General features: G+C 66.5%; 2 protein-coding genes across 5 annotated transcripts; one reads left to right on the top strand and one right to left on the bottom strand.

Moving 5' to 3' along the window:
* Positions 1 to 815: 815 nt before the first annotated feature.
* On the top strand, positions 816 to 16226 carry GMPPA (GDP-mannose pyrophosphorylase A). 2 transcript variants are annotated; one of them, XM_073304820.1, is made up of 13 exons: positions 816 to 900; positions 6634 to 6683; positions 7339 to 7436; positions 7648 to 7751; positions 11460 to 11652; positions 11767 to 11826; positions 12049 to 12179; positions 13293 to 13427; positions 13667 to 13764; positions 13991 to 14037; positions 14223 to 14315; positions 14774 to 14942; positions 15111 to 16226. In XM_073304820.1, the coding sequence occupies exons 2-13, from the start codon at positions 6644 to 6646 to the stop codon at positions 15209 to 15211; spliced, it is 1269 nt and encodes a 422-aa protein (XP_073160921.1). In that variant the 5' UTR covers positions 816 to 900; positions 6634 to 6643; the 3' UTR covers positions 15212 to 16226. The 2 variants fall into 2 exon arrangements, with proteins under 2 accessions (XP_073160921.1, XP_073160920.1); XM_073304819.1 differs by lacking the exon at positions 816 to 900 and adding an exon at positions 5148 to 5227.
* A 2594-nt stretch (positions 16227 to 18820) lies between these two features.
* LOC140895238 (rac GTPase-activating protein 1-like) lies at positions 18821 to 29383 on the bottom strand. Of its 3 annotated transcripts, XM_073304668.1 has the most exons (16): positions 29258 to 29383; positions 28615 to 28817; positions 28256 to 28389; positions 26968 to 27046; positions 26561 to 26614; positions 24857 to 24934; positions 24342 to 24480; positions 23894 to 24036; positions 23085 to 23240; positions 22912 to 23007; positions 22636 to 22837; positions 21539 to 21644; positions 20451 to 20583; positions 20182 to 20296; positions 19536 to 19650; positions 18821 to 19149 (listed from the first exon to the last, which is right to left on the bottom strand). In XM_073304668.1, exons 1-16 carry the CDS (start codon positions 29340 to 29342, stop codon positions 19098 to 19100), a joined length of 1890 nt encoding a protein of 629 aa, XP_073160769.1. In that variant the 5' UTR covers positions 29343 to 29383; the 3' UTR covers positions 18821 to 19097. The 3 variants fall into 3 exon arrangements, with proteins under 3 accessions (XP_073160769.1, XP_073160770.1, XP_073160771.1); XM_073304669.1 differs by lacking the exon at positions 22912 to 23007; XM_073304670.1 differs by lacking the exons at positions 18821 to 19149; positions 19536 to 19650; positions 20451 to 20583 and having other exon boundaries at positions 20230 to 20296.
* Between the last annotated feature and the right edge of the window lie 31565 nt (positions 29384 to 60948).

Raw genomic sequence — 60948 nt, 5'->3', positions numbered from 1 at the left:
CTCACTGGAGAGGTTGTGATTTACTGAATGGGAATATCCAGCGGCCGCTGTGTCTGAAGTTAGGAATATTGACTATGTATTTGTATTTCAACTAAAAAGAACAGGAGGACTTGTGGCACCTTGGAGATTAACCAATCTGAGCATAAGCTTTCGTGAGCTCCAGCTCACTTCATCGGATGCACAGAATGGAACATAGAGTAAGAAGAGAGATATACACACACATAGAAGGTGGAAGTTGCTGTACAAACTGTAAGAGGCGAATGCATTAAGATGAGCTATTATCAGCAGGAGAAAAAGCTTTTGTCGTGATCATCAAGCGGGCCCATCTAGACAGTGGACAAGAAGGCGTGAGGAGGATACGTAACTTCGGGAAATAGATTCAATAGGTGTAATGACCCAGGCTCTGTTCCAACCCAAGTTCATGGTATCTGGTTCGCATATTAGATCCCATTAACTCGGGTTTGAATAGAGACTGGGAGTGGCTGGGTCATTCCACAAATTGGATCGATATTGAATCTTTGCAACCTGCCTGCAACAGTATCTAGGGGGAGAAATACTGTTTGTCACCAATTTCTTTAGTGCGACTAGCTCAGTTTGCGTGTTTGGTTTCATTTGTTCGTTATCTGCTTTGTTCTGTTTGTTACCCTTTTACCACTTTAAAAGCTGCCTTTTAGAGTTAATAAAACTTGTTTTGTTTATTATTAAACCCAGTTTGTCATTTGTAACTGGGGAGGGGGGAAGACGTGTGCACACCTCTCTCCACATAGAGGGAACGGGCAAATTTCATAATAGATCCGTGGGTCTGCACCCCAAGGGAGGGGACATCTGAGGACTGGAGCAAGTCTCTTAAGCTGAGTCTTCCCAGAGCTGATCTGCAGCTGGGGGTGGCCTTGCCTGGGGGTGAGTTCAAGGAGGTTTTCGGAGCCTGGCTCAGCAAGACAGGTTAATGGGGGCTCAGGCTGGCAGAACAGGTAGACTCGGGGGTATCTCAACACATCCGTTGGCTTGCCAAGGGGTCCAACCTGACACAGGGGTCTGCTCTGGCAGGACAGGGGGTACATGCGGGGGGGCACTGCACTATGTCACACATCAGGCAGGTGTGGGGTAGGGGCATCCCCCCCACACTTGCATTCACTCTGGTTGGTCCCTTTCTCCTTAGACCCGGCCAGGCCTCCTGGAAACTTGCTAAATTCATGCTCTCAGTGACCCCCCCGCCGCCTCTAAGCAATGGGGCAGGGGACTTCCCCGAGGCAGGTCGTCCCCCCCCCCCCACAGGGCGCCTTGTCCCTCCCTTAGGGACTCCCTCCCCTGCTCCTACGCCCTGGAGCTCTCATGTCCGAGGGTCCAGGGTCCGTGGTCGTGGATTTGCCCTGGATCCTGGTGTCAGCAGCAGGGTCGCAGCCAGTCCCCCTGCGTCTCCCCTGCTCGCAGAGATCCTGGTGCCCCTGCGGGCCGTGCAGCCCGGGCCGAATCCTTGACCCTGGTGACGGGGTGGCGTCCCCGGCGGGTCCCTGCAGCCGATCCCAGAGACCAGGCGGGAGGCTGCCTGTCGGAAAGGAGTTCGGTCTCGGGGTGTCTCAAGGAGCGGGACCAGAAGCGCCCGTTCGAATCCGTCCTGGCCGAGGAGTGAGCGAGACCCCCCCCCCGTGCGCCCGCCCAGTGTGGGCCCAGCCCCCTCTCCCCAGGGAGACGCGCGCTCCGTCCCGGGGCTCGGATTCCCTTTGGTTCCCACACTGAGGGGCTGCGGATCCCCTGCCCAATGCTGCGCCCTGGGCGGTCTGCGTGGCCCCCCCGGCCCCCCACCCATGGGGCTGCCAGCAGCCGGCTGTCGTCACGGGTATTAATAGCCTGGCCTGACCATGCCAGGGCTTGTTGGGGCCCCCGCGGCCGCGCTGCTGGCAGGTGCACTGGCCGGGGGCCCGTCCCTGCCGCTGGCTCGGAGCCTGCCAGCCCCTCGCAATCTCACAGGCTCGGGACCTTCTGCCCCTGGGAGCCCGGTGCCGGCCGTGGGGCTGCAGGGTACGGCCGGGGTCCAGGCCTGCCCCGCCCGGCTCCCACGGGGCAACGGCGCCTCCAGGGGTCCCGGCTGCTTCCAGCTGTCCTGGGGCCGAGTCCCCGCAGGGCCCCGGGGCAGGGGGCGATGGGGAGCCCCTCTTCTAAGGCCCGGGGGCCCTTTGGCCTGGCCCCCGACCTGTGCGCTGGGCTCCCAGCAGAGCCCTGGGGGTGCCCGACCCACAGCCCTGGGCTGCTGGGGGTGGGCTCAGGACGGGCCGGCCCCGGCCCTCGCCCCATGGATCTGACCCAACCCCCTGCACCCCGGCTGTGTGCCCTGCCCCCCGCTCCCCGGATCTGAAACAACCCCCTGCGCCCCGGCTGTGTGCCCTGCCCCCCGCCCCCTGGATCTGACCCAACCCCCCTGCACCCCGGCTGTGTGCCCCGCCCCCCCGCCCCACGGATCTGACCCAACCCCCCTGCACCCCGGCTGTGTGCCCCGCCCCCCCGCCCCCCGGATCTGACCCAACCCCCCTGCACCCTGGCTGTGTGCCCCGCCCCCCCGCCCCCCGGATCTGACCCAACCCCCCTGCACCCCGGCTGTGTGCCTTGCCCCCCCGCCCCACGGATCTGACCCAACCCCCCTGCACCCCAGCTGTGTGCCTCGCCCCACGGATCTGAAACAACCCCCCCCCGGGCTGTGTGCCCCGCCCCTCGCCCCACGGATCTGACCCAACCCCCTGCGCCCCGGCTGTGTGCCCCGCCCCCCGCCCCCCGGATCTGACCCAACCCCCCTGCACCCCGGCTGTGTGCCCCGCCCCCCCGCCCCACGGATCTGACCCAACCCCCCTGCACCCCGGCTGTGTGCCCCGCCCCACGGATCTGAAACAACCCCCCCCCGGGCTGTGTGCCCTGCCCCCCGCCCCACGGATCTGACCCAACCCCCCCCCCGGCTGTGTGCCCTGCCCCCCGCCCCACGGATCTGACCCACCCCCCCCCCCCGGCTGTGTGCCCCGCCCCCCGCCCCACGGATCTGACCCCCCCCGGCTGTGTGCCCTGCCCCCCCGCCCCACGGATCTGACCCAACCCCCCTGCACCCCGGCTGTGTGCCCCGCCCCCCCGCCCCACGGATCTGACCCAACCCCCCTGCACCCCGGCTGTGTGCCCCGCCCCCCCGGATCTGACCCAACCCCCCTGCACCCCGGCTGTGTGCCCTGCCCCCCCGCCCCATGGATCTGACCCAACCCCCCTGCGCCCCGGCTGTGTGCCTCGCCCCCCCGCCCCCCGGATCTGACCCAACCCCCCTGCGCCCCGGCTGTGTGCCCTGCCCCCCGCCCCCTGGATCTGACCCAACCCCCCTGCACCCCGGCTGTGTGCCTTGCCCCCCCGCCCCACGGATCTGACCCAACCCCCCTGCACCCCAGCTGTGTGCCTCGCCCCACGGATCTGAAACAACCCCCCCCCGGGCTGTGTGCCCCGCCCCTCGCCCCACGGATCTGACCCAACCCCCTGCGCCCCGGCTGTGTGCCCCGCCCCCCGCCCCCCGGATCTGACCCAACCCCCCTGCACCCCGGCTGTGTGCCCCGCCCCCCCGCCCCACGGATCTGACCCAACCCCCCTGCACCCCGGCTGTGTGCCCCGCCCCACGGATCTGAAACAACCCCCCCCCGGGCTGTGTGCCCTGCCCCCCGCCCCACGGATCTGACCCAACCCCCCCCCGGCTGTGTGCCCTGCCCCCCGCCCCACGGATCTGACCCACCCCCCCCCCCGGCTGTGTGCCCCGCCCCCCGCCCCACGGATCTGACCCCCCCCGGCTGTGTGCCCTGCCCCCCCGCCCCACGGATCTGACCCAACCCCCCTGCACCCCGGCTGTGTGCCCCGCCCCCCCGCCCCACGGATCTGACCCAACCCCCCTGCACCCCGGCTGTGTGCCCCGCCCCCCCGCCCCCCTGGATCTGACCCAACCCCCCTGCACCCCGGCTGTGTGCCCTGCCCCCCCGCCCCATGGATCTGACCCAACCCCCCTGCGCCCCGGCTGTGTGCCTCGCCCCCCCGCCCCCCGGATCTGACCCAACCCCCCTGCGCCCCGGCTGTGTGCCCTGCCCCCCGCCCCCTGGATCTGACCCAACCCCCCTGCACCCCGGCTGTGTGCCCCGCCCCCCCGCCCCACGGATCTGACCCAACCCCCCTGCACCCCGGCTGTGTGCCCCGCCCCCCCGCCCCACGGATCTGACCCAACCCCCCTGCACCCCGGCTGTGTGCCCCGCCCCCCCGCCCCACGGATCTGACCCAACCCCCCTGCACCCCGGCTGTGTGTCTTGCCCCCCCGCCCCACGGATCTGACCCAACCCCCCTGCACCCCAGCTGTGTGCCTCGCCCCACGGATCTGAAACAACCCCCCCCCGGGCTGTGTGCCCCGCCCCTCGCCCCACGGATCTGACCCAACCCCCCTGCACCCCGGCTGTGTGCCCCGCCCCCCCCGTCCCCCGGATCTGACCCAACCCCCCTGCACCCCGGCTGTGTGCCCTGCCCCCCCGCCCCATGAATCTGACCCAACCCCCCTGCGCCCCGGCTGTGTGCCCCGCCCCCCCGCCCCCCGGATCTGACCCAACCCCCCTGCACCCCGGCTGTGTGCCCCGCCCCCCCGCCCCCCGGATCTGACCCAACCCCCCTGTGCCCCGCCCCCCCGCCCCCCGGATCTGACCCAACCCCCCTGCGCCCCGGCTGTGTGCCCCCCCCCCGGCTGTGTGCCCCGCCCCCGCGCCCCACGGATCTGACCCAACCCCCCCCCCGGCTGTGTGCCCCGCCCCCCCGCCCCACGGATCTGACCCAACCCCCCCCCCGGCTGTGTGCCCCGCCCCCCGCCCCACGGATCTGACCCAACCCCCCCCCCGGCTGTGTGCCTCGCCCCCCCGCCCCACGGATCTGACCCAACCCCCCCCCCGGCTGTGTGCCCCGCCCCCCCGCCCCACGGATCTGACCCCCCCGCCCCCCGGCTGTGTGCCCCGCCCCCCGCCCCACGGATCTGACCCAACCCCCCCCCCGGCTGTGTGCCTCGCCCCCCCGCCCCACGGATCTGACCCAACCCCCCCCCCCGGCTGTGTGCCCCGCCCCACGGATCTGACCCCCCCGCCCCAGAACTACAACTCCCGGCAGGCCCCGCGCGAGGCCGGAGGCGCTGACGTGGCCGGAAGTGGAGGCGCTCGGAGCCTCGCCGAGACCCGCCGTCACCCCGGTAACGGGCAGCCCAGGACCCCCCCGGCCCTGCCGCTCCGACCCCCCCGACCCCCCTTCTCGGTCCGACCCCTCCCCCCAGGGGGGCGCCGCGCGTAGCGGGTCGGGGGGGCGGGCCGGGCTGGGGGCCTCGGGGGGCGCTGTGGGGTGGGGTCCCGGGGGCGAGCCGGGCTGGGGGCCCTCGGGGGGCGCCGGGGGGCGGGGTCCCGGGCACTCGGGGGGCGCTGTGGGGCGGGGTCCCGGGGGCGGGCCGGGCTGGGGGCCCTCGGGGGGCGCTGTGGGGTGGGGTCCCGGGCACTCGGGGGGCGCTGTGGGGCGGGGTCCCGGGGGCGGGGCGGGCCGGGCTGGGGGCCTCGGGGGGCGCCGGGGGGCGGGGTTCCGGGCACTCGGGGGGCGCTGTGGGGCGGGGTCCCGGGGGCGGGGCGGGCCGGGCTGGGGGCCTCGGGGGGCGCCGGGGGGCGGGGTCCCGGGCACTCGGGGGGCGCTGTGGGGCGGGGTCCCGGGGGCGGGGCGGGCCGGGCTGGGGGCCCTCGGGGGGGGCTGTGGGGTGGGGTCCCGGGCACTCGGGGGGCGCTGTGGGGCGGGGGCGGGCCGGGCTGGGGGCCTCGGGGGGCGCTGTGGGGTGGGGTCCCGGGCACTCGGGGGGCGCTGTGGGGCGGGGGCGGGCCGGGCTGGGGGCCCTCGGGGGGCGCTGTGGGGCGGGGTCCCGGGCACTCGGGGGGCGCTGTGGGGCGGGGTCCCGGGGGCGGGGGCGGGCCGGGCTGGGGGCCTCGGGGGGCGCCGGGGGGCGGGGTCCCGGGCACTCGGGGGGCGCTGTGGGGCGGGGTCCCGGGCACTCGGGGGGCGCTGTGGGGCGGGGTCCCGGGGGCGGGCCGGGCTGGGGGCCCTCGGGGGGCGCCGGGGGGCGGGGTCCCGGGCACTCGGGGGGCGCTGTGGGGCGGGGTCCCGGGGGCGGGGGCGGGCCGGGCTGGGGGCCTCGGGGGGCGCTGTGGGGCGGGGTCCCGGGGGCGGGCCGGGCTGGGGGCCCTCGGGGGGCGCTGTGGGGTGGGGTCCCGGGCACTCGGGAGGCGCTGTGGGGCGGGGTCCCGGGGGCGGGGCGGGCCGGGCTGGGGGCCTCGGGGGGCGCCGGGGGGCGGGGTCCCGGGCACTCGGGGGGCGCTGTGGGGCGGGGTCCCGGGGGCGGGGCGGGCCGGGCTGGGGGCCTCGGGGGGCGGGGTCCCGGGCACTCGGGGGGCGCTGTGGGGCGGGGTCCCGGGGGCGGGGCGGGCCGGGCTGGGGGCCTCGGGGGGCACCGGGGGGCGGGGTCCCGGGCACTCGGGGGGCGCTGTGGGGCGGGGTCCCGGGGGCGGGGCGGGCCGGGCTGGGGGCCTCGGGGGCGCTGTCCCAGTCGCTCTGTCTCCCCGGCAGGTCTGTGAAGATGCTCAAGGCCGTGATCCTCATTGGGGGGCCGCAGAAAGGTGAGACCCGGCCCCCCGCCCACGTTGCCGGCCCCCTGGGCTCGGCCCCGTTCCTCCCGCGCCGGGGCAGGGGTGGTGTCCGCCCCACAGCGCCGCGAGTCCTGCCCAGGACCCGCCGGGCGCCCTCCCCTCGCTCACGCCAGCCGCCTGCCCGGCCCCGCCGTGCCCCGGGGCCTCGCCCCCCAGCAGGCTCCGCTGGCTCTGGCCTCTGCCGCGGCCGGCTGGACCCTGAGCCGCCAAGGGGCCTCGCCCCCTCTTCCCTCCGCCGTCGCCTCACCCCCTTTGCTCCACGCGGCTGCCAGCCCCTCCTGCGTCCTGCTGCCCTCCGCCCTGCAGCTCATCCCTTGGGGCTCAGCCCCCCAGGCCTGGCCACCTTGCCTCGGCTTGGCTTCCCTGGCGCTGCCCAGTGGCCGCTGTGCCTGGCTGATGCTGGGCTGGCGTGGCTGCTCTGATGCGTGCGTGCACCTGCCTTGCGGCCCGGGCGCGGGGCGCGGGGCGGGAGCTGCGGCTGGCCCCGAAAGCTCCTGGCTGCCTGTCTGCTGGTGGGAAGGAGCCGACCCTGGGGTCTCCGGGGGTCTGTGCAGCGCCAGTGAGCCGGCCTGGCGGGAAACCCTCCATGTCTGCTGTCCCCTGAGCCCCTCATTCCTTCCCTCAGGGACTCGCTTCCGGCCCTTGTCCTTCGAAGTCCCGAAGCCGCTGTTCCCGGTGGCAGGGGTGCCCATGATCCAGCACCACATCGAGGCCTGCACCAAGGTAACGAGCCAGCCACGTGCAAGGGCTGGGCCCACCTGTGCGGGGCACAAGGGTCGTTCGGCTCCACGGCTCTCAGCTAGAGAGCCCGGGGTAAATGCTAGCCTGAGCCCATGGGAGGGCGAGGGCAGGTCCTGGCCCTGGGGGGAGGTGTCACCTGGGGCTGGGGGCTGGGTTCTCTTCTCACCTAACTGATGTGTGTCCGGCCCCCCAGGTTCCAAGCCTGAAGGAGATTCTCCTCGTGGGCTTCTACCAGCCCACCGAAGCCCTGAGCCGCTTCCTGGTATCTGCACAGCAAGAGTTTAAAATCCCCATCAGGTGGGTGGGACGGAGCCTCCTGCCTGGGGCCCATGGCTGGGGGCTTTCCATGCTGGGTGGGAGAACAACCACACTGGGCCAGACCAAAGGTCCATCTAGCTCAGAATCCTGCCTCTGATCGTGGCCAATGCCAGGTGCCCCAGAGGCTAGGGACACCTGCCCATCCTGGCTGGGAGCCATTGACGGATCTGTCCTCCAGGAACGTATTTAGGTCTTTTTTCAACCCTACTGTAGTTTTGGCCTTCACAACATCCCCTGAAAACCAGTTCCACAGGTTGACTCTGCAGGTTGTGTGAAGAAATACTTCCTTGTGTCTGTTTTAAACCTGCTGCCTTGTAATTTCATAGTTCTTGTGTTAGGAGGAGTAAATGACATGTCCTTAGTCACTCTCTCCACACCCGTCATGACTTTATAGACCTCTGTCATATCCCCCCTTAGTCGTCTCTTTTCCAAGATGAAAAGTCCCAGTCTTATTAATCTCTCCTCATACGGCAGCCGTTCCATACCCCTAATCATTTTTGTTGCACTTTTCCAATTCCAAAATATCTTTGGCTGGCAGTATTCAAGGTGTGGGCATACCAGGGATTTATACAAAGGCTACAGGATATTTTCTGTCGTCTTATCTCTCCCTTTTCTAATGGTTCCTAACATTTTGTTCGCATTTTTGGCTGCTGCTGCCCATTGAGCAGATGTGTTCACAGAACTCTCCACAGTGACTCCAAGATCTCTCTCTTGAGTGGTAACAGCTAATTTAGACCCATCATTGTATATGTCTAGTTGGGTTGATGTTTTCCAATGGGCATCACTGTGCATTGATCAACACTGAATTTCATCTGCCATTGTGTTGCCCCGTCACCCAGTTTCGAGAGATCCCTTTGTAGCTCTTCACAGTCTGCCTGGGACTTCACTATCTTGAGCAGTTTTGTACCATCTGCAAATTTTGCCACCTCGCTGTTTACCACCTTTTGCAGGTCCGTTATGACTATGTTGTACAGCACTGCTCCCAGTACAGACTCCTGGGGACACCACTATTTCCCTCTCTCCATTCTGAAAACTGACCATTTATTCCTCCCCTTTGTTTCCTGTCTATGACCCATGAGAGAACCTTCCCTCTTACCCCATGACAGCTCACTTTGCTTAAGGTCCTTTGGCGAGGGACCTTGTGTCACGGAGTGTGGGGGAGTCCAGGCCCTGCACCCCTCTTCCTGGGATTCACTGAGACTCTCAGCCAGCTAGTAAAACGGAAGGTTTATTGGACACCAGGAACACAGTCTAAAATGGAGCTAGTGGGTACAACCAGGACCCCTCAGTCAAGTCCTTTTGGGGGAGCGGGGAGCTTAGACCCCAGCCCTGGGGTTCCCTGCGTTCCACCACCCAGCCCCAAACTGAAACTGACCCCCCCCCCAGCAGGCTCCCTCCTGCAGTCTCTGTTTACATTCCTGGGCAGAGGTGTTATCTCCCCCTTCTGGCTCAGGTTACCCGCTCTCAGGTCTCCCATTGAAACTCCCCTGCCACATTCCCAGGTCAACACTTCCCCCCCTCCCTGCTGTGTCAAACCTTGTCAAAGGCTTTCTGAAAATCTAAGTACACTCTATCCACTGGATCCCCCTTGTCCACACACCTGTTGACCCTCTCAGAGAATTCTTGTAGATTGGTGAGGCCTGATTTCCCTTTCAGACGTCCCAACAATCTGTGTCCATCTCAGTGGCTGGTAATTCTATTCTTCGCTGTCGTTTCCCCTGTTTGCCTGGTGCTGAAGTCAGGCTTCCCGGCTGGGATCTCCTCTGGAGCCTGAGGTGTCTGGTTGAGCCTCCTGCTCTAGCACCCCTGGGCTACCCCCGCCTCCTCCCGAGCCCAGCCCCATGTGGCCAGGCAGCTCTCCTCATGGGATCCCTGCAGGCCCCTGGGCAACAGGGTCCCAGTCTGATGCTGCCATTCCCCTGGGTCTGTTCTGCACTTGCTGAGCCCCCCGAGCGTGGGGACAAGGAGTCCTGTCCCTCCCCTGCCATAGAGGTCTTGCTCCCAGGAGAAGGGCCCGGGACAGCTGTCCTGTGTCCCCCTCACGGTCCCGAGGCTGCACTGGTGCTGCCTGTCACGGACTCACAGGTCGTGCCCACTCTTGGCCCAAATGGTCCCTGTGGGGATCCCCCTTCAGTGCGACAGCCCGTCTCGGGGGGCTACTCTCTCTCTCGGGTTAAACCCCTCCATCTCCTAGAGCCTCACCTCTCTGAGCCTCCAGCATGCTTGTCTCTGCCGTGGGCCCCTCAGGGAGTCCACTCGCTCTGGACACCCAGGGCCTCAACTCCCAGAGGGAATAACGCAACCCTGTTCTCTAGACTGGAGCGAGACTGAGCCAGCGTAACACAGGAGGGTTTATTGAGCATCTGACCCCAGCATAGGAAACTCTCAGGGCCCTCAGGCCTGGCCTCCCCCAGCTCAGTACATCTAAGTCTCTCCTGCATCCAGGTGGACTCTGCCTGCTCCCTCTCTCCAGTCCCAAGCCCCGCTGCTTCCCAGCTGGGCCTCTGAGATCCCCGGCCCCAAGCCCCCCTCTGTCTATTGTCTTCTCTCCAGGTAAACAGGGTCGCCTGGGCCCCCTCTCCCCGCTTCTGTGCTCTGGCCCCTCTGGCTGGACCCGGCTGGTCAGGTCACCGGGGTCCTCTCTCTGCAGCCCATTGTCCTCCCACTGGCCAGACCCGGCTGGGACTCCTGAACTGGGCCTCCCGGTCCCCAGTCGCTGGGGTCTCCGTTCTCCAGGCCATTGGCTGGGGTCCCAAGTTCCCTCACCGGTCCTGTGTCCCAACAAACTCCCTCTCCCATCCCCTTGTTAAACCCGTAACACCCAGGGAAACTGAGTCCCACCCCCTCTGTATGCAAACCATAGGAAAACCAAGAAAAAACCACGGGAACCCCCAAGTTAGTCACACTGCCGTAGCAGGGAAACCTCTGGCCATGCCCCGACTTGGCTTGCAGGTTGTCCCAGACTTGCAGGCTGGGTGCTTGGGAACCATGCTAAGAAAAGCCAGCCAGGGCTCTGGGGCAGCGTCTCCCCTCAGGGCCACTCACCAGGGCCAGGAGCCTGCCTGGCTTCAGCCCCTCCTGGGTCTGACCTCGGAGCATTCAGCCCCTGGCTCCCCACCCCACAGCGAGTCCCCCTGGACAGGACCCCTGGGGAGCCTCACACCCCCCCAAAGGGCCCTGCCCCCCACTCCCAGCCAGCATGGGACACAGACGGGTTATTAGTCGTGGGGAGTCCAGCGTAGGACAGAGCTTGTGAGCACAGAAATCGGGGACCTGCCGCAAAGTCCAGCTTGGGGGGATCCAGGGCCCGGACCTCTGGGTGCCCCCTTCCCCACCAATACCAAACCAGGAGACTGACCCCTTCCAGCAGCCCAGCCTCCGTCACCCCCAGGTGACCCCCTGCGGCCCTTGTCTGCTTCCTGGGCAAACAGGTCCCCTGGTCTCTGTTCTCCAGCACGCCGGCTGGCTCTGGCAGGGGAGGGGCCCGGCTGTCAGTTGCCGGGATTCAGGGTGTCGGCTGGTCTCTGTGCCCCGTTAGCCACTCGGCGTCACACCTGCCCTCTAGGGGTCCCTGCAACGATCACACCCCCGTCCCACCATCTAGATACTTAAGTAACACACAGGGGGAACTGAGGCACACAATATATTCAGAGAAAAGATTAAGAAAGTTCCCACTTGGTCACACAGGTACCTGCAGGAGTATGCGGCGCTGGGCACCGGCGGTGGCATCTATCACTTCCGAGACCAGATCCTGTCGGGTGGCCCCGAGGCCTTCTTCGTCCTCAATGCAGACGTGTGCTCGGAGTTCCCCCTGCCAGAGATGCTGGCCTTCCAGCAGCAGCGTGGAGACCCGCACGGCTTTGTCATGCTGGGCACCACGGTGAGCGGGGAGCTGCCCTGGGTTCCCGCGGCAGGTGACCGGCTGGGAGCCTCGGGACACCTCTGCCCAGGTTCCTTGGGCATGGAGCCCGCTGACGCTGTCCCCTTTCCACAGGCCAACAGGAAGCAGTCCCTGAACTACGGCTGCATCGTGGCCAACACAGAGACGTGTGAGGTAAGGGGCTGGGGCCACATGGGCAGCGCTGCCCATGCTGGGTGGTGGCCGTGCTGTGGGCGCCTTGGCCCGTGTGGGGCAGGAGCATTGTGTGCTGTGGCCCTGATGCAGCGTTGCTCTCCCAGCTACCTGTGTCCAGTTCCCAGCATTCGCCCTGGCTGGTGCCCGGTGGGGTGGCACTGGCGAGCCAGGTTGGGGCGCTCATGGCACCTTGCCCCCCAGGTCCTGCACTATGTGGAGAAGCCCAGCACCTTTGTCAGCGAGATCATCAACTGCGGCATCTACCTGTTCACACCCACCATCTTCCAGCACATCGGCGAGGTCTTCCAGAGGACCCAGCAGGAGCTGCTCCTGTGAGTGCCCCCCCTCCCCTCCCGGCCTGGTGCCTGGGGCTGCAGCCACCACGTTCATCTTCCATCTCTCTCTTTTCCCACCTTCTCTCCTCCTCTGCCATCCTCACTCGCTGCCTGACCTGCACCAGGTGCTCTTGCCTTGGGTAAGTCTCTGTCGCCCCTCTCCCAGCCTGCGGCAGTATCTGGGCATGTGTGCCGCATGGGGCATTTATTGCCAGCTCCCTCCCGGAGCCCCACTTCGCCGCTCCCTGCTTCCGCCTGCTGCTCCGCTAAAGCCCTGGTGCTGAGCTGGGATCGGGCTCCTGGGCATTTGGGGGACAACGGCCCTGGGTGCCCCCCAGCTCCCTGCACTGTTGCATCACAGGGCCCAGGGCTCACCCTGCAGCAGGGACCCTGACACAGGCCGTTCCCAGCCACACTGTCTGTGCAGGGGGACAGGTGGGAATTCAGGGCGGAGGAGAAACCCATCTCGCCCTGAAAAGCACCTGCTGCTGGGGCGGGAAGGGCTCTGATGCTGGGTGTGTCGCTCTCCGGGGCGCTTATGAGGTGCTCCTGACCTGCCAGCTCTGTCCCTGCCGGGGGCCCAGGCTGTGCCTGTCTGGGCCAGCCACGGACACAGACAGCCGAGGCGCTGGCAGTCAGGGGTGGGCTCGGAGCACAGGGCTGGGGAAGGAGCCGGTGCCGTGCATAGCACCTGCCCTGGATGGAGGCGCAGAGCGGGCAGCCCTCGGGTTGGCCACTCCAGCTGCCAGCGGATCTGGTCTCGCCCCACTGGGCCCAAGCAGAATCTGGCTCGGGGCCATGGCCAGGCTGTTCCCTAGAGCAGCCATAACCCTGTGTTCCCTTTGGCAGCCCCCTCCCACGGCTCCCTCTGCCCTTCTGCAAAGTGGGGAGGGGCAGGTGGTAAGTGCTGGGGCTGCTGGATTCCTGCTGGCACCGCTGCCCACACCTGGGGTCTGCAGAAGGGGCCCTGGCTGCTGGCAGAGGGAGCTGGGATTTCGGCAGCCCGAGCCCTGCTCTGCTGCTCAGGTGCATGGCCATGCCGGGGGCAGTAATCCCGGCTCAGCCCCCCAGCAGAGCCCTCGCCCTCACCCCGTGCCTCTCGCCTGGCAGGGAGGAGAGCAGCAACGGCTGGCAGCGGGCCGAGGTGATCCGGCTGGAGCAGGACGTCTTCACGGCGCTGGCCGGGCGCGGCAAGCTCTACGTCTACAAAACCGACGGGTTCTGGAGCCAGATCAAATCGGCTGGGTGGGTGTTGGCCGGCAGGGCGGGGGAGCGGGTGGGCGGCAGTGTCCCTTGCACTGTTCGGAGCTGGGCTCAGTTCAGGGCTGGTCCAGTCGGGGGGTCCCTGTCGAAGCCCCGGGGGAGCAGCCTCGCCGCTAGGAACTGCCTGACTGTGGTGCCGGCCCCGCGGGGCGCTTGCCCGGCTGGCTCCTTCGGATGCTGCGAGGTGGGGCCCGGTCACTGATTCACTCCTTTCCCCCCAGCTCTGCCATCTACGCCAGCCGCCTGTACCTCAGCCAGTACAGCCAGCGCCACCCGGAGAGACTGGCCCGGGACAGCCCCGGGGGGCCCACCATCCGAGGTACCCTCCCACGCACGGCCCCTGCCAGCTCGGCCTGGGCACGCTGCTAGCTGAGCCCTGCGCGCCGCGGGCCGGAGCCGGCTCCCCTCTCGCCACGAGGGGTCCCAGCCGGGGATGAGACCCGTGGGCGCGTGGCTGTGGCTGGGCTCTGGGCAGGTCCTCTCCCTGCCTAGCCCAGAGGGGGGTGGGGTAGACCCACATCCCCTCACCCTGGTTTGTGTTGCAGGGAACGTGTACATCCACCCGACGGCTTCCGTCGACCACAGCGCCGTGGTGAGTGCAGGGCTGGGGCTGGGCCGGCCTTGGGGGGGCAGCGTGTTTCCAGCGCTGGCCTGGAGGGGGGTTTCTCTGGGCCGGCCCTGGGGGGGCAGCGTGTTTCCAGCGCTGGCCTGGAGGGGGGTTTCTCTGGGCCAGCTGGGCGGATGCTGCTCATTGCCTGCCCTGCTCTCTCGCTCCAGCTGGGCCCCAATGTCTCCATCGGGAAGGGGGTGACGGTGGGAGCCGGCGTGCGTGTGCGAGAGTCCATCATCCTGCACGGGGCATCGCTGCAGGTAGGGGCGGGCCCCGCTGGGGGAGGGCAGGGGGGCGCCTGTCAGTCCCCGGCTTTGGGCAGAGATGGCAGCGTGAGCCTCTGTTCCTCTGTTCCCCAGCACTGCCGAGGCCCCTCTGTCCTGGGCAACCCCACAAAACCCACCACTGCCCAGCCCTGAGGCCCCTCACTTCCGACCCACAGCACCCTTCTAGCCCAGCCCTGACCCCCCCCACCCTCCGAATTCTGGCTGTGCCCCTCATTCCCAACACACGGCCCCCTGCTAGCCCAGCCCTGGGCTCCCACCTCTCCTCTGCCGGTGCCCCGCACTCCCGAGCCGCAGCCCTGCTGCTACAGGCCACTAGACTACTGCACCTCATTTCTCTGGCTCCCCACCCAGAGGCTGTGCCCAGGGCTGGTGCCCCCTCTGTGATCTGTCTGAGCTGCAGCACCCCTCACCCTGTGCCACCCTCTCCCCAGGATCACACCTGTGTGCTCAACAGCATTGTGGGCTGGGACAGCACCATCGGGCGCTGGGCCCGGGTCGAGGGGACGCCCAGCGACCCGAACCCCAACGACCCCTACGCTAAAATCGACAGTGAGACCCTCTTCAGGGACGGCAGGCTCACACCCTCCATCACCATCCTGGGTAGGTCTGACCCCCCCGCCCTTGGCCTCTGCTCTCCTCCCCGCTCTCCGGGACCTGGCTGTGGGGGGTGCATGGGGGGCAGCCTCGGGTCCCCCAGCTGTGATTTTCCTGTGGGGCAGGGCCTCCGGCTCGCCCCCAGCTGACAGTGGCTCTGGTCTCCCCACGCAGGCTGTAACGTCACCATCCCCGCAGAGGTTGTGATCCTCAACTCCATTGTCCTGCCCCACAAGGAGCTGAGCCGCAGCTTCAAGAACCAGATCATCCTGTGAGGGGCCCGCTGGGAGCTGGGGACCGACGGCCTCCCCCTCCGGCTCAGGGTTCTCAGGCGGCCCCGGCCTGTGCGTGGCTCAGCTCCCCCTGAGGTCTAGCTAGCTGCTCTGGCCAGGCCATGCCCTGGGCCTGTCCAGCCACTCCATAGACAGACATTAACGCCCACTGAACAATTGCATCAGCCCCTTCCCTGTGGGGTGGATCTGGTCCCCTGCCCGGCTCAGCCCAGCCCGGAAACCTGCTCCCTGGGGTGTCACAGCCCGGCCGAGCCGGCACCAGCCCCACCCTCTGTCCGTGGGCCCAAGGCCGGGCCTTTGGCTGTGTTTGTCCTGCCCCTCGAGCCCCCCTGGCCAGGCTACGGGGCGCTGGGAGGGGGTTGTCGGGTCTGCACCGTCCTTGGCCAGGCCCTGCAGCGTTAAACTGGGCGCCTCGCTGAAGTCACGTGCAGGCTGCTGGCGCATGGGCTGTGATGGCTGCCGGGGCCAGCAAACAGCATCCGGCAGCGAGACCTTCCCTGAGCAGGAGGAGAAGGAATCCAGCCTGCGGCCAGCCCTTGTGTGATGAAGTGGGACTGTTCTTAATGTTTCCTCTGAATAGTGTGGGGGTGCCTCAGTTTCCCCTAGGCAGTTCTTAAGTCTCTAAGGGGTGGGGTAAGGGGGTATGGTCGTTGCAGAGCCCTAGAGGACAGGTGTGTGTAGGGCTCTGGACACAGAGAATGGCCGACACCCTGTTTCCTGGCCACCGATGGCCTAGCCCTTCCCCCCTGCAAGGTGAGAGCTAAAGGGTTGGAGAACAAAGGAATCAGGTGACCTCCTGGCCCGGGACAGGGCAAAGCCCAGAGGAGGAGGGGCTGGAGGGAGTTTCAGTTTGGGGCTGGGTGGTGGAACACAGGGAACCCCAAGGCTGGTGTCTAAGCTCCCTGCCCCCCAGAAAGACTTGACTGAGGGGTCCTGGGTGTACCCAGAAGCTCTGTTTTAGACGGTGTTGCTATTGTCCAATAAACCTTCCGTTTTACTGGCTGGCTGAGAGTCCCGGTGAATCCCAGGAAGAGGGGTGCAGGCCTCGGACTCCCCCACACTCCATGACACTTTTTCCACGTCCACCTATGGAATCGCAGCAGAACTGGAGCAGGCCCCTGTGGGGTTAAAATGCCAGGGGGTGGGGGTATCCTGGGTGGCCCTGTGGGCTAGCAAGGGCCAGCTCAGTGGCTGGGGGGGCAAAAGGGGCAATGACGGTAAAGCACAGTGCTTTAATATCGGCTGTGTACAGGCCGGTAACGGCGGCCACTTCTTACCGGTGCACCGAACTGCCCTGTCACCTCTGCAGGGATCTCAGCAGCCCAACACTGCCTCTGCCTCGCAGGGGGGCAGGACGGGGCTGGGCTGGGGTAAAGGCACTCGCAGGATGTGACCGTCTCGGGGGGTTGGCCCTGGTGCTGCGCGGGGGTTGATAGATAAAATGAACGCGGGGCTCGTTACATGGATCAACGGCTGGGGAATGGCCGGTTCTCCCCGTGGCTTGTAAATGGCGACTCGGCATTGGGCAGGTGTGTTTCCCGGGGGCCCTGCTGGGCCGGGTTCTTGACCCTTCTCTGTTCAACGTATTTATCAGTGACCTGCAGAGCGAGCTGGATCCCCTGGTAACCGGCGCCAGCAAACGCTCTGTGTTTCAGTGCAGCTGGGAGCCGAGTGCAGGCCCTACGGACCGGCGAGGGGATTCGCTCCTGGGGGGCATGGTGGAGAACCAGGGCGCCGCTGGCCAAAGGGGTCCTGCCAGCCTGGGCTGCACAAAGGAGGAAATTGCAGGGAGGTGATTTTACCTCTGTGTGGGGCCCTGCTGGAATCCGGGGCCCGGTGCTTGTGCCACCGTCCAGGGGATGTGGCTAAATTGGAGAGGGGGCAGAGAAGAGCCACGCGAATGGCTCAAGGATTAGAAAACACATGTTCCAGTGAGACTCCAGGAGCTCTGTGTTCAGCTGCTCAGAGCCCGGAAGCGGGTCTTGAGCCCAGGTGACATCGACAGGGGAACAAACGTTATGCTGATAAGAGGCACACTGGATCGTTTTCAAGGGAAAAGGCAACAGGCTGTGTTCGTTGAAGATACAATTCACATGTGTGTTCAGTCACTGCTCTGCCCAAGGCTGCCACCCCCCACCCCCGCGGGGGCTGGAGAACCAGGCCTGGGAGGGCCCCGGCCCCCAAGGGGCAGCCCAGGAACCCACAGCCCCAGCGAGATTCCTGCAGGGGGGACAGCGCTGGCAGTGCCCCCATGCATGGCTGGGGGGGCTCCTGCCCCTCCTCCCCCCACCTCGGAGCTGGACCTGCCGGCCACGTTGGGGGCATAGAGCAGAGCCAGAGCAGGCAGGGAGCTACCTTCACCTTCTGTGCCACTGACAACCCTGAGCCCTGCCCCTGCACCCCCTCCTGTACCCCAAACCACTCAGCTCCAGCCCAGAGCCCTCACCCCTCTGCACCCCAACCCCATGCCCTGAGCCCCCTCCTGTACCCCAAACCCCTTATCTCCAGCTCCACCCCAGAGCCCTCATGCCCCCTGCCCCCTCCTGTACCCCAAACCCCTTATCTCCAGCTCCACCCCAGAGCCCTCATGCCCCCTGTACCCCTGCCCCCTCCTGTACCCCAAACCCCTTATCTCCAGCTCCACCCCAGAGCCTGCCCCCCCAGCCCTGAGCCCCCTGTGCCCCCACCCCCCGCCCAAGTCTGGAGCCCGCTTGGTTCCGATTGCTCTGGGAAAGGGCCCAGTTCCGGCCCAGCCAAGCAGGATCCGGGGTTCCCGGTGTAACCGGCTCAGCGCAGGAGAGCGGCAGGGAGGAGGGAGCCCTGGGAGCCCCGACGCGAACTCGCCTCCAAGCCCCGGCCCCGAGCTGCTAGAGCCCACGGCCTGGCCACACAGCAGCCGGGCACCCGGGAGCGCAGGATCGGGGAGCCCCGGACACCCCAGGGGATTGATAATGAATCCAGCTTCCGGCTATTAGCCAGGGACACCCGGAACCCAAGGAACAGGACGGGGGGGGGGGGGCAAACTAACCAGGGTACCCCCTGAGCCCACAGAAGGGTAAATGGGGGGGGGGTGGTAGGGGCTTGGCCACCCCAGCCAAGCTCTGGGGGCAGCTGGGGTAAGATGCAGGCAGAGCCCCCTGCAGGGAGTGGGCCGTACTGCAGCTGCCTGACTAACGCCAGAGCCGCCCCCTGCCCCAGCACTGGCCCCCCATGCTCCCCCACCCCGCTCTGGCTGAGCGACTGACAGCCCCCAGCCCTGCTGTAAAGACCCCACCTCACTGAGAATCCCCCAGTCACCCCGCCCCAGACTTGAGGGGGAAATTCCTGCCCCTCCCGTAGCGACCCACCAGCTGAGCCCTGGGGCCGGAGGCCCTGCAGTGACCCAGAATCTGCCCCAGCTTGTGTCGCCCCTGCAGCCCCAGGGGACTGAGGGGCTCCCTCCCTGCCCCCCAGGAGGGGCCCAGGGAAGCCAGGTGCACGTTTCCCCCGAAGCCAGGCCATGGGGTTGCTGCTGGGAGACCCTATGTCCCCCTCCCCCCCAGCAGGGTAGAATAGGCACACGCCCCCCCCCCCCCCAACACACACACGCACCCCGACAGGCCTGGCTCTGCACAAGCATTTAATAGAAATTAGCCCCCAGGTCCCTGTGCCCCTCTTCCACCCCGGGGACGCTCAGACAGGGAGCGGTGGGGGAGCCAGGCCCCCAGCTCAGTCCAGTAGCCCCTGCCGTGGGGCAGGGACCCACAGCCCCGTGCATGTTCCCTCCACACCCCCGTGCAGCGAACGCTGGCGCCTGCCCCCCAGGGCTGACACTTTCCCCGCCCCCAGCCCAGGCTGCCCAGCCCTTGGAGCCATCCCCGGCCAGGGCCTACAGCAGGGAGGGGAAGAAGCGGCCCGTCTTCCTGGGGCCCGACGCCGGCCTGGGGGCAGAAGAGAGGTTAGGGCAGGGGCAGCTTCCCCAGAGACACAGAGCGACAACTCCCCCCCAGCCCCAATCCCCCCCTGCAGTGCCACCCCCCCGTGGCACTCACAGGGGGGCATGGCCACAGCGGCGCCCCCTCCACCCCCCCTGCAGTGCCACCCCCCTAGGGCACCCACAGGGGCACAGTGCCCCCCCACCCCCCCGCGGCACTCACAGGGGGGCATGGCCGCAGCGGGCCCCCCCCCACCTCCCTGGGGCACCCACAGGGGCACGGTGCCCCCCCACCCCCCATGACACCCACAGGGGGCTGTGGCCGCAGCAGCCCCCACCCCCCCGGGGCACCCACAGGGGCACAGTGCCCCCCCACCGCCCCGGGGCACTCACAGGGGGGCGGGCACGGTGCCCATGCAGCTCCGCAGCGGGTCAGGGAAGCAGCCGCCAGTCGGGCTCAGCTGAGTCGAGTTCATCTCAGGGGACGAGAGGGGGCGGAAGAGCCGCTCTGTGGGGGGGGGGGGGGGCACACTGTGAGCAGGGGAGGGGGATGTCTGCAACCTGCGGCCCCCCCCCCCCCCCCGAGTCCATTCAACCCTCTGCCCCCCCGACAGCACCACCCTGGGGCTGGGCTCCGGCTGCCCCACTGAGGCAGTCACGGCTCAGGGCTGGGGGCTGCGCCGAGGGGAAGTGGGGGGGCGGGGGGGTCTCTCCCTGCAGCAGCCCAGCCCCCCTGCCCCATCTCCAAGGGCCGCTGGTGCCAAGCCACCACTGCCCTGCTCTGTGGGCGAGTGCAGCTCTGCCCCTGGTCATGGGGGGGAGGGGTTGTCTGCTCCTCTGCCCCCATCACCGGGGCACCAGGCCTGGGGATGGGGCACAGGGTGACCCCCAGGGCAGAGCGCTCCCCCCACCAACTCTGTGGGGGCCCCCAGAGCCCCCTTCCTCTGCCTGCTCCAGCTGCTCTCTGGGGCTCGGGCCAGGTGCGCAGCCTCTGCCCCCCACGGGCCCGCTGTCCCCGGCAGGGAGCCCCCATGCTCACCCCGTCTGTCCAGCGCCAGGGGGTCGCTCGTGGCCGCGGGCACCAGGTTCTCCAGCTCCGTCCCCACGAAGGGCCTCCAGAACTCGGGCGGCAGTGACAGGAGACGAACCATCACCTGGGGGGGAGGGGGAGCCGCTGAGACGCGCCCCCCAGGCCCCCCGACAGAGGAGCTGGATCCCCGGCAGCAGGGGAGAACGGAGGGGGGTGCAATGGGGCGAGGCCGGAGCAGACAGCAGCCCCCCCCACACCTGCACCACGGGGGCTCCTACCTCGCACTGCTGGGGCGTGTCCTGCAGGATGGCCAGGGGCGTGGGGCTGCTCGTGCCGTGCCCCACCAGCGTGGGCCCGAAGACCCGGGCCAGGTTCAGCGCGTCCATCCTGCACTCGGGGCTCCGAGCGACCCTGTGGGGAGCCAGGCGTCCGGGCTGCCGTGACGGGGCGTCCTGCCAGGACCCCGCCCCGGGCTCCCAATCGACAACCCCCAACGAAACTCTGCCGAGCACCCTGCCCGGGGCCGCCCCAACCCCCGAACCGCCACAGACCCTCCCCCAGGGTCCCGGCCGGGTCCCCCGGCTCCCTGACACCCCAGGTCCGGCCACCTCAGCCAGGGCAGCGAACGCCCCCTTCACCCCCCCCCCCACAAAGCACAAGCGGGTCAGCAGCCAACCCCAACGCAAGCATGGCCCATTCCTCCCGCCCGGGCCCCAGGGGCAGCAGCCCGGCTCCCCGGGCAGGTTCGCTTTGCCTGGGGGGCAAACTGCCAAGGCTCAAGCTGCTGGACCCTCCCAGGAACCCCCCAATCTCGGCGTGACCGGGGTGCACAAACCCAAACCAGGGACAGACGGGTCTGGGCAGAACGACACCGACTCTCCCCGCAGAGGGAAACCAGGCGACCCCAGGCCCGGAGAGGCACCGGGGCACCTGGCAGAGAGATGGGGACAGACCCACGTGCGCTCCCGGGGCGGAGGGTCCATCTGGGGCACTGAGCCGCGCTGACCCTGGGCCGGAGGGACGGCCCCACGGGGGGCCCTGCCAGGAGCCAGGCCCTGGGAACAGAGGGACACTGAGCGAGCCGCACGGGACCCCACCCAGGGGATCAGCTGTGACACCCACTCAGCGGAACTGCTGCCCCACGGCAGCCCCACGGCACGCGGGCCCTTCCTGCCCTCAGGGCACCAGTGAGGGGGAGGGAGCCCGGCGAATCCCGGGGCATAGCCCCTGATCCGCGAGACACTGCACCGGGGGGCGGGGGGGCACTCACACATCCCAGAGCTGAATGGGAAACCGCGCCGATCCACGGGCTGGGGGAGCCTTTCCCAAGCCCCCCCAGGAGCCCCCGGCCCCGGCCCCCCCTCACCTCAGCAGATGCAGCATTAGGAAGGCCAGCGTGTCCCGGTTGGCGGGGGGCAGTTTGCTCACCACGTGGCACAGGGCTGCCTGGCAGGCGGCCTCGTCCGGGATCTCTGGGGGCAGAGCCAGGAGCCATGGTCATGGGGGGGGGGGGGGACAGGGGCCCTTGGCCGCCCCCCAGCCCAGTGCTGCCCCACTGCACCAGCACAGCCCAGCACTGGGGGGCAGAGCCAGGGGGTTCGGAAAGACGGCACCTTGGATACCCCACGCACGGGCTGTGGGTCGGGGGGGGGCCTTGGGAAAGGTTCCCAACCAGGAGCAAGCTGACCCTGGCCCCCCAAGAAAGTCCCAGCACCTCCCTTGGCCTGTGGGGGGCCCACCCAAAACCCACAGGCCCCGCCTCCTGCCCCACCTTGCACACTCCTCCCAGCCCTGGCCCCGCCCCAACCCACAAGCCCCGCCCCAGCCCCCCCTCCCCCACCACACCACTCCAGCCCCACCCCACCGGCCCCGCCCCAGCCCACAAGCCCTGCCCCAGCCCCCCCTCCCCCCCACACCACACCACTCCAGCCCCAGCCCCCCGGCCCCGCCCCAGCCCACAAGCCCCGCCCCAGCCCCCCTCCCCCCCACACCACTCCAGCCCCACCCCACCGGCCCCGCCCCAGCCCCCCTCCCCCCCACACGCCCCGCCCCAGCCCATAAGCCCCGCCCCAGCCCCCCCTCCCCCCCACACCACTCCAGCCCCACCCCACCGGCCCCGCCCCAGCCCACAAGCCCCGCCCCAGCACTCCAGCCCCACCCCAGCCCCCCCTCCCCCGCCACACCACTCCAGCCCCACCCCACCGGCCCCGCCCCAGCCCACAAGCCCCGCCCCAGCCTCCCTCCCCCCCACACCACTCCAGCCCCACCCCACCGGCCCCGCCCCAGCCCACAAGCCCCGCCCCAGCACTCCAGCCCCACCCCACCGGCCCCGCCCCAGCCCCCCTCCCCCCCACACCACTCCAGCCCCACCCCACCGGCCCCGCCCCAGCCCACAAGCCCCGCCCCAGCCCCCCTCCCCCCCACCCCACTCCAGCCCCACCCCACCGGCCCCGCCCCGCTCACCGGCAGCCCGCAGGAAGACGGGGTGCAGGCGGAAGGTGACCAGCGGCTCCTCGAGGCCCCTCAGGAAGTCCTTGAGCACCCCACACACCACGTGTACGTCGCCCACGCGGCCCAGCGAGGGCAGCGCCCCCTTGGCCCGCAGCAGCTTCTGCCTCCATTCCCGCACCAGCGGCTCCGCGCCGGGCACCCGGTACAGCCCTGTCTGGGGGGTGCGGGGGGGGGGTCAGTCTCCACAGCAGGGACCCCCCCCCACCCCCGAGCTCCCCTCCCTCCTACCTCCGTCAGGCCTCTGCGCTCCACCTCGCTCACGCAGTGAACCACCAGGGCGGGCACCAGGGGGGCCGTGGGGGGCGCGAAGTCGGCCAGGACGCCCTGCGGGAGGGGCAGGGTGAGGGAGGGGCCGGGCCGCGGACCCCTGGCCCGCCCCGGGTGCTCCCCCGGGTACTCACCTGCCGGGGCCGGGGCCGGGGGCCCGGGGCGCAGAGGGGGGGGCAGCGCCCGCGGCACTCGGGGTGGGCCAGCAGGAGGCACTGCCGGCATCGCAGCACCACCCGCCCGAAGCGGGCCCGGGCACCGCAGCCGGCACAGGGCTCGGGGCGGATCACCTGCCGAGAGGGGGAGTCACCGGGCCGCCGGACAGACCCCCCCCCCCCCCGCCGCCCCGCCCCAGAACCCACTGCCCCCCCCCGCCCCGGGGACCAGAGCCCACCCAGGACCCCCCGCAGGGCCAATCTCACCCGGAGACCCGCTGCCCCCTCCCCAAACCTGCTCGCCCAGAGCCCCCCGGGACCCCCCGCAGGGCCAGTCTCACCCGGAGACCCGCTGCCCCCTCCCCAAACCTGCTCGCCCAGAGCCCCCCGGGACCCCCCGCAGGGCCAATCTCACCCGGAGACCCGCTGCCCCCTCCCCAAACCTGCTCGCCCAGAGCCCCCCGGGACCCCCCGCAGGGCCAGTCTCACCCGGAGACCCGCTGCCCCCTCCCCAAACCTGCTCGCCCAGAGCCCCCCGGGACCCCCCGCAGGGCCAATCTCACCCGGAGACCCGCTGCCCCCTCCCCAAACCTGCTCGCCCAGAGCCCCCCGGGACCCCCCGCAGGGCCAATCTCACCCGGAGACCCGCTGCCCCCTCCCCAAACCTGCTCGCCCAGAGCCCCCCGGGAGCGGACGTGGGATGTGGTGGGGAAGGGGAGCTGGGACCCCGGCTGCAGGCACCCCTGTATGGGGGAGGGGCTGTCCATGGGGCCCGCGCTGCTCCCCACCGTTTTGGAAGTGAAGAGGTGCTGGGGTGGCGGCGGCCCCTGTGGGGGGGAGGGGAAGGGGTCCAGCCCCTTGGGCTCCAGCCCTGCCCCACTCTCCGGGTGGCTGTCTGAGTCCTCACTGCTCCCCCACACCGTGGTCAGCTCTGGGGGGGCGGAGGGGGGAGGAGAATCAGTGTGTGGGGGGGTCCCAGCGCAGGCACCCTCCCGCTGCCCAAGCCAGCCCCTGCAGCGCCCCCCCTTCCCACAGGGGAGCCCAGACCCTCCCGCTTGGGGGGGGCGGGGGGGGGCACTGGCCCAGCAGGGCCCCAGCTGCCGACGCAGCCTCCCCGGGGCAGGGCACGGCCGGGGCCTCCCCAGGAGCTGGGCCAGCACCAGCCCCCCGTGGCTCGGGGCGGCCCCGGCCAGGCGCACACTGCCCCCCCCCGCCCCCCACAGACGGCGGGGCGACCTGTGAGCGTGGAGAGGCGTCGGCCCAGGTGCGAGCGTCGGCCCAGCACGGGCACCGCGGCCACGGGCAGCCGGCTCCGGTCTGGGCCTCGGTCTTCAGCGACGGGCCCCGCCGAGAGCGACACCAGGGGCTCACTCGCCTGCGGGGGGGAGAGGTGGAGACTGGAGCTGAGCTGCCCCCCACCCCGCCCCCCAGCCTGCCCGCAGGGCCCTGCCCCCGCCCAGCCCGCACCGGGGCCCTGCAGGGCAAGCAGCAGAGCGGGGCGCCAAGCGAGCGGGGATTTGGGGGCCCAGGGAAAGGTGGGTGGAGCCTTTGGGGAGCAGGGCCCGTGCCCCGCCCCCACCCCTCACTTGCCCTCCTGGGCCAGTCAGCCAGGGGCTGCCCCACCACGGTCACCCCGGCCCTGGCCAGCTGCCCACGGGAGCCCCGGGGTCCAGGCATGTTCCGGGGGAAGGGGCCGCTCACCCTGACCCGTCTCCAAGGGGCTCCCACAGGTCCCCCAGCCCCATACTCACGCCGGCGGCTGGCAGCACGGGGGGGCGCGTGCGCTTTGCTGCGACCACGGGGCCGATCAGGGGGGCCAGAGACGAGCGCTGGGGACAGAGCAGACGGGCAGGTGAGAGCAGCCCGGGCAGGGCACCCACAGCGCAGCCCCCCCGTCCCCCCTCCACCGGGCACCACCCCGGCTCCAGACAGAACAGCAGCCAGGTCACGAAACACTGCACAAGGGATAGTCCGCGAAGGCCAGGGCCGGGCTGCCAGGGGGCTGCGGGTCGGGACTGAGGGGCACCGGCAGAGCCCAGGGCCGGGCTGCCAGGGGGCTGTGGGTCAGGACTGAGGGGCACCGGCAGAGCCCAGGGCCGGGCTGCCAGGGGGCTGCGGGTCAGGACTGAGGGGCACCGGCAGAGCCCAGGGCCGGGCTGCCAGGGGGCTGTGGGTCGGGACTGAGGGGCACCGGCAGAGCCCAGGGCCGGGCTGCCAGGGGGCTGCGGGTCGGGACTGAGGGGCACCGGCAGAGCCCAGGGCCGGGCTGCCAGGGGGCTGCGGGTCGGGACTGAGGGGCACCGGCAGAGCCCAGGGCCGGGCTTTGCTCTGCACCAGAAGCCCCTCACTTCCGGCTAAGTCCTGCCCGGCAAAGCCCTGCCCCCAGAAGTGGAGCCCTGGGGCTAGGGTTGGGAGGGCGATACCACTGCTCAGCTCCCAGGAGCCCTGGCCGCTTGTCTCCCCCCATCCCCCGGGGCCCCTGGGTGCTGGGGCCGCCCTGCATGGGGAGAAGGGGTCCCCACCATGCACAGACACAGAACCGTGGCCACATGCCACTGGGGCCGAGCTGGGGATGGAACCCAGGAGTCCAGATGCCCACAAGCCCCTTGCACTAGGGCAGGGATGGGCTGTGCCTCCCCAAACAGCCTAGCCCTGCCCCCTATCTGCCCCCTCCCACCTCCCACCCCCTGACTGCCTCCCTCAGAACCCCCAACCCATCCAACCCCCCCCTGCTCCTTGTCCCCTGACCGCCCCCTCCCAGAACCCCCCACCCCTAACTGCCCCCCCAGGACCCCACCCCATCCAACCCCTCCTGCTCCCTGTCCTCTGGTGCCCCTCACTCCCAACCTGCAGCCCCTGCTAGCCCAGCCCTGGGCTCCCCCATGCAGCTCTGCTGATGCCTGTCAGCTCTCCCAGGCCTCAGCCTCCACCTGCTCCCGTGGGGCTGGGGCAAAGGGGGGATTTTCTGGAACATTTTTATGACCCCTGGGCGACCAGCACGGCCGACACTTTAACTTCCATTACCCTGGGCTCCCAGGTGACGAATAACCCGCTGGTCGGCTCACGCTGGCTGCGTGTCCCTGCAGACGCTGGCGGGGGGGGGGTGCTTCCCCCCAAGATGGTACAAGTCTCCATCAGGGTCTGTCTCAGGGGACTTGCTGCGTGGAGGGGGAGCCAGGGGGGGCTGCAGGCCCAGGGGTCCAGCCCCAGGAGGTGACAAAACCATGTGGCTTCCCTTGGAGGAGACCCCCCCCCACCCAGGGGGCCTCCCAGAGCCTGTCCCCATGCTGGAGCTATGGCCCCGATCCTGCGGGTCCACAATGGGCTCATTCTGGGAGAATTTTGCTCCCATCCGTTGAGAACCTGACTGAAGCCAGGAGCCACCTGCCCCCTTTCCCACGCCAGGGCCCTGAGCACCCCCCAGCCTGGGGCAGCTGCAGGCATTTCGCACCTACCGGGCGCTCCCGGGACTTCTGCTTCAGGGGTTTCACCACCGTCAGGTCCAGGTCCTGAAAGGAGTGAGAATGAGATGGCGCCTGGGCAGGAGTGGGGTGGGCACCCCAGGAGGGCACAGTGGGGCTCAGAGCACGCGCTATCTCAGAGTTGACCCAGCACGGAGCCACGCTGGCAGCTCCATACCCAAGCCATCACCAGCTCCCCAGGGACCTGCTGGGAGACCCAGTACTGGGGGGCAGGTACCCCGCTGGGCTGGTTACATTAGAAGGGCCTGCGCCCAGGCCCTCCTCCCCCCCAGGCTATTAACGAGCCGGGACAGCCGGAGTCAGGCCCTGCAGCGCTGCCCAGGGCACCCCTGGGGCTCGTCTGCCCGGAGCGGGGCCGGCTGCCTGGGGAGGGTCCTCACCACGTCGTCCTCAGTGCGGTCGTAGCTGATGTCGGAATGGGACGTGAGCGAGGTGCACGACTCGTCCACTGCGGACAGCCTGCAACAGAGAGCGGGTCAGCATGGCTGGCAGCAGGGGCGCCGGTTCCTGCCAGGGCAGCTCCCCCCCAGCAGCGCCCCCCAACAGGGCAGCATGCCTGGCTCAGCCGCCCCAACCTGCGACTCAAGACGGGGGCTTGGGGGAGTCACGGCACCGTAGATAAGTCAACGAGCAGCCCAAGCACCAATGGGAGCAGAAATCAAACCCACCACCCGGCAGGGGGCTGCGGGTCGGGAGCGAGGGCACCGGCAGGGCTGGGGGGTGGGCCGAGGACAGGAGGGGGCTGCGGGTCGGGAGCAAGGGGCACCGGCAGGGCTGGGGGGTGGGCCGAGGACAGGAGGGGGCTGCGGGTCGGGAGCAAGGGGCACCGGCAGGGCTGGGGGGTGGGCCGAGGACAGGAGGGGGCTGCGGGTCGGGAGCAAGGGGCACCGGCAGGGCTGGGGGGTGGGCCGAGGACAGGAGGGGGCTGCGGGTCGGGAGCGAGGGGCACCGGCAGGGCTGGGGGGTGGGCCGAGGACAGGAGGGGGCTGCGGGTCGGGAGCGAGGGGCACCGGCAGGGCTGGGGGGTGGGCCGAGGACAGGAGGGGGCTGCGGGTCCGGAGCGAGGGGCACCGGCAGGGCTGGGGGGTGGGCCAAGGACAGGAGGGGGCTGCGGGTCGGGAGCGAGGGGCACCGGCAGGGCTGGGGGGTGGGCCAAGGACAGGAGGGGGCTGCGGGTCGGGAGCGAGGGGCACCGGCTGGGCTGGGGGGTGGGCCAAGGACAGGAGGGGGCTGCGGGTCGGGAGCGAGGGGCACCGGCTGGGCTGGGGGGTGGGCCAAGGACAGGAGGGGGCTGCGGGTCCGGAGCGAGGGGCACCGGCTGGGGGGTGGGCCAAGGACAGGAGGGGGCTGCGGGTCCGGAGCGAGGGGCACCGGCTGGGCTCAGAATCGGTCCCAGGGGGATCCCCAGATTCCAAGGGCCGCTGCGATCGCCAGCCGGGCTCGTGCCCGGCCCAGGCCGGAGAACGTCGCCCGGGGCCCCCAGAGCGGGTCACACGTGGCCAGTGATGGAGAATCCGCTGGGGCCCCCGGGCGCTACTCGCCCACTAGCCGTTCTCACCCCCTTTCCCACCGGGCTCTCTAGCCTCAGCGCCTGGCCAGGGGGCCGCAGCTAGTGCCTCCCTCCCGGTGCCGCCCCCCAGCACCCTCCCGGTGCCGCCCCCCGCTCACCTGCGCCCTGGTGCCAGGGCGGTGCCCAGCTGCGGCCCCTCGAGCAGGACCAGGGCCGAGCGCTGCCCCTCGCTCAGGGCGGCGCGGGGGGATTCCTGCATCAGGAAGTCAAAGATCAACTGCAGCTTCCGTTCCTGGGGGGCAGAGGCAACCTGTTGGGGGGGGAGAGAACAGCCCCACCGGGACCCCCGTCCCCAGCCACCCCCCTCAGCACCCAGCCGGCCTCAGCTCCCCCCACAGGCCCTCAGGCCAGGGCCCTCCTGCAGACCCCAGCCCTAGGGGAGCAAAGCTGAGAACCCCAGGCCCCTCCAGAGCCCCCCGCCATAGCCCCCCCCAGCCAGAGCCTCCCCGCCGCGCACCTGCTTCTCCAGCTCGGCCTCGGCCCGCTGCCGCTTCCCCATCTCCACCTCCACCTGGTTGCGGGCGTGTTTGAGCTTCACCCGCAGCGCCGAGCACTCGCTCTCCGCCGCCAGCAGCTGCTCGCGGGCCCGGCGCAGGTCCAGCCCCAGCCGGCAGCATCTCTGCCGGCAGGCCTCGAAGCCGCGGGCGACGCGGCTGCAGTCTGGGGGGGGGCGGGACACGGGATCTCAGTGACCTGGGGGGGGTGTCCGGGGGAGCTCTCAGCGAGCTGGGGGGGAGGCCAGTGTCGGGGGGGGATGCTCTCAGGGAGCTGCGGGGGAGCGTCCGGGGGGAGGGGGGCTCTCAGCGAGCTGCGGGGGAGCGTCCGGGGGGAGGGGGGCTCTCAGCGAGCTGCGGGGGAGCGTCCGGGGGGAGGGGGGCTCTCAGCGAGCTGCGGGGGAGCGTCCGGGGGGAGGGGGGCTCTCAGCGAGCTGCGGGGGAGCGTCCGGGGGGAGGGGGGCTCTCAGCGAGCTGCGGGGGAGCGTCCGGGGGGAGGGGGGCTCTCAGCGAGCTCCTGCCCATCCCCCTGGCGTCGGGCTCCCCCCAGGCGGCTCAGCCCCGAGGCTGGGTCCGGGGGGCCGAGCCGGGACCCCGCGCACCCACCTTCCTCCACGCCGCAGCTCTGCTCCAGGAGCCGGGCGAGCCGGGCCAGCTGGGCCAGGAGGGGCCCGCCGCGCTCCCGCGCCATGGAGCCGGGGGTCCCCAGGGTGCCGCGCCCGGGCCGGGTCAGCGGCGGGTGGCCTGGAGACAGCCCCGCCCCGTCTGTATTTAGGGAGGGGCCGGGGCGGAGCTTCAGAGACAGCCCCGCCCACATCCCTCCGGGGGGTGTGTGAAAATACCTCCCTCCGACCTCCATTGTCCGGCTCAGCCGTGGGTCCCTGGGGAGCCGGATTTGGGGCCCCCGGGATCCGCCCCAGCGGGCACCGCCAGCCCCGCCCCGTGTGCTGGGAGGCCAAACGCCCCGTGGGGCATCCGGGGGGGGGGCAGGGGCAGCACGTGCGGCTCATTCTGTGGCCCCCACCGGGAGGGGCTGGGACTGAGCTCCCATTTCACCGGTAGGGAAACTGAGGCACGAGGCGGGATCGGCCCCTGGTTTTTAAAGAAACCTGTGATTTGGGGGTTGGGGGAGGCCCAGAAATTAGAGCCATTGTGGGGGCCCCAAGGCCCCCCAGCCTCAGAACCCAGGCATCCTGCTGCACCATCCTAGCCCTGCACCCCCATGTCTCACGGCTGGGAGCACCCTTGATCCAGCTCCTCTGCACAGGGTCTTTGTGTTCCCCCTCCCTCCCCACAGCTGTCAGGGCTCCATGGGAAACTGGCCCCCCGCAGCACCCAGTCCCCCCCGCAGCGCCCAGTGCCCCCCACAGCTCCCAGTCCCCCCTGCAGGGCCCAGTGCCCCTCACAATGCCCAGTCCGTCCCCCCCGCAGCACCCAGTCCCCTGCACCATGATCCCAGGCCCCACCTTTGGAATGAGGACTGGGGGATCTGCCTCCTTTGCATCCAGATGCCCCGGGGACGTGCACCCGTAACCATGGCCTCGGGGCCACAGGCTTGTACTGCAGCCATAGGGCAGGATTGGGGTGCGTGGCGTGGCCCCCTCACGCTCTGCCTGGGGAGGAAGGGCCAGAGAGCCGGGGCGAAAGCCCAGGGAGCAGAGCCAGGCCTGGGGTCTCATTGCTCTGCCCCATGAGCTGCGACGAAGTGGGAGGGGGGCACATTAGCTGCTGGGGGCCTGTGGGAATCCATTAGCCGGGTTGTGAGTCACCGCACGGCCCCCAGTTCCATCCCCCAAGGTACTCTGCCAGCCCTGCCCCAGTGCCCCGAGCTGGAGCTGTCCCTGCAGACCAAGGGGCCCCCAGCCCCCTGGGGAGCCAGACTCTGGGGGGCAGCCCTGCAGCTTCCTACACACCCAGGAACCCTCAGCTCCCCCTGGACGAGCACTCGGCCTGGCCAGCTCCTTTCCCAGCACCGCAGGAGCTGCTGAGTGGTTGGGGGGCTGGACACTGCCCTTCCCTGGGCAGCTCTGCCTGTCGGGCCCCAGCGTGGCGGGGAGGGATGGTGGCACCGCTACCCTGTCCATGCCCTGCTGGGGGCAGGGCCCACACTCTGCTCCAGCACTGCACAAAGTGGCGGGGGAGCCAGGATCCTCATGCCTGCTGAACACAGGGGGAAACTGAGGCAGAGAGGTGGGAAGGGAATCAGAGGGGGGGCCCTGGCTGTCAGGCTGGGGGGTGGGAGTGGGGAGGTCAGGGGGAGTCCCTGGCTGTCAGGCAGGGGGTGCTGCCCAGCTTGGGGGGATGGGAGTGGGGGTTCACATGGGGGCCCCTGGCTGTCAGCCTGAGGGCACTGCCCAGCTGGGGGGATGTTGAGGGAGCAGAAGTGATATGGCCCCACTTGTGTTGTTTCCCAGTGTGACGAAGTGGGACTATTCTTAATGTTTCCTCTGAATACTGCAGGGGTGCCTCAGTTTCCCCTAGGCATTTCTTAACTATCCAGATGGGGGGATCAGGGGGTGTGATTGTGGCAGAGCCCTACAGGGCCAGTGTGATGGGGTCTGCACAGAGAATGGCCGACACCCTGTCTCCTGGCCACTGATGGCCTGGGCCCCTCCCCTGCAAAGGGGCCGACTGAAGGGGTTGGAGAACAAAGAGACCAGGTGGCCTCCTGGCCCGGGAAAAGGACAAAGGCCAGACGAGGGGCGGGAGAGTTTGAGTTTAGAGCTGGCTGGGGAGACAGGGGGAGGCCTAGAAGTGGGGTCTGGGCTCCCCATCCCCCAAGATGGACCGGACTGAGGGGTCCTGTTCTCTGCACCTACAAGCTCTGTTTTAAACCGTGTTCCTGTCGTCTACTAAACCTTCTGTGTTACTGGCTGGCTGAGAGTCCCGGGGAATCGCAGGAAGTGGGGGGTGCAGGGCTCTGACTCCCCCACACTCCGTGACACCCAGTTGCCCGGCCGGAGCTGACACGTGCTGGGCCTGGGCTTGCAGTGCCCCTGGGTGCCAGCAGCAGGAGCCCCCTCCCCCCTGCAGGTTCTGGGCGCCGGGGGAGGGTTCTGGCCTGGATCTCGCCAGGTTCCCTGCCCAGACCCTGCGCCCCCCGTCTCAGGCCTGGCCCTGCCATGGAGCTGTGATGACGTGCGGGAGTTTCTTGTTTTTCCTTGTTTCCTATGGGGGATTTTCTTGTTTTTCCTATGGTTTGCATGCAGAGGGGGTGGGCCTCAGTTTCCCTGGGTGTTACGGGTTTAACGAGGGGATGGGAGAGGGAGTTTGTCGGGACACAGGACCAGCAAGGGGACTTGGGACCCCGGCCAATGGCCTGGAGAACGGAGACCCCAGCGACTGGGGACCGGGAGGCCCAGCCGGGTCTGGCCAGCGGGAGGACAATGGGCTGAGAAGAGGGGACCCCGGTGACCGGACCAGCCGGGTCCAGCCAGAGGGGCCAGAGGACAGAAGCGGGGAGAGGGGGCCCATGCGACCCTGTTTACAACCCTGTTTCCCTGGAGAGAAGACAATGGACGGGGGGAGGGCTCGGATCAGGGATCTCAGAGGCCCAGCTGTGAAGCAGGGGGGCTCTGGGCTGGAGGGAGGGGGCAGGCAGAGCCCCCCTAGGTGCAGGGGAGACTGGGATGTGCTGGGCTGGGGGAGGCCAGGCCTGAGGCCGGAGAGTTTCCTGTGCTGGGTTCAACACTCAATAAACCCTCCTGTGTTACGCCAGCTGAGAGTCGGTCCAGGCTAGAGAACAGGGCGTGGGTGGGGGATGCCGGGGGGCATCATCCCTTTGGGGGGGTGGAGGCCCTGGGGGCCCAGACTGAGGGGACTCCCTGAGGGGCCCACGGCAGAGACAGACGTGCTAAGGCTCAGAGAGGTGCGGCTCCAGGAGGTGGAGGGGCCTCTAGCCTCCAGCCCACGAAGAGTTGAACTGAGCCAACAGATCCCTGTGCCCTGCAACGTGCTGGGAGAAGTGGTCGCTTGGCGCGCTCTGCTGTCCCAGCCGTGCCCAGCGGGGGGCGCTGCGGGGAGTGGGGCGGGGTCACTGGCCGGGCAGGGGGGCACCCCGCGACTCCAGCCGGCCGCGCCCAGCGGGGGGCGCTGCGGGGAGTGGGGCGGGGTCACTGGCCGGGCAGGGGGGCACCCCGCGACTCCAGCCGGCCGCGCCCAGCGGGGGGCGCTGCGGGGAGTGGGGCGGGGTCACTGGCCGGGCAGGGGGGCACCCCGCGACTCCAGCCGGCCGCGCCCAGCGGGGGGCGCTGCGGGGAGTGGGGCGGGGTCACTGGCCGGGGAGGGGGGCACCCCGCGACTCCAGCCGGCCGCGCCCAGCGGGGGGCGCTGCGGGGAGTGGGGCGGGGTCACTGGCCGGGGAGGGGGGCACCCCGCGACTCCAGCCGGCCGCGCCCAGCGGGGGGCGCTGTGGGGAGTGGGGCGGGGTCACAGGCCGGGCAGGGGGGCACCCCGCGACTCCAGCCGGCCGTGCCCAGCGGGGGGCGCTGCGGGGAGTGGGGCGGGGTCACTGGCCGGGGAGGGGGGCACCCCGCGACTCCAGCCGGCCTCGCCCAGCGGGGGGCGCTGCGGGGAGTGGGGCGGGGTCACTGGCCGGGGAGGGGGGCACCCCGCGACTCCAGCCGGCCTCGCCCAGCGGGGGGCGCTGCGGGGAGTGGGGCGGGGTCACTGGCCGGGGAGGGGGCACCCCGCGACTCCAGCCGGCCGCGCCCAGCGGGGGGCGCTGCGGGGAGTGGGGCGGGGTCACTGGCCGGGGAGGGGGCACCCCGCGACTCCAGCCGGCCGTGCCCAGCGGGGGGCGCTGCGGGGAGTGGGGCGGGGTCACTGGCCGGGGAGGGGGCACCCCGCGACTCCAGCCGGCCTCGCCCAGCGGGGGGCGCTGCGGGGAGTGGGGCGGGGTCACTGGCCGGGGAGGGGGCACCCCGCGACTCCAGCCGGCCGCGCCCAGCGGGGGGCGCTGCGGGGAGTGGGGCGGGGTCACTGGCCGGGGAGGGGGCACCCCGCGACTCCAGCCGGCCGTGCCCAGCGGGGGGCGCTGCGGCATGGCGCTGTGGGGGGCGAGTGCCTGGCACTGACGCCCTTGGGTGCTGGCTGGCAGGGACTCGCCGCCCGCCGGGGCTGGGGAGACCCCTGGAAATAACGAACCCCTCCCTGTGCCAGGCACGGACCCTCCCCCCCAGAGCCCCCGCTGCCAGGCCCCCGGCCCTCCCCCTCCCCCCCACAGAGCCCCCTGTGCCGGGCCTGCGGGGGTTGGGGTGGGATGGGGCAGCCAGATCCCACAGGTCGGTGGCCTCCTCTCCCCGCCTCAGTGGCCACCTCCCCATGCCCCTGCCTCCGCCTGCCCAGCGAGAGCTGAGATGGGGTGGTCCCCACCCCCATGGATCCGCCCGACCCCTGCAGACACCCCCAGACTCTGGGAAAGGGGAGACTGGTTAGGGCTGGGAAGGGGAGACCACCGGGGAGGGGGTCTCCCCCAGAGATGCCAGCCCTACAACAGCCCCCCAAGGCACCCTACGTGTGTCCCTTCCCCGGTCACCCCCGAAAGCCTGGCCCAGCAGCCATGGGCGAGGCCAGGCGCCGGCGGGGTCCTGCCAGGGGTGGGAGCAGGGCCGGCTCCTTCCCCGCTCTCTGCCCAGGCTGCGCGGTGGGGTCTGGGTCTGGCCCCCCAAGCTGCAGCCAAACCAGGCCTCTCTGGAGAGCCTCGGGGTAGCACCCTGCGCTGCCCCGCCTGGCACCTCGAGGGGCATCCTGCACCCGGGGAGACCCCCCACTTCCCGGGCCCTAGCCCAGCCCAGGGGCAGAGCCCAGCCTGGCCGGGAGGAAGCAGAAGCAGACCCAAGGGGTCGCACCCCAAACCCACTGGGGAGCCCTGCCCTGGGCCAAGGGGGCCCCGACAGAGACCAGCCCAGGGAGAGCTTCTGCTGCATTGCCTTCCCACCCCCAAACGTGCGGGCATGTGGCTCTGTGTGTGTGTGTGTGAGAGAGAGAGAGAGATTCTGTGTGTGTGTATGAGAGGTTCTGTGTGTGTGTGATGATCTGTGGGGGTGATGGGGGGTGTGGGGGGGGTGATGCTGTACGTGTTGGGGGCCTGCTGCAAGCACCCAGAGCAACTCACCCGGCCTGGAGATCCCCTCCCCGCCCAGCCCCCTTCCCGTGGGCACAGAGCCCCCTTGGCACAGGTGGCACCCACCAAGGCCCTGGGCTGCCCCACACCCCCGGCGCAGAGAGCTGCAGGCCCCAGGCCCCTTGGCAGCCGGGCTGGGGGTGCCCAGCCCTGGCGGGCACAGCCGCCCCTGCAGTGGGCAGGCGGGCGACGGGAAGCAGAGGGTGTTTCACAGAGACTCTCCCACGGTTCCTTCCCCACAAGGTTGAATCTGAGTCAGAGTTTGGAGCGACTTTAATTACAGCTGGATCGATCAGCTCGGCACAGCCAAGAAAATCCAATCGCGGCCCCAGGGGCTCCGGGCTGCATCCTCGCTAAGTGGAGCCGCATGGCGCTGGGGAGACCCCCCCCCAGTGCAAACCCCGCTCCGGCTTCGTACCAGCTCCAGCCTTCCCGCCATGCGCTGCGGGGTCTCCAGAGCCCCCCCGGTTACTGCCCCCGGACCCCCCTCCCGTCCCAGTCCTTGTGCCGTCTCGGGGAGGAAGCAGGCAGGGTGATGGGGGGCTGCACAGCCTAAGCCAGGGGTAGTCAATTAGTTTGTCTCAAGGCCCACATGGCTTGGTCAGGGTATTGTCAAGGGCCAGACTCCAGAGGAAACCCGACACAAACAAGCCTCACGATCAGCGGGAAGTAGGATGTTGCAGCCTGTTCCAAAGCGTCCGGCGGTCCGGATTTGGCCCACAGTCGCCCCCTGGTTAGTGACTCCCCCGGGCCCAGGAGCTGACCGTGCTGCTGCCCCATTCAGGCCCCACACGGGAGCTCCTGGCCCCTGTCTCCGCAGGCCCAGTGACTCCCAGAGAAGCTGACCCACAGGTAGCTGCTGGGGTGGGGGGGCTGCCGCACCCCCTGGCTGGAAGTGGTTTCCATCATATGCAGTTGGGGTCAATGGCTCTCAGGATCCCCACTGTGCACCTTCTTCCAGCTGCCCCCTGGAGCCCAGCCCCCTTTACCCTGACGGAGCACAGCTGGCGGGGGGCGGGGGCGACACACAGCTGCACATCGCCCACCTCTGACAAACAGCCACCTCTGGGCTGGAGCTGGCAGCTTAGTGCAGGAGCCTCCTGTGTCCAAACGCCCCGGCCTAGGGGAGCCAGGGAGGCTGATGCTTTACGCAGGTAATGCCCCCCCCCGTAACACCCCCCTTCCCTCGAGCTTTTACAGCCCGGAATCATCACAGCCTGGTTTGACTGCGCAGCCCACGAAGGGCACCCCTAGGAGCCCAGCACCCCCTAGGGCCACGCTGGGGCCAGCACGGCCTGCCAGGGAGAGTGCCCCCTAGAGACTCCACCCCACGCCCTGCAGCCTAGCGCCCCCTAGAGACTCCACCCCACGCCCTGCAGCCCAGCGCCCCCTAGTGACCCCACCCCACGCCCTGCAGCCCAGCGCCCCTAGTGACCCCACCCCACGCCCTGCAGCCCAGCGCCCCCTAGTGACCCCACCCCACGCCCTGCAGCCCAGCGCCCCTAGTGACCCCACCCCACGCCCTACAGCACAGCGCCCCCTAGTGCCACGCTGGGGCCAGCACGGCCTGCCAGGGAGAGTGCCCCCTAGTGACCCCACCCCACGCCCTACAGCACAGCACCCCCTAGGGCCACGCTGGGGCCAGCACGGCCTGCCAGGGAGAGTGCCCCCTAGAGACTCCACCCCACGCCCTGCAGCCTAGTGCCCCCTAGAGACTCCACGCCACGCCCTGCAGCCTAGCGCCCCCTAGAGACTCCACCCCACGCCCTGCAGCCCAGCGCCCCCTACTGACCCCACCCCACGCCCTGCAGCCCAGCGCCCCTAGTGACCCCACCCCACGCCCTGCAGCACAGCGCCCCTAGTGACCCCACCCCACGCCCTACAGCACAGCGCCCCCTACTGACCCCACCCCACGCCCTGCAGCCCAGCGCCCCTAGTGACCCCACCCCACGCCCTGCAGCCCAGCGCCCCCTAGTGACCCCACCCCACGCCCTGCAGCCCAGCGCCCCCTAGTGACCCCACCCCACGCCCTACAGCACAGCGCCCCCTAGTGCCACGCTGGGGCCAGCACGGCCTGCCAGGGAGAGTGCCCCCTAGTGACCCCACCCCACGCCCTACAGCACAGCACCCCCTAGGGCCACGCTGGGGCCAGCACGGCCTGCCAGGGAGAGTGCCCCCTAGAGACTCCACCCCACGCCCTGCAGCCTAGCGCCCCCTAGAGACTCCACCCCACGCCCTGCAGCCTAGCGCCCCCTAGAGACTCCACCCCACGCCCTGCAGCCCAGCGCCCCCTACTGACCCCACCCCACGCCCTGCAGCCCAGCGCCCCTAGTGACCCCACCCCACGCCCTACAGCACAGCGCCCCCTACTGACCCCACCCCACGCCCTGCAGCCCAGCGCCCCTAGTGACCCCACCCCACGCCCTGCAGCCCAGCGCCCCCTAGTGACCCCACCCCACGCCCTACAGCACAGCGCCCCCTAGTGCCACGCTGGGGCCAGCACGGCCTGCCAGGGGAGAGCGCCCCCTAGTGACCCCACCCCACGCCCTGCAGCCCAGCGCCCCCTAGAGACCCCACCCCACGCCCTACAGCCCAGCGCCCCTAGTGACCCCACCCCACGCTCTGCAGCCCAGCGCCCCCTAGTGCCATGCTGGGGCCAGCATGGCCTGCTGTGGGAGAGCGCCCCCTAGTGACCCCACCCCACGCCCTGCAGCCCAGCGCCCCCTAGAGACCCCACCCCACGCCCTGCAGCCCAGCGCCCCCTAGTGCCACGCTGGGGCCAGCACGGCCTGCCAGGGGAGAGCGCCCCCTAGTGACCCCACCCCACGCTCTGCAGCCCAGCGCCCCCTAGTGCCATGCTGGGGCCAGCATGGCCTGCTGTGGGAGAGCGCCCCCTAGTGACCCCACCCCACGCCCTGCAGCCCAGCGCCCCCTAGAGACCCCACCCCACGCCCTGCAGCCCAGCGCCCCCTAGTGCCACGCTGGGGCCAGCATGGCCTGCTGTGGGAGAGCGCCCCCTAGTGACCCCACCCCACGCCCTGCAGCCCAGCGCCCCCTAGTGACTCCACCCCACCCCACGCCCTGCAGCCCAGCGCCCCCTAGTGCCACGCTGGGGCCAGCACGGCCTGCTGGGGGAGAGCGCCCCCTAGGGACCCCACCCCACGCCCTGCAGCCCAGCGCCCCCTAGAGACCCCACCCCATGCCCTGCAGCCCAGCGCCCCCTAGTGCCACGCTGGGGCCAGCACGGCCTGCCAGGGGAGCCCCCTGCACAGAGCTGCCGCCCCACCCTGACGGGGCTGGCATGGCCCTGGGCTGTCTCCCATCGCCGCACTGGCCCAACTAATGCTGCTTAGCTTGGGGGTCTCCCGAGCTGGGATGCTGGGGCTGGGGGCTCCCTGTGCCCTGGGGGAGGCCGGGCTCAGTGGGCAGGGGGGAGCGGCTGGGGCTGGGGGGATAACGCCGGCTGATGGAGCAGAACTCCCTGCTCCCCGCTGGATGGCAGGCAGGCTCCCTTTCCAGCGAGCGGGCCGGGAATGTTGATGTGGCCCCGGCCGCACCAGCCTTGGTCTGCCCGGAATGATGCGGGCACTCGGCAATGGGGTTCTGCGCCCCAGTCCAGGCCCCCGCGGCCCTATAAGCGGGTCGCTCCCGTGTGGCGCAGAATGCAGGACGGCTTCACCCTTCGGGCCCCAGTTGCAGACAGCAGCGTCCGGAGCAGCCTTGAATCCCTGCCCTGGCCAGCTGGCACGGCCGGGGTGCCCAGTCCCCTGCCCAGAGGAGCAGAAGGGCACCCAGCTCTCTGGGGAGGGCACAGCAGGGTGAGCAGCAAGGGGGCTGGGGGCTGGCTTGTGCCCAGGCTTGTGGGCAAGGAGGTGGTGATGAGGGCTACTGGGTGCCCCGGTGGGTCTGCCAGGCGCGCGAGGAGGCCCCGGGCCTGGGAGCTCCTGGGTGGCCTGAGACACGTCTCCCAGAAGCACCTGCTGATGGATGGCCCGGTGGCTGCCCCGGTGCCGGGGGAGGCTGGTTTCCATGGCAGCAGGCAGGCGGGGGGCATCCGTCTCAGCCGGGACCAGCCCACTCCCTGCACCGCACACCTGGTGATTTACGGTGCCACACGCCGGCCGCAGCCGCCAATCCCCGCCCCAGGTCAGGGAGCCCAATTAAGGCGCTGAGCGGAGCGCCAGGCCCCGAGGCTGGGAACTAGCCAGACAGCGCCGGGGCCGCAAGATAAATGCCGGGGGGCACTCGGCGCACAGGAGCATGGCACGAGAGCATCAATCTCCAGGGAGAGACAGGCCTGGCACGTGCTTCCACCGGCAGAGACCTAGTACTCCCAGCACGGCAGGTCCCCGGGGATGGGCGTGAGGGGTGGGGCGGGGGCCAGCACAGCCCTGCAGTGCCGGAGAAGGCCGGGGCAGGACCAGGAGGGGCCCTCTGCTCTGACAGGCAGGCCCTCTGCTGCAGACAGAAGCCGTGGCTGCCCTTGGACAGGGCCTCGGGGCACGGCCTGGCCTGGCTCGCCCTGGGCAGAGCTCCGGCCCCGCAGGGCTGGAGGGGAGACCTCCAAGGAAACCCACCTGCTGCAGGGAGCAGGGGGTCAGTAGGGGGCGTTGTGGGGCGGGGGCTCCATGTGGGGCTCTCCCCTGGCCAGCAGTGCAGGCCCCACTGCCCCGGGGCGGTGCTCGGGGGCGCCGCGCTGCAGGGAGCAGGGGGTCAGTAGGGGGCACTCTCCCCGGGCACTCAGCACTCTCCCCTGCGCCCCAGCGGACGGGACTCCAGGCGCCGTCTTTGGAGAGACAGAAAGGGCGGAACAAACCGGCCAGCTTGGCTAGCGAGTCCCTGGCCCGTTCCCAACGCAGGGTGCCAACCCCGCTGCCCTGGCCCAGGTCCCAGCTGGATGAATCCATTCGGCAGTTCAAGCTGGCTACAGGATCCTACCTCACTTCCTGTCCCAAACTGCCAGAGCGCTGAGACCGCTTCCTCCTCTTCTTTGATGGGGCTACTGGCCTGGTGCCCGGGGGTGTACAGCCACGCCGGAGTTTTCTGTAATATTTTTATAACTCATGTGTGCCTCAGTTTCCCCTCTATTTTGCATGGCGGGGAGAGGACGGCTTGCTCTCAGGCAGGCTAAGGACGTAGGTGTGAATGGCGCCCGGTTGTCTCAGCTGGGGTAGGTCATTAAAAGAGACTGGCCACACCTAAGCCCACATCTGTGGAGAATCCAGTCCCCAGGACAGGGACCCTCCACCCAGCGCTCCCGGGGGGGACGCTGAGCAAAGACCCCAGCTGGAGAACAAAGCACTGGAGGGGGGGGGGGAGCTGGCTGCTGGAGGGAGTCAGTGGCTCTCCCCTGGGAACGGAGGAGGGTCAGACAGAGCCTGAACTGTGAGGTGGCTGGGGGGGTCACTCCAGCTGGGCTGGGCTCTTGACCTTCATTTCTCTGACCTCCCTAGGGTTGCCAACTTTCTGATTGCAGAAAACCGAACACCCTTGCCCTGCCCCCTGTCCCGCCCCTTCTCTGAGGCCACCCCCCCACTCACTCCATCCCCCCCTCCCCCCCCATTGCTCACTCTCCCCCACCCTCACTCACTTGCTCATTTTCACCAGGCTGAGCATGGGGGTAGAGTGCAGGAGGGGGCTGGCTGGGGCAGGGGGTTTGGGGTGCAGGAGGGGGTGCAGGCTCTGGGAGGGGTTCGGGGTGCAGGAGGGGGCTCAGGGCTGGGGCTCGGGGTGCAGGAGGGGGTGTGGGTTCTGGGAGGGGTTTGGGGGCACTGATCTCTGCAGAGTGGCCAGTCTTTATGCGGGTCTGTCCCAGTGGGACTCACTGCCCAGAGCTCCCAGGGCGCCGACGCCCTCAGGTCCAGCTGAGGAGGTGGAGAGATCGCGTGGCTCCCCTGGAGGAAAAGTGGGAGCCCGCGGGGGCCTGGCCCAACGTAGGGGTTCTGCCAGGAAACGCTGCACTTCAGGAAAGATCTGAGCAAACTGGAGAGAGGCCAGAGGAGAGTGACAAACCTGATCAAAGGTTTAGCAAACCTGCTGCAATGGTCCCCACTCGGGGTCTGGTTGGGGAGCATGGCCCGGGCCCAGGGGTCACGGCCGCAACCCCAGACTGCCAAGGGTCTGTGAGGAGGGGAGCCCGGGCCCTCCCCCTCCACCGAGCTCCGACCCAGGGCCCTTTGGGCTACCAGTGGTCTGGCAACCAAGGCTGCTTAAGGCTCCCTGGGCCTCTTCCTCTCCTCTCCCCGCTGGGGTCAGCTCAGTCCCAGCTCTTCCCCAGAGGGGAAACCCAAACCCCACTAAGTCAGAGGGGTTACCAAGGTCCACAGGATACTTCCCTCCCTGGGGTGCGTCCTCCCTTCCCGCAGGGGGGCCCCTTAGGGCAGCTGTGCCAGACCCTGCTGGAGCTGGGCACCGGGGCTGCTCCCCTCCAGCTCTGTCCCAGCTGAGCTAATTCCCGGGTGGGGCGGGTGGGCCGAGCCCAATGCGGGCCGGGGGGGGGGGGTGTGCACCCCTCACACCCGCCCTGCGAGCCGAGGTTCACCCTGGCATGTTTTGGCTGGAGAAGCGGAGTGAGGGCCCTGCTGTGACGGGCCGGCCCCAGAGCACCCCAGGGGAGGAGTCTGGGCTCTTTATAATAGCCCCCCCGCAGCAGTGGCTGGAGGCTGAGCAGTGCCGGGGCCTCCTGCTCCCACCGAGCCCTCCAAGGCCCTGGGCCCTGCTCTGAGCTGGGGTAAATTCCCGGCTTGGGGCCCTCGCGGGTGCCCAGGAACTGGCATGGCCAGGGCACCGGGCGTCGCCTGCATGTCCATCTGCCCCAGCTAGCAGCCCAAGGTGCACCAGTGTCCCCTCTTCCAGCCCGCCTCTCGGAGTGACAGCCCCCAGCAACCCCTCAGCGAGCACCCCGGCCCCATAGCATCTCCGGCAGGGCCGGCACCCCACAGAGCCAGCACCGCGGGCAGCGGGCTGGGAGGAGGCTCCTGGGCTGGACGGGCTGAGGGGCAGCCTGCCCCTGCCCCGTCGGAGGACAGTGCCCAGGCGAGCCCGGTCGGGAAGGGTCCAGGGTCTGGGTGGACCTGTCCCGGCCTCGCTAATTAACGCCGGGGTGGATGGCGCGGGGAGAGCGAGCGGCAGGACCTGGAGCAGCCAGGGTGGGGGGTGCGGTGCCCTCACGTGGGCAGACGACAGCGCGATGGACGCTCCCTGCCACCTCCAGCACATCTCCTTGGTCTATCGGTGCCAGCCAGTCTGGTCCCTGCGCTCTGGGTCCTGGCACTGGGGATCTGAACAGAACTGCAGCTGCCCGCCCCGCCCCGCCCCCCGGGGTGGGGTTACCCAAAACCAGCCCTCAGCCATGTGTCACGGGGCTGGGTCCCCCCACCCCCACCCGGAGCCGCTGACCCCCTCTGCCCTGCCATGACACAGCCCAGGGCTTGTGGGTCCCTGAGGCAGCTCTGCTTCTCCCCACCCCTCACTCCCACAGTGGGGCAAACGCTGTTAGAGCCCAGGGCTGCCTGGCACCTGCCATCTCCTGTGCCCCATCCCACTGCCCCATTGCAGCCGAGCTGGGAGGCAGTGGGAGATGGGCCCCAGGCAGCCCCCAGCCAGGGCCTCCGCTCCCCTGCCTGTGGTCATTGCGGGTCGGAGGGACACGGCTTCTGCCCCTGCTCTGGGCACTGGCTGGACCCCTCCACCCCCGTCTGCTCCAGGGTCCCCTCCCCCACCACCTGCCCCAGCATTGGCCACCACTCCTGGAGCTGGCAGGGCTGAGAGCTGCACTGTGCCCAGCCTGTGTGTGTGGGATGTGGGGTTCTGGGGACAGAGGGCACTGCCAGCCCCCCAATACGCCCCACCCCCTGGGCTTTACATCGCCGCTACTGGGGGCACTGCCAGCTCCCCAATGCTCTGCACCCCCTGGGCTCTGCATCCCCCCTGCTGGGGGCACGGCCAGCCTCTGTGACGAAGCGGGCCTGTTCTTAATGTTTCCTCTGAATACTGTAGGGGTGCCTCAGTTTCCCCTAGGCAGTTCTTACGTCTCTAGGTGGTGGGATAAGGGTGTAATTGTTGCAGAGCAAAGGGCCAGGGTACATAAATGGCCGACACTCTGTCTCCTGACCACTGATGCCCTGGGCCCTTCCCCCCTGCGAGGTGAGAGCTAAAGGGCTGGAGAACAAAGGAATCCGGTGACCTCCTGGCCCGGGAAAGGGACAAAGCCCAGAGGAGGAGGGAGTGGAGAGAGTTTCAGTTTGGGGCTGGCTGGGGACATGGAGTGAAGGGCAGACGGGGTTGTCTGGCTCACTGCCCCCCAAAATGGACCCAGCTGAGGGGTCGTGTTCTCTGCACCTACAAGCTCTGTGTTAGACCATGTTCCTGTCGTCTAATAAACCTTCTGTTTCCCCGGCTGGCTGAGAGTCCCGTCTGACTGCGAAGTTGGGGGGCAGGACCCTCTGGCTTCCCCAGGAGCCCCGCCTGAGCGGACTGGCTGTGGGAAGCGCACGGAGGGGCAGAGGAGGCTGAATGCTCCGAGGTCAGACCCAGGAAGGTGGAAGCTGGGTGAGCTGTGTGTCCTGCAGACAGGCTGCTCACAGAAAGGCGACTGCCCCAGAGTCCTGACTGGCTTCATGGGGAGCAGTTCCAGAGCATCGTCCGGGGACTCCGTGACAGTGGGGGGGCAGTGAGCCAGACAACCCCGTCTGCCCTTCACTCCATGTCCCAGCCAGCCCCAAACTGAAAACCCCCTCCAGCCCCTCCTCCTCTGGGCTTTGTTCCTTTCCCGGGCCAGGAGGTCACCTGATTCCTTTGTTCTCCAACCCTTCAGCTCTCACCTTGCAGGGGGGAAGGGCCCAGGCCATCAGTGGCCAGGAAACAGGGTGTCGGCCATTCTCTGTGTCCAGACTCCTGCACACACCTGCCCTCTAGGGCTCTGCAATGATCAGACACCCTTACTCCACCCCCTAGATACTTAAGAACTGCCTAGGGGAAACTGAGGCACCCCCACACTATTCAGAGGAAACATTAAGAACAGTCCCACTTCGTCACATCCCCCAATACCCCACATCCCCTGGGCTCTGCCCCCCTAGCATCCCCCCCATCCCCCAATCTCCCCCCGGCTCTGCCCCGCCAGACAGGCAGAAGCACCCAAGCAGCTGTGGTCCCATCTGACAGGAAGTCTGGTCCCCACATGGGGTCTGTGCCCCGCCAAGACCTGGGGCTCTGACCCTGGCCTAGCTCCTGCCCCACGGCCCAGCCCCTGCTTTCGCAGCCAGCCCTGCCCATGGAGCTGCAAGCTAATGGCGGTGCCCCCTGGCTGGAGCTGCTCCGGACCGGGCCTGACCCCAGAACCAGGCCCGGCTCTGCTGGGGAGCAGATCAATCAGCCCCCGCACCCTGCGGGTGGGTTAGTGGCTGCCCCGGCATTCTGCAGCGCCAGGCAGCCTGCCCGGTGCCACTCACCCGGTACTGCCCGCTCTGTGCCCTCTCCCAGTGCTGCCTGCCCAGTGCCCCCCTCCCATGCCGCCCTCCTAGAACCGCCCTCCCCGTGCCCCCCGTGCCGTGCCCCCCTCTCGGTGCCGCCCTCCCTGTGCCCCCCTCCCAGTGCCGCCCTCCCCGTGCCCCCCGCCCCATGCCCCCCTCCCGGTGCTGCCCTCCCATGCCGCCCTCCTAGAGCCGCCCTCCCCGTGCCCCCCTCCCGGTGCCGCTCTCCCTGTGCCCCCCTCCCAGTGCCACCCTCCTAGAATCGCCCTCCCTGTGCCCCTCACCCCGTGACCCCCTCCCGGTGCCGCCCTCCCTGTGCCCCCCTCCTAGTGCTGCCCTCCCAGTGCCGCCCTCCTAGAGCCGCCCTCCCCGTGCCCCCCGCCCTGTGACCCCCTCCCGGTGCCGCCCTCCCTGTGCCCCCCTCCCAGTGCTGCCCTCCCAGTGCCCCCCTCCTAGAGCCGCCCTCCCTGTGCCCCCTGCCCCGTGCCCTGCCCTCCCAGTGCCGCCCTCCCCGTGCCCCCCGCCCCATGCCCCCCTCCCGGTGCTGCCCTCCCATGCCGCCCTCCTAGAGCCGCCCTCCCCGTGCCCCCCTCCCGGTGCCGCTCTCCCTGTGCCCCCCTCCCAGTGCCACCCTCCTAGAACCGCCCTCCCTGTGCCCCTCGCCCCGTGACCCCCTCCCGGTGCCGCCCTCCCTGTGCCCCCCTCCTAGTGCTGCCCTCCCAGTGCCGCCCTCCTAGAGCCGCCCTCCCCGTGCCCCCCGCCCTGTGACCCCCTCCCGGTGCCGCCCTCCCTGTGCCCCCCTCCCAGTGCTGCCCTCCCAGTGCCCCCCTCCTAGAGCCGCCCTCCCTGTGCCCCCTGCCCCGTGCCCTGCCCTCCCAGTGCGGTCCTCCACGTGCCCCCCTCCCCGTGCCGCCCTCTCGGTGCTGCTCGTCAGCTGATCCTGCGTCCAGCCCTTCGCTCACGCTCCGCTCCCTGATGCTGAGCTCTGACAGCCGCACCACAAACAGTGGGGGGAGGGACCCCGTCTCCTGCCCGCTCTCAGAGGGTGCCTGTGGATGGTACGTCCTGCACCTTGGCCTGGCTGGGGGGCTGGGGCTGGGCTGCTGGGGCTCCCTCTCACCCCCAGGTGGGGTGGGAGCCAGCGATTCTTTGGCATCCCAGAGTTCACCCCCATCTGTCTCCTGGCCTGGTCCCGCAGCTCCGCTGGCCCATGGGCTGGCCGGGGAGCGGCGCATGTTCCCAGCCAGCCTGGGCAGGTTCCCGGTACCGTTAATCCGGGCGGAGAGAGCCGGGATTAATGGCACTCGAAGGCTCTCCAGGCCCAGCTGCGAGCCAGCCCTGCGCTCTCAGCCTCGGAGACGCCTCCCCTGCCGAGTTCCCAGCCAGAGTCATTAAGTGAAGAGCCTGGTTTTAATGCCGACATCTGATGCCTTCGCACTGAGGAGCGGAACAACTGTCGAGGGTATTTTCTGCTCCGCGCTACACATCTGGCTCTGCCGGAGAAAATCCGTCTCTGCTACCGAAACAGGATTAGAAGGAAATCTAGCCAACTGCAGAGAGAGCCCGGCTGGCGCTTGCCAAGTCCACCCGGCACCTCTCCAGAGCGCCGCTCGGGGGGGGGGAGCCCAGGCACCGTCTCTCCGAGAGCCCCTAGGCTCCTGGCGGCCGTGCAGGCACTTTGTGCCCCTTGTCACCCCTTCCCGGGGCTTCCCTGCCTGCTACAGCCAGCGGGGGACTCGGAGCCGCGGTCGCCCTGCCGGCCGGGCCGTGCCCAGCGGGGGACTCGGAGCCGCGGGCGCCCTGCCGGCCGGGCCGTGCCCAGCGGGGGACTCGGAGCCGCGGGCGCCCTGCCGGCCGGGCCGTGCCCAGCGGGGGGACTCGGAGCCGCGGGCGCCCTGCCGGCCGGGCCGTGCCCAGCGGGGGACTCGGTGCCGCGGTCGCCCTGCCGGCCGGGCCGTGCCCAGCGGGGGACTCGGAGCCGCGGGCGCCCTGCCGGCCGTGCCGTGCCCAGCGGGGGACTCGGAGCCGCGGGCGCCCTGCCGGCCGGGCCCTGCCCAGCGGGGGACTCGGAGCCGCGGGCGCCCTGCCGGCCGGGCCCTGCACAGCGGGGGACTCGGAGCCGCGGGCGTCCTGCCGGCCGGGCCGTGCCCAGCGGGGGACTCGGAGCCGCGGGCGCCCTGCCGGCCGGGCCGTGCCCAGCGGGGGACTCGGTGCTGCGGTCGCCCTGCCGGCCGGGCCGTGCCCAGCGGGGGACTCGGAGCCGCGGGCGCCCTGCCGGCCGGGCCCTGCCCAGCGGGGGACTCGGAGCCGCGGGCGCCCTGCCGGCCGGGCCGTGCCCAGCGGGGGACTCGGAGCCGCGGGCGCCCTGCCGGCCGGGCCGTGCCCAGCGGGGGACTCGGTGCCGCGGGCGCCCTGCCGGCCGGGCCGTGCCCAGCGGGGGACTCGGAGCCGCGGGCGCCCTGCCGGCCGGGCCTAGCCCAGCGGGGGACTCGGAGCCGCGGGCGCCCTGCCGGCCGGGCCGTGCCCAGCGGGGGACTCGGAGCCGCGGGCGCCCTGCCGGCCGGGCCCTGCCCAGCGGGGGACTCGGAGCCGCGGGCGCCCTGCCGGCCGGGCCCTGCCCAGCGGGGGACTCGGAGCCGCGGGCGCCCTGCCGGCCGGGCCGTGCCCAGCGGGGGACTCGGAGCCGCGGGCGCCCTGCCGGCCGGGCCCTGCCCAGCGGGGGACTCGGAGCCGCGGGCGCCCTGCCGGCCGGGCCCTGCACAGCGGGGGACTCGGAGCCGCGGGCGTCCTGCCGGCCGGGCCGTGCCCAGCGGGGGACTCGGAGCCGCGGGCGCCCTGCCGGCCGGGCCGTGCCCAGCGGGGGACTCGGAGCCGCGGGCGCCCTGCCGGCCGGGCCGTGCCCAGCGGGGGACTCGGTGCCGCGGGCGCCCTGCCGGCCGGGCCGTGCCCAGCGGGGGACTCGGAGCCGCGGGCGCCCTGCCGGCCGGGCCTAGCCCAGCGGGGGACTCGGAGCCGCGGGCGCCCTGCCGGCCGGGCCGTGCCCAGCGGGGGACTCGGAGCCGCGGGCGCTCTGCCGGCCGGGCCCTGCCCAGCGGGGGACTCGGAGCCGCGGGCGCCCTGCCGGCCGGGCCCTGCCCAGCGGGGGACTCGGAGCCGTGGGCGCCCTGCCGGCCGGGCCCTGCCCAGCGGGGGACTCGGAGCCGTGGGCGCCCTGCCGGCCGGACCCTGCCCAGCGGGGGACTCGGTGCCACGGTCGCCCTGCCGGCCGGGCCCTGCCCAGCGGGGGACTCGGTGCCGCGGGCGTCCTGCCGTCCGGGCCCTGCCCAGCGGGGGACTCGGAGCCGCGGGCGCCCTGCCGACCGGGCCGTGCCCAGCGGGGGACTCGGAGCCGCGGGCGTCCTGCCGGCCGGGCCCTGCCCAGCGGGGGACTCGGAGCCGTGGGCGCCCTGCCGGCCGGGCCCTGCCCAGCGGGGGACTCGGTGCCACGGTCGCCCTGCCGGCCGGGCCGTGCCCAGCAGGGGACTCGGTGCCGCGGGCGTCCTGCCGTCCGGGCCCTGCCCAGCGGGGGACTCGGTGCCGTGGGCGCCCTGCCAGCCGGGCCGTGCCCAGCGGGGGACTCGGAGCTGTGGGCGCCCTGCCGGCCGGGCCCTGCCCAGCGGGGGATTCGGTGCCACGGGCGCCCTGCCGGTCGGGCTGTGCCCAGCGGGGGACTCGGAGCCGCGCTCACCCTGCCGGCCAGGCCGTGCCCAGCGGGGGACTCGGAGCTGTGGGCGCCCTGCCGGCCGGGCCCTGCCCAGCGGGGGACTCGGAGCCGCGGGCGCCCTGCCAGCCGGGCCGTGCCCAGCGGGGGACTCGGAGCTGTGGGCGCCCTGCCAGCCAGACCATGCCCAGTGGGGGACTCGGAGCTGTGGGCGCCCTGCCGCCCGGGCCCTGCCCAGCAGGGGACTCGGTGCCGCGCTCACCCTGCCGGCCAGGCCGTGCCCAGCGGGGGACTCGGAGCTGTGGGCGCCCTGCCGGCCAGGCCGTGCCCAGCGGGGGACTCGGAGCTGTGGGCGCCCTGCCAGCTGGGCCATGCCCAGTGGGGGACTCGGAGCCGTGGGCGCCCTGCCGGCCAGGCTGTGCCCAGCGGGGGACTCGGAGCTGTGGGCGCCCTGCTGGCCGGGCCATGCCCAGCGGGGGACTCGGAGCCGCGGGCGCCCTGCCGGCCAGGCCGTGCCCAGCGGGGGACTCGGAGTTGTGGGCGCCCTGCCAGCCGGGCCATGCCCAGTGGGGGACTCGGAGCTGTGGGCGCCCTGCCGGCCGGGCCGTGCCCAGTGGGGGACTCGGAGCTGTGGGCGCCCTGCCAGCCGGGCCATGCCCAGTGGGGGACTCGGAGCCGCGGGCGCCCTGCCGGCCAGGCTGTGCCCAGCGGGGGACTCGGAGCTGTGGGCGCCCTGCCGGCCGGGCCATGCCCAGTGGGGGACTCGGAGCCGCGGGCGCCCTGCCAGCCGGGCAATGCCCAGGCAGAGGAGGGGCAGCGGAGCCTGTGAGCAGGACACCTGGGAAAGGAGATTGGGGGCTGCTTGGCTTGGCTGGAGGGTGGAAGGGGAGGGTAGGGACTGGGCGGGTGTTGGCCCCCTGCGGGGGCTGGCTCTGCCTCTCCTCGGAGCAGGGCACCAGGCCAGGGGCAGGAGCTGGCAAAGCCTTTACTCAGCTGGGCACAGTGGGCAGAAGGGGCAATGACAGCGCTGGGCGCAAGGGGCGAGTGCCGGGTGACCTCAGCGGTCCCTGGCCCTGGCGCTGCCCAGCTGCTCCCTCTGCTTCTCTGTTCAGCTCTGCGCCTCGCGTCCCCACCTACTTTCCCAGCTGAGTCCGGAGCCGGAGGCAGAGAGCGACCGTCGTCAGCCCTGCGCTGGGCATGCGCATCCCCGAATGGCCATGGAGCCCCTTGGCATCTGGGCTCCCCCTACCCCCTTCCTGCCCCACAGCATTCTCCCCCTGTCCCATGGCACCTGGCCTCCCCCTCCCCCTCTCCTGCCCCACAGCATCGTCCCCCTGCCCCTCGGCATCTGGGGTCCCCCTGCCAGCCCCTCCTGCCCCATGGCATCTGGGCTCCCCCGCTGCCTCCCTGTGTCAGGGTGGCTGGGATGGTTCAGGAATGCGGCTGGGGCCAGGAATGGCGACGTCCTTGAGGGGCAGGTCCTGCGTGTTGGGGTCCCAGAGCTGTAGGCAGCCTCTGCCCCACTTTTCAGGGCCCCACACACCTGGCCTTAGCCTGAGGCCCGTTGCTCTGTGGGCAGCACTGCGCACCCCTGCCCGTGGCAGGCCCTGGGACATGGGCAGTGCGTCCCCCTGGGCTCATGGCTCTGAGACGCCCCCCACGACTCCTGGGGCAAAGGGGGGAGAGTCCTGTGCTGTGTTTATGGAAAATTGTGACTCAGTTTCCCCACTCACTCTGTACTGTCACCCACTGGATGTGAAGGGTTTAATTTCTCCTCTGGGACAGGGGACTGTGTTGGAGCCTGGTCGGCAGCAGGCAGGGCTGGGCTGCGACAAATTCCCACATGTGAGTGAGACACCAAACTGCCGCCGGGAGCCAAACTCCAGCAGCTCAATGCAACCAAATCGGAGGCGGATAATCTCCAGCCTGGGCTGCTGAAGGAACCGGCCGAGGAAATTGCAAGCCCAGTAGCCCGGGTCGCATTCTCTGACTGGAGCATTGCGAATATAGTTCCTTGAGTAAGAAAGAAAAAAAGGTGATCCAGAAAACTCCAGGCCTGTTAGTTTGACTTCAATTGTATGCAAGGTCTTGGAACAAATTTCGAAAGAAAGAGCAGTTAAGGAGATAGCGGTAAACGGTAATAGGGATAAAAATACATCATGGGCTTTACAAAAAGTAGATCGTGCCAGACCAACCTCATCTCTCTCTGTGAGAAGAGAACCGATTTCCTAGACAAAGGAAATGCAGTCGAGCTAATCTCCCGGGATGTCAGGAAGGTGCATGACGCAGTTCCACCAGGGAAATTATTAGGAAAATTTGAGAAGATGGGGTTTAACACAAGAACTGAATGGTGGATAAGGAACGAGTTAAAGGGAACGAGGAGTCCTTGTGGCACCTTAGAGACTGACACATTGATTTGGGCATCAGCTTTCGTGGGCCAAAACCCACTTCCTCAGATGCATGGAGTGGAGCATCCAGAGGCAGGTATAAATATACAGCACATGAAAAGATGGGAGTTGCCTCACAACTACAACGGGTCACAGTGAAAGGGGAACTGGCAGGCCAGAGGGAGCTTACTAGTGGAATTATTCGCAGCATTCTGTTCGCTTTTTTGAGGGCCGCTGCCCATTGAGTGGATGTTTTCAGAGAACTCTCCACAATGACTCCAAGATCTCTCTCTTGAGTGGTAACAGCTAATTTAGACCCATCATTGTATATGTCTAGTTGGGATGATGTTTTCCAATGTGCATCACTTTGTATTTATCAACATTAAATTTCATCTGCCATTTTGTTGCAGCTTGAGACCATTACTCCTTGTTCTGTCTTCTGCCACCACTGGGAACAGCCGAGCTCCATCTTCTTTGGAACCCCCCTTCAGCTAGTTAAAGGCTGCTATCAAATCCCCCCTCATTCTTCTCTTCTGCAGACTAAATAACCCTAGTTCCCTCAGCCTCTCCTCGTAAGTCATGTGTTCCAGACCCCTAATAATTTTTGTTGCCTTCCGCTGGACTCTCTCCAATTTGTCCACATCCTTTCGGTACTGGGGGACTGGACACAAATACTCCAAGTGAGGCCTCACCAGTGCCGAATAGAGGGGAATAATCACTTCCCTCGATCTGCTGGCAATGCCCCTACTTATACAGCCCAATATGCTGTTAGCCTTCTTGGCAACACGGGCGCACTGCTGACTCATCCAGCTTCTCGTCCACTGTAACCCCCAGGTCCTTTTCTGCAGAACTGCTGCTTAGCCAGTGGTCCCCAGCCTGTCGCGGTGCATGGGATTCTTCCGTCCTAAGTGCAGGACTCTGCACTTGTCCTTGTGGAACCTCATCAGATTTCTTTTGGCCCAATCCTCCAATTTGTCTAGGTCCCTCTGTATCCTATCCCTACCCTCCAGCCTATCTACCGCTCCCCCCATCTTAGTGTCATCTGCAAACTTGCTGAGGGTACAATCTATGGCATCCTCCAGATCATTAATGAAGATATTGAACAAGACTGGCCCCAGGACCGACCCCTGGGGCACTCCACTTGATACCGGCTGCCAACTAGACATGGAGCCATTGATCACTACCCGTTGAGCCCGACGATCTAGCCAACTTTCTATCCACCTTATAGTGCATTAATCCAGCCCATACTTCTTTAACTTGCTGGCAAGAATACTGTGGGAGACCGTGTCAAAAGCTTTGCTAAAGTCAAGATATATCACGTCCACTCCTTTCCCCATATCCATAGAGCCAGTTATCTCATCATAATCAGGTTGGTCAGGCATGACTTGCCCTTGGTGAATCCATGCTGACTGTTATGATCACTTTCCTCTTCTCCAAGTGCTTCAAAATGGATTCCTTGAGGACCTGCTCCATGAGTTTTCCAGGGACTGAGGTCAGGCTGACTGGTCTATTCCCCGGATTCTCCTTCTTCCTTTTTTAAAGATGGGCACTATATTTGCCTTTTTCCAATCGTCTGGGACCTCCCCCGATTGCCACGAGTTTTCAAAGATAATGGCCAATGGCTCTGCAGTCACGTCAGCCAACTCCCTCAGCACCCTCAGATGCATTGGATCTGGACCCATGGACTTGTGCACGTCCAGCTTTTCTAAATAGTCCCGAACCACTTCTTTCTCCACAGAGGGCTGGTCAACTCCTCCCCATGCTGTGCTACCCAGTGCAGCAGTCTGTGAAGGCTGAGGCAAAAAACTCATTGAATATTTCAGCTTTTTCCACATCACCTGTCACTAGGTTGCCTCCCCAATTCAGTAAGGGGCCCACACGTTCCCTGACCTTCTAACATACCTGTAGAAACCCTTCTTGATACCCAGTGGCGTCGTACCTTGGCCTTTCTTCTCCCCCAACTACGAGGGAAGCAACAAGAATGCTGGAAAGACAAACTCTTAAACTAAGGAGATTGGTCCCAGGCTGGAGACAGAAGCCTCTGTATTAAGAACTGTAACAGCCAGTGGGGTGAGAAAACTGCTTGGTCTAAATACTGCCTTGTCACAGTGTAATCAGATTTAAGACTCAGATTGTGTGCCCTTTTATTTTCTTTAGTAACTATCTCTGACTTTTTATGCCTACCACTTATAATCACTTAAAAGCTACTTTTCTGTAGTTAATAAACGTATTTTATACTTTACCTAAAACAGTGTGTTTTGGTTGAAGTGCTTGGTATCACGGAGTCCCCGGGCGATGCTCTGGAACTGCTCCCCATGAAGCCAGGAAGGACTCCGGGGAAGTCTCCTCTCGGGAAGCAGCCTGTCTGCAGGACACACAGCTCACCCGGCTTCCACCTTCCTGGGTCTGACCTCGGAGCATTCAGCCTCCTCTGCCCATCCGTGCACTTCCCACAGCCAGTCCGCCCAGGCGGGGTCCTGGGGAAGCCAGAGGGTCCTGCCCCCCCACTCCGCAGTCAGATGAGACTCTCAGCCAGCCGGGAAAACAGAAGGTTTATTAGAAGACAGGGACATGGTCTAAAACAGAGCTTGTGGGTGCAGAGAACAGGACCCCTCAGCTGCGTCCATTTTGGGGGGCAGTGAGCCAGACAACCACGTCTGCCCTTCACTCCATGTCCCAGCCAGCCCCAAACTGAAACTCCCTCCAGCCCCCCCTCCTCTGGGCTTTGTCCCTTTCCTGGGCCAGGAGGTCACCGGATTCCTTTGTTCTCCAGCCCTTTAGCTCTCACCTTGCAGGGGGAAGGGCCCAGGCCATCAGTGTCCAGGAAACAGGGTGTCGGCCATTCTCTGTGTCCAGACCCCTGCACACCCCTGCCCTCTAGGGCTCTGCAATGATCATACACCCTTACCCCACCCCCTAGATACTTAAGAACTGCCTAGGGGAAACTGAGGCACCCCCACACTATTCAGAGGAAACATTAAGAACAGTCCCACTTCGTCACACTTGGGAAATCTCAGGTCAGGTTACAAAGACTAGTGTGTGTCCTCTGCATATGGAGGAAGGGGCGACTGGGTAATAAATGTACAGTGGTCGGGCTTCAGCCCAGGGCAGGATGGTGCAGCACTGGGATCCTAGGCTGGGGTGCTGGGGGAATGAGCTGGTGTGATTCATGAGCGGCTCTGGGAGCATTCACGCAATCTAGGTAGGTGTGGGGCTCCATGTGCTGTTGTGCTGAGTGATCACAGCTCCTGGAGCTGTTTGCTGCTTGTCACTAGCAAAGCCTTGTGGGAGACAGCCCAGGCTGGAGAGTTAAGGGGGCACACAGTGTGAGGTTGCACTCTCTATGATTTTATAAAAATATGCTAATGAGTGTGAATATGACGTAACTGGAATATGCTTCATGCAAAAGGTGGCTTGTAAGGTATCATTACAAAGCTTGTAATCTACTGAGTGTGGTCATCCCATTTGTATGAATGTATCGTTCTCGTATCTGAGCCTGGAAATATGAAACATAACTCTGAGGACCTATTGTAATTATGCAAAGTGTGGGCCATTAATGGTGGTTTGGAATCTTGATGGCTCCCATTAACCAGGACAATTGACTGCAAATGCCTCTGTTTACTTGTAAGTCTTCCTGTCTACTGTGGGCTGGCAAGTGGGTAATGAAGTCTTACAGTGACATGTGATCATGTCACCTGACCTGGAATCCATCTTTAACCTGGTGCTTTTCCATGAGAAGGAGGGGTGGAAACCCAGAGAGGGACAAAGGGTTCCTGCCTTGTGCAAAAGCTCTGTGAGGGGGTGGAACAGGACAAAGGGGGCTGCAATCATGAGGAATCCCCTAGCTACCACCTGAGCTGGAACAAGGGCTGTACCGGGGAAAAGATTGGGCCCAGATTAGGAAGGCGTCCAGTCTGTGAAAGAAGCTTATTGTAACATCTCTGAGGGTGAGATTTTATCTGTATTCAATTTTCTTACTGTATTAGCCTTAGACTTGCGTGTTTTATTTTATTTTGCTTGGTAATTCACTTTGTTCTGTCTGTTATTACTTGGAACCACTTAAATCCTACTTTTTATATTTAATAAAATCACTTTTTACTTATTAATTAACCCAGAGTATGTATTAATACTTGGGGGGGGGGGGGGACAGCTGGGCATCTCTCTCTATCACTGTTATAGAGTGCGAACAATTTATAAGTTTACCCTGTATAAGCTTTCTACAGGGTAAAACGGATTTGTTTGGGGTTAGGACCCCATTGGGAGTGTTAAAGGCAGGAACATTTCTTAAGTTGCTTTCAGCTAAGTCTGTTTGGGGCCTGTGGTTCAGACCCTGGGTCTGTGTTGGAGCAGACGGGCGTGTCTGGCTCAGCCAGACAGGGTGCTGGAGTCCCAGGCTGGCAGGGCAGGAAAGCAGGGGCAGAAGTAGGATGGCAGCCCCCACGGGGTTTCTGTGACTCAACCCGTCACACACAGTACCAAGTTCCAGGCTGCACCCCCAGGATCCCATCACCCCCCAACACCCAGTTCCTATGGCTCAGGGCGTAATCCTTTGTGAGTTTGTGGGGCCTGTTCCCAGTGAAGGGCCCTTACATAGTAAATCCTTAAGCTCTAGTTATTAGCAGTCGCCAGAACAGACCACACACTCTGAGCGTACAGTGCTCACCACTCCCAATACGGCAGACGAACTTTCCCTGCTGGCCTGTCAGGATCAGGTCGTCCAGGGCTCCAGTTTCTACACAGTGTCATTGGCAGGTCATTGGCACGAACAAGGTCAGCTCCCAGACTGCTGCACTGGGCAGCACAGCATGGGGAGGAGGTGAGCAGCCCTCTGTGGAGAAAGAAGTGGTTCGGGACTATTTAGAAAAGCTGGACGAGCACAAGTCCATGGAGCTGGATGCGCTGCATCCGAGAGTGCTGAAGGAATTGGCGGCTGTGATTGCAGAGCCACTGGCCATTATCTTTGAAAACTCAAGGTGATCAGGGGAGGTCCCGGACGACTGGAAAAAGGCTAATGTAGTGCCCATCTTTAAAAACAGGAAAAAGGAGGATCCTGGGAACTACAGGCCAGTCAGCCTCACCTCAGTCCCTGGAAAAATTATGGAGCAGGTCCTCACGGAATCAATTCTGAAGCACTTAGAGGAGAGGAAAGTGATCAGGAACAGTCAGCATGGATTCACCAAGGGAAAGTCATGCCTGACTAATCTAATTGCCTTCTATGACGAGATAACTGGGTCTGTGGATGAGGGGAAAGTGGTGGACGTGTTGTTCCTTGACTTTAGTAAAGCTTTTGACACGGTCTCCCAGTGTATTCTTGCCAGCAAGTTAAAGAAGTATGGGCTGGATGAATGGACTACAAGGTGGGTAGAAAGCTGGCTAGATTGTCGGGCTCAACGGGTAGTGATCAATGGCTCCATGTCTAGTTGGCAGCAGGTATCAAGCGGAGTGCCCCAAGGGTCGGTCCTGGGGCCGGTTTTGTTCAATATCTTCATTAATGATCTGGAGGATGGTGTGGATTGCACTCTCAGCAAGTTTGCAGATGACACTAAACTGGGAGGAGAGGTAGATACGCTGGAGGGCAGGGATAGGATACAGAGGGACCTAGACAAATGAGAGGATTGGGCCAAAAGAAATCTGATGAGGTTAACAAGGACAAGTGCAGAGTCCTGCACTTAGGACGGAAGAATCCCATGCACGGCTACAGACTAGGGACCAAATGGCTCGGCAGCAGTTCTGTGGAAAAGGACCTAGGGGTTACAGTGGATGAGAAGCTGGATATGAGTCAGCAGTGTGCCCTTGCTGCCAAGAAGGCCAATGGCATTTTGGGATGTATAAGTAGGGGCATCGCCAGCACATCAAGGGACGTGATCATTTCCCTCTATTTGACATTGGTGAGGCCTCATCTGGAGTACTGTGTCCAGTTTTGGGCCCCTCACTACAAGAAGGATGTGGAAAAATTGGAAAGAGTCCAGCGGAGAGCAACAAAAATGATTAGGGGACTGGAACACATGACTTATGAGGAGTGGCTGAGGGAACTGGGGTTGTTTAGTCTGTGGAAGAGAAGAATGAGGGGGGATTCGATAGCTGCTTTCAACTACCTGAAGGGGGGTTCCAAAGAGGATGGAGCTCGGCTGTTCTCAGTGGTGGCGGATGACTGAACGAGGAGTAATGGTCTCAAGTTGCAGTGGGGGAGGTTTAGGTTGGATATTAGGAAACACTATTTCACTAGGAGGGTGGTGAAGCACTGGAATGGGTTATCTAGGGAGGTGGTAGAATCTCCTTCCTTAGAGGTTTTTAAGGTCAGGCTTGACAAAGCCCTGGCTGGGATGATTTAGTTGGGGTTGGTCCTGCTTTGAGCGGGGGGTTGGACTAGATACCTCCTGAGGTCCCTTCCAACCCTGATCTTCTGTGATTCTATGAGGTCCGGCAGCGCTGATCTCGGGCTGTGTCCTGGAGCTGGTTCCCAAGAACTTCCTTGTGGACCCCAGTTTATCCAGTGAAACATGGGTCCTGCTTCGCTGCACCGGAGCCAGGTAAACTGAAGTCCTACAAAACTGCCAGTATTTTCCACGCATCCTAGCCCATTACGAAACAAGTCTTCACCCCATCACCCTCCACCACCTGAGCTGATTTACATCTTGCAGAATTAGTTACACCACAGACAGAAACAATCGAAGAACCAGGCCGGTCTCCACAGACACACAGAGGAGTGGGGAGGGTAAAGGCAGAACAATCAGTTTCACACTCACACCGGTGCTAAGTGGTTCCTTGCCAGACACAATCATCAGCGTCTTCTGTAACCCTCTTCAGCTCCCTTTCGCCAGTGGGGCTGGGTACTATCAGGACAGAAGCACCTTCTTTACAGCCCGTGTTGCACTGTTCCTGTCACTGAGAGGGAACGTGAGGATCTGACTCTTGGCTTCTTAGCTCACAGCTGCTGGTGCTACTAAAGAAAAAGGCCTCAGACCTTATGGGGGGGCATTCTAGATGGGGGGGTTGTTCTAGGGTGACGTGATTGACATAATCTGGGACCATATAGATCATTGTTGCAGCCAAGGTCCTGTCGTGGCACCAAATCTTATATAAAGGGGGTCAAATGAGGTGTCTCAGACGAGGTTATGGTTGGCTGGTTAGGATTATGCTATCTGTATATGTGTATCATTTTTGTAGTTGAAGTTATGAATATTGGCTCTGTACTGTCTGTAGTTCAAACCCGTGCTATGCTTCTGGGTGACACCCCAGACACGCTGGTGTCAGTCCTGTCTAGCTGGCTGGATGGCCCAGTAAGGACCATCAGCTCTACAAGTGACCCACTGAGAGAAGACAGACATGCCTGGGGACTCAGCAAGGTATGCAGGGACTTGTGACTCCAAACTCCATTTTGCTCCAGCAGATATTGAGCAAACTGCCCAATGACCACAAGATCTGTTAAGGTACGAAGGCGCCCAGCCAAGTCACGGGTCCTAGTTCCCTGGATCAATGTGTACAGTTACACTAGCACACATATGCCCGTGACTTTATGTTTTCTTTCAGGTCATTGATAAAAATGTTAAACAACACAGGGCCAAGAACTGATCCCTGCAGAGCCCACTAGAAACACACACTCTTGATGATGATTCCTCATTTACGGTTATAGTCTGAGACCTGTTAGTTAGCCAGGCTTTAATCCATTCAATGTGAGCCGTGTTAGTTTTATATTGTTCTAATTTTTAATCAACATGTCCTGCAGTGTCAAGTTCAATGCCTCACAGAAGTCAAAATATATCACCTCAGCACTATCCCCTTTATTAACCAAATTTGTAATCTCACAAAAAAAATCAAGTTAGTTTGACAGGATCTATTTTCCATATATATTGATTTCCATTAATTACATCCCCCTCCTTTAGCTCTTTGTTAATCAAGTCCCATAGCTGCCACTCCATTATCGTGCCTGGGATAGATGTCAGACCCATAGTCTTATAATTACCTGGATCATCCCATTTCCCCTTTTTAAAAACGGACCCAACATTTGCTTTCTTCCAGTCTCTGCAAAGGCCCCAGTGCTCCAAGACTTATTGAAAATAACATTAATGGGCGAGTGAGCACCTCAGCCAGCTCTTTCAAAACTCTTAAATGCAAGTGCTTTGGACCCTGTAATTTTAAAAGGTCTGACTTTAGTAGCTGCTGTTTAACATCCTCCTGAGACATGAGTGGGATGGGAAGAATGTTATCACCATATGATGAGACTATATGATCTGGTTTTCCCCCAAATACAGAACAGAAACATTCACTGGACACTTCTGCTTTTTCTGCATTATTATTGATAATTCTACCTTTTCCATTGACAGGTTTCAGAGTAACAGCCGTGTTAGTCTGTATTCGCAAAAAGAAAAGGAGGACTTGTGGCACCTTAGAGACTAACCAATTTATTTGAGCATAAGCTTTCATGAGCTACAGCTCACTGCATTGGATGCATGCAGTGGATGCGTCCGATGAAGTGAGCTGTAGCTCACGAAAGCTTGTGCTCAAATAAATTGGTTAGTCTCTAAGGTACCACAAGTATTCCTTTTCTTTTCCATTGAGTAATGGATCAATACCATTGTCAGAATTCTTATTGTTCCTAACATATTTTAAAAACTCCTTCTTATTTTCCTTAACTCTCCTGGCCAGAGATTTCTCCTTGTGTCCCTTGGCTTCCCTTTTCAGTTTTCTACAATTCCTAACTTCTGATTAGTATTCATTAGTATCAACTTCCCCTTTCTTCCATTTGTTTTATACATATATAATTTTTTATAGCTACCTTCACTTTCCCTCTAAACCAGGCCATCTTTTAACGAGCATAGCCTTCCTCCTCAGCGGTGCGATTGTGGCTTTTGGGCATCTAGTAAGTGCTCTTAAATGATTCCCAATTATCATTCCCATTTTCTAATTAAATTTTCCTCCCAGGTGATTTTGCAGCTTTGTGAAATTGTCCCTAGTGAAGCACCCAGGATCTCTATCACTGCTCTGATCTTTATTCTGCTCACACATTATAAAGGTGATCAAGTCATGATCACTTGTCCCTAAGCTCCAGTGCTGTGATTGGTTCCTCTCTATTTGCCACGACAAGGTCTAACAGAGAATCCCCCCTGTTGGCTGCACCCCATCTGGAGTTAGGAAATCTTCATTGGTCACATTTAGAAATCCCCAGGGTGTTTAAGGACCAGCAGCATGTGTGTCCCTCAGACCAAGGTCCCCCACGATCATGCCGCTTTCCCCCCTACACGGTGTGGATGGTGCGGAACAATTGGCTCAGCCTGGGCCCCAGGGGATTTGGGCTCTGTGGCAGACACCACCTAACAGTCCCTCGTGAGCTTTACCTGCCAGGACCCTGAACCAGGAGCATTCGAGGCCATTTTCTTTGTGCGAGCAGCAACCGGGAAGCAGGCAAGGCCATTTCTGACAGTGCCCGTCCCCCTTCCCTTCTGCGCACTCCATCCTCCCGAACTAGGTCCTAAGCATCAATTGTAACCCTCCAACCCTGCGACTCATCCACCAGGCTCTGAATTTATGCTCCTCGATGAGCTAGTCCAATTCGCTGTTTGCTCCCCGGCTCCCAGCCCTGGGGTCCAGGCAAGTCACAAATTTCTTCTCTCCGTGTCCTTTGGCTCCTCAATTTTCTTCTAGCGTCTGGACCTTGTGCTGGCTGAGTGCTCGGATCTTCCCTCTCTTCGCCCTCCCCTTGGGCTCTTAGTTTAACCCCCAGCTGCTCTGGCCTGCCAGTCCCTGGGGACACGGGTCCCTTTGTACTGCGGGGCAGCCCTCGCCCCCTCGTGGTTCCTGGCCAATGGGAGCTGCGGAGCCGGCCCTTGGGGTGGGGGCAGCGCGCGGAGCCTCCCAGCTGCCCATGTGTCTAGGGGCTGCAGGAACCTGGTCAGTGGTGCCGACTGGAGCCGCCAGGGTCCCTTTTCGACCCGGCGTTCCAGTCGAAAACCAGATGCCTGGCAACCCTACCATCGCCCCCAAAGGCCAAGTGACACCCCCCTCATCCCTCCCGCTGCCCAGAAGGCTAAGGTGTGACCCAGGTGCCTCCTGTCGGTCACCGACAAGGGGTGCCCAGTTACCAGTCCGTGCCCAGGGACGTGCCCGTTTCCCTTGCGGCCTCCATCTTCCAGTGGTGTCGCCAGCGGGGCTGTGCGTGGTCTCTGCCGAAACCAGGACCTCGCCGGTCGCCATGGTTACTGCCTGGTGTGGTAAGGGACTGTAGGTAGGATGTGGGGAGGCAGATGGGTCCCCAGGGGGCAGGGGGGGTCTCAGAGCTAACTCAGCCAGCGTGAGGACACAGACCTCTTCCCCCAGCCCAGCTGCACGCTCACAGCCCAGAGGAGGGGCCGGCCTGGGCCATGCAAGCCCAGCAGAGCCCAGGGGGAAGGGGCTGAACTGGGGGAGCCGTGGTGGGCTGGGGTGAACAAAACTGCCCAGTTACAGAAAGAGACGGGAGGAAAAAGGAGAAAGATGGGCACACGCTGGTGGGAGCCCTCGCAGAGCGTCCCTGCCAGGGGCCTGGCTCAGGAGAGGCGGATCCCAGCTCCCTGGACTGGCCCGGCGCGGGACAGACGGCCCCTGGGTGACAAACACCTTCGTGCACAGGAAAGGCGCTA

The sequence above is a fragment of the Lepidochelys kempii genome, chromosome 11 (genome assembly GCF_965140265.1).
Source record: "Lepidochelys kempii isolate rLepKem1 chromosome 11, rLepKem1.hap2, whole genome shotgun sequence".
Taxonomy (NCBI): Eukaryota; Metazoa; Chordata; order Testudines; family Cheloniidae; genus Lepidochelys; species Lepidochelys kempii.
Note: the sequence above shows the minus strand (reverse complement) of the source record. Positions and strands in the feature narration are given on the sequence as shown.

Coding starts and splice junctions, on each gene's coding strand:
- LOC140895238 (XM_073304668.1), bottom strand. CDS start 29,342: ATGGCGCGGGAGCGCGGCGGGCCCCTCCTGGCCCAGCTGGCCCGGCTC. Junction 26,615..26,967: donor ACCGCACTGAGGACGACGTG/GTGAGGACCCTC, acceptor CACTCCTTTCAG/GACCTGGACCTGACGGTGGT. Junction 24,481..24,856: donor CCGTGCTGCCAGCCGCCGGC/GTGAGTATGGGG, acceptor TCCCCCCCGCAG/GCGAGTGAGCCCCTGGTGTC.
- GMPPA (XM_073304820.1), top strand. CDS start 6,644: ATGCTCAAGGCCGTGATCCTCATTGGGGGGCCGCAGAAAG. Junction 7,437..7,647: donor ACATCGAGGCCTGCACCAAG/GTAACGAGCCAG, acceptor CCGGCCCCCCAG/GTTCCAAGCCTGAAGGAGAT. Junction 14,943..15,110: donor ACCCTCCATCACCATCCTGG/GTAGGTCTGACC, acceptor CTCCCCACGCAG/GCTGTAACGTCACCATCCCC.